Source organism: Scardinius erythrophthalmus, assembly GCF_964197995.2.
Source record: "Scardinius erythrophthalmus genome assembly, chromosome: 13".
In the NCBI taxonomy this organism is placed as follows: domain Eukaryota; kingdom Metazoa; phylum Chordata; class Actinopteri; order Cypriniformes; family Leuciscidae; genus Scardinius; species Scardinius erythrophthalmus.
In genome coordinates, this window is record NC_138233.1 from 17,912,240 (window position 1) to 17,984,328 (window position 72,089).

The 72,089-nt window shown below is 35.5% G+C and overlaps 2 protein-coding genes and 2 pseudogenes across 8 annotated transcripts; 2 read left to right on the plus strand and 2 right to left on the minus strand.

Moving 5' to 3' along the window:
* Positions 1-15,195: 15,195 nt before the first annotated feature.
* LOC308700459 lies at positions 15,196-29,357 on the minus strand (annotated as a pseudogene). Its single transcript, XR_014032261.1, has 19 exons — positions 29,172-29,357; positions 26,468-26,543; positions 26,260-26,361; positions 25,953-26,103; positions 25,465-25,552; positions 25,129-25,348; positions 24,776-25,036; positions 24,454-24,586; positions 24,198-24,334; positions 23,787-23,796; positions 20,216-20,245; positions 20,008-20,109; positions 19,701-19,851; positions 19,213-19,300; positions 18,877-19,096; positions 18,524-18,784; positions 17,290-17,422; positions 16,943-17,081; positions 15,196-15,906 (listed from the first exon to the last, which is right to left on the minus strand). The product of XR_014032261.1 is annotated as an uncharacterized misc_RNA (transcript).
* A 666-nt stretch (positions 29,358-30,023) lies between these two features.
* LOC308700460 (alcohol dehydrogenase class-3-like) lies at positions 30,024-33,618 on the minus strand (annotated as a pseudogene). Its single transcript has 8 exons — positions 33,475-33,618; positions 33,085-33,232; positions 31,899-31,976; positions 31,381-31,600; positions 31,028-31,288; positions 30,706-30,838; positions 30,450-30,586; positions 30,024-30,048 (listed from the first exon to the last, which is right to left on the minus strand). The product of its transcript is annotated as an alcohol dehydrogenase class-3-like (transcript).
* Positions 33,619-35,357: 1,739 nt separating this feature from the next.
* On the plus strand, positions 35,358-42,451 carry tmem144b (transmembrane protein 144b). 4 transcript variants are annotated; one of them, XM_081382065.1, is made up of 12 exons: positions 35,358-35,623; positions 36,931-37,056; positions 37,134-37,256; positions 37,332-37,431; positions 37,834-37,914; positions 38,456-38,537; positions 38,664-38,737; positions 38,963-39,081; positions 39,214-39,333; positions 39,556-39,653; positions 39,739-39,792; positions 41,621-42,119. In XM_081382065.1, the coding sequence occupies exons 3-12, from the start codon at positions 37,136-37,138 to the stop codon at positions 41,702-41,704; spliced, it is 933 nt and encodes a 310-aa protein (XP_081238191.1). In that variant the 5' UTR covers positions 35,358-35,623; positions 36,931-37,056; positions 37,134-37,135; the 3' UTR covers positions 41,705-42,119. The 4 variants fall into 4 exon arrangements, with proteins under 4 accessions (XP_081238191.1, XP_081238190.1, XP_081238189.1 ...); XM_081382064.1 differs by lacking the exon at positions 35,358-35,623 and adding an exon at positions 36,306-36,482; XM_081382063.1 differs by lacking the exon at positions 35,358-35,623 and adding an exon at positions 36,541-36,698 and having other exon boundaries at positions 41,621-42,451.
* A 40-nt stretch (positions 42,452-42,491) lies between these two features.
* gask1b (golgi associated kinase 1B) lies at positions 42,492-51,006 on the plus strand. 2 transcript variants are annotated; one of them, XM_081383263.1, is made up of 4 exons: positions 42,492-43,874; positions 44,667-44,875; positions 45,019-45,245; positions 47,165-51,006. In XM_081383263.1, exons 1-4 carry the CDS (start codon positions 43,064-43,066, stop codon positions 47,370-47,372), a joined length of 1,455 nt encoding a protein of 484 aa, XP_081239389.1. In that variant the 5' UTR covers positions 42,492-43,063; the 3' UTR covers positions 47,373-51,006. The 2 variants fall into 2 exon arrangements, with proteins under 2 accessions (XP_081239389.1, XP_081239390.1); XM_081383264.1 differs by having other exon boundaries at positions 42,748-43,874; positions 45,992-48,277.
* Positions 51,007-72,089: the final 21,083 nt, after the last annotated feature.

Here is a 72,089-nt window from a genome sequence, read left to right on the forward strand (position 1 = left end):
GAAGTTGCTCTTATCACAACACAAATGGAGTGAAGAAGGGGATAGGCCTATACAGTATGTAAAACCCTCTATGAATATATAAGATATGGCAGATCAAGTAAAGAAATCTGGGAGTGAAAGAACCTGTCAAATGTGATTATGCATGATATGATATGCCTCAGGGCTATGTATTAAGTCCAGCTGATTTGTTTGTTTTTATTGATGTGAATGATTATATTTTCTTTTTATAGCTTAATATATTTTGAAATGAGTTCAAAGTTTTTAGTTTTGTTTTCAGATAATGCATTGAGCATTACAGTGCAGCCAAAAAGTATTTGAATTTGATAACAAACCAAGTGCCATTTATTTATTATAAAGATATATAGTACAAACACACGCAAACCATTCCACAAAAAGAGTGTATTTAATACAAACCTATAAATCATAATATAAATACATATTAATAAAAAGAAAAACTTTTTGTTACTGTATATTTATATTATAAGTTAGGTTTGTATTAAAAATTGAAAATTCTAGAAATTTTGTTACAACAGTGGGAAAAGAAAACGTGAAGAAAATCACTAAACGGCACAAGCATAATAATCTGATCTGTAAAAGAGGGGTTTGGCAGTGAGAGGAGTAATTTGTGTGGCCGTCCTGATGTTTGGCGCCGTTCATTAGACAACTTTATGGAGAGCTAAAAGCTGCTTCCAACATTCGTCCCACTCCCACACACACCGCCTTCCGTGTCAGGCACCGCACACGCAAACACACATTCGACTTGTAGTCACACATTCAATAAGCCAGGTCATTCTTGACATCACGTTTGTTTTGCTGGGTCAAGAGCAGTCGGCCATAAATATAAATAAGCACATTAAAAGCCAAAGATATCAGCAGCACATCGCAGTTAAGATATCATTCTGGATTTACAGATGTGTGAGAAAAAGCAGCGTTTTCATGATATGATCCAAACGGTGTCATATTATTACAAATGGTTTGGCTACTCGTACTCTTAGAGCGCATAAATTAGATTAAGGATGTGTATTGCATTTTCTGTACACAAAGGTAAAGCATAATAATTCAATTTATTTAACCTATCTGACTGACCCAGATTTTTACTTTGGGAAAAACAAAGTAAAATAATATATTAAAAAAAAATTTCAGAATCAAAAAATAAATATTATCTTTGTTTTCTGTGCACTTCTTCTGTATACTTACTGGTATGTACTGCTTAAATCAACACATGTGTAATACATTTCGGATAATAATTGAATAATTGAAAAAGATGTTACCCTTTTCGTTGGTGGATAAAAACCATAGACCACAACCAGAGAGTTTGTGTGGCTTAAAACAGCTGTGTTTTTACAACCTCTGAAACCTTACACAGCACAACCTTTGTTTTTTTATATAGCCAAACTACACCTGTCATATCCATCTCAGTTTAAAATGCAACTGTGTGTGTGAAAGAGAGAGAGGGAGGGAAGTGGAGCACATCAAATTTAATATCCTCTCCCGACCTACAGTAATTCCTTTATTCCGTTCTTCACTTGTCCCAATAACACACATGGCACTTAATGAATGTGCAAATAAAATCCGACTGAAAGCCTAGACTCCAAGAACCAAAACTATTAAAATTTCATATTTAAATCCCAAACATTTGTGGAAAAATTCTCTGCAAGTTATCCTAACTTTGCTTTCTTGTTTACTCGCCACTTTTAAGCTGTAAAACTTGACGGTTTGCCCTGCCTGCCTCATTACAGACATTTTGACCCCCTGTTGGAAATGAAATGATGCCCCCTGTTGGCATGGATCTTGTGGGGATTAGGACGTCTCCCAGGATCAGCTGGGTCCTGCTCTGTCCCAAAGAAGTAAAACAAATATTAATCAGCAATAGCTCTGTCACACACAAAGCACACAGAGCCATAAGAGGATGGAAGGAGTTAGGAATCAGATGTTGTGGGAATGGGGGAGTAAAGACACCCCTGTGTGCATGCGTGTGCTTGCGTGTGTGCGTGCAGGAACAGTAGTTTACTATGGGACAGGAATGTTTGCTGTTCTCCCTGCCATCCTCAGGTTGGCAGAGGTCTGTGCCCGCACCATGTGTGCCAGTGTCAGCCAGCACTGCCTGCCCCGCCTCCACCTGCTCATTCGGGCAAAGCTACCACGGCGCCATCTGGTGCCCAGTGCAGCCACGCAAGCCATGCCATGTTTAATCAGCGCATATGAGCAAACAGAACGAGCAGGCTGAGCCAGGTGGCAGAGCCGGCTGCCCGTTTGACTGGGGGCCTGGGCGGCCAAACCCGGCAGGGGCATCAAAGCCGGCCCGGGATTTACGGAGTAACCAGCCCCTAATCCACCCCCTTATTGGCTCCATTCATATTGAAATGTGTGATCAGAGGAAAAAGGGAGAAAGAGGCCTGGTCTGGCCGGAGAACGGGCTGGCACAGCTGCAGGGATAAAGTTCCACCATGAGAGCAGCACTTTATTAGACAGCTAAGGCCTCATTGATTGGATTAGAGTTTGGGGGTCATGGGTGGCAGTCTGTCTGTTTGTGTATGTGTGAATATATATATATATATATATATATATATATATATATATATATATATATATATATATATATATATATATATATATATATATATATATATATATATATATATATATATATATATATATATATATATATATATGTGTGTGTGTGTGGAGGGCTGGTTCAAGGAAGTGTCATTTTCCACATCTCCTGACTTCGAGTACGTGTGGTAACCTGACTTGATGGGTGCGTTTGTGAAAGGTTTGGTTCTGGTTGGTGCGGGACTTGGCAAAGCACAAAAGAGTGAAAGAAACAGAGAATGGGCGGAACAAAATAGTGAGCAAAAGCTCAGGCCTGGTGTCTGCACTAAAGATTGATTCCGCCCTGGCCTCTCAGCATGATCCTGACTGGTATTAAGTTGTAGCGCAGGAGAGTTTTTTTTTTTTTTTGCCAGACAACTGAAACAAGAATTAGTTGGTGACTTAAAGGTTTTCTCTGATTCCTCTGCTAGGAAGCGAGACCCGTTTAGGAGCGATTGAATGTGGCTTACCAGGGATCACTGATCATCCACTGAGCTACTTTGTTTAGGGTAAAGTGTGTGTGTGTGTGTGTGTGTGTGTGTGTGTGTGTGTGAGAGAGAGAGAGAGAGAGAGAGAAAGAGAGAGAGAGAGAGAGAGAGAGAGAGAGAGAGAGAGAGAGAGAGAGAGAGAGAGAGAGAGAGAGAGAGAGAGAGAGAGAATATGAACATTTCACTGGAATTTTATGACGGCTTTTCAAGATATGTAAAATATTAACATTTTTGTAAAATTATAATAATAATTTAAGTGATTCTACAATGCATTTGAAAATATGCCAATTTTGCTTTTCCAGCTTGTGATCTCATTCTATCCTCAAAATATTTATAAAAATAACTTTATAAAGTAATGAAATAATATTTTATCAGTTTTCTATCCGCTTCATAAATGTTTTTTTTTATTACATATTTTAATAAAGATATGAAAATGTGATGGCAAAATTTGCATGATAGTAATTTCAATATAATCTATAAAATAATTCAATGTAATCAATATAAATGAATAAAAATATGAAAAATATTTAAATATCTCTCGTTTTAAAAAGTAACTGACATTTAGTATTTTATTATGATTTATTTGTTAATTTTTGTTCTAAAGTTTGGTTTTGTATTGATCGCATTTATAAGCCAGTGATTTGTTTATGATGTATATTTGTATACATTCTGTAAAATCATCACTGATCATCACAACTATTTTACATTTAATAGTTATGCTAGATTCTTTCAGGAACAAACCCTGAAAAGTCCAGAATGAAATGTAACAGCTACAGAGTTCCTGTTAATACTAGACATGTGGTTATGTAACTGTTGTTTGGACCTTTGGTTTAAAACTTTTTCCTGGAAAACAGCCTGTTGAGATTCCACTGGCAGAAGCACAGCTCCCGGTTAGTCCTTCACAGGTATGTACGCCAAAACAAAACTGCAAATGGAAATATTCTTCAGATTCCACCAAACCGATTGAACTGCTGCACCATCTACACAGTACTATCCATTGTGAGACAGAGCAGTTGAAAAGGTTTGTGGCTAGAATGCATTAGTGGGTCCGAGGGTCGGGGCTAATCCATTTTGAGAGTGTTTAGAGTCTCCAGCCAGCAGACCTCGGTGGAATCCCTGTTCAAATTCAGCCGGCCCTGCCAACCAGCTAGCTAGCCACCAACTGAAGCCACACTTGACATCTTATTTAAAGCTTATTGAGTGAAAGGACTTTGTGCCAAGCAATTTCACAGTTATTTGCAAAAGATAAACCTTGGATCTGGAATCAGAGCATTGTAATCTGACAGAGGGGAACTGTTACCGGAGCTAATACCCTGGGTTTTTCTTCAATGAGGCGATGTTCTGAGTGCACATCTGAAGGGCCATCACGTTAACAAACTGACAACACGAGGAGTCCCGAATCACTCTGCATTGTTGGATATGATCATGCGTTCATATCGGATATCAGTTATAATATGCATCAACATTCCCTGTGTTCAAACATCTGTGGTATGTGTCCTTACTCACCGAGCATCAAAGGAAGATTTGTTAGCCTTTGTGGCAGACTGAAGCATGGAGAGGTGGAGGCCATGAATGTGTGAAAGGGAGAAAGGTCAAGTTCCTCCACCATGCTCTTTAAAATAACCTCTCATCGTAAACCTAAAATGGTCAAGAAAAATACAGGACTCTTGCCTCCTTTGATTCGTACATCTCTTCCTAATTAATTGGTTCAGCACATAAACATAAAACTTGTCTCTATGCTTAGCATTTTTCATGCTGAAGTCAATATCAGTGACCGAGAAAAGATACAGCAGGTGTAGCACAAATTAAAAGGCACTTTGCCACTGGGCCACATGCTGATTGTTGACTAAACGGGATCTTGTCCATCAATTGTCTAATATTATCTGCAGTATTTCATTAAGAACCAGTTTCCTTTGACTGCCTAGACTTTGAAACCTTTACTGCGTTTTGATTAAATTGTCAGTATGGCTTGCTAACACAATTTATATCACATATTTAATCATTCAGTAACAGCAAGCAAAAATGTCATTAGAAACCAGGAAATTCCACATGATTATTTACAGCCGTGGCTCAAACGTAGTCCTTTGAAACTATATTTTACTCATAGTTTGCTTATTGATTCCAGGGACTTTTCTGGCCTGCAAGTGAATCTTTGGTCCTTTACTTCCTCTGCAGGTGAAGAAAAGAAAGAAAAAATCTAAAACAGAAAAGGAAAGAAACCTCAGATTTCCGGCTCTTAGTCCTTGCGTGTATTACCCAGGGATTGGTCTGTGCGAACACACACCCCTGATGGAGTCATCTGGTGAAGGCATGGTGCTGTTTTTTGGTTCAGAATGATGGGAGATTTATAGTGGTTTCATTGAACCCACGCCTCGGTGTCATAAAAGTTTATAATATTTTTTCCAGGATGAAGATTTTTAAGCATATCTTTACCTCTAGCATGAAGATATAATTCACAGAGCCTGTAACTCACTGTGCTGTGGCAGAATTTCAAAGCATTAATACTGAACTGCTCGAACATGATAAATGACCTCTTTGACACTCCTCCGCTGAACACTGCACTCGGGTTATACATGCAGACGGGGAGAACAGGCAGTCTCGAGATTACTGTAAAAGTCAAGCAGTCTGATTGCTCACACTTTTGAGTTTGACATTTACTTTCCCCATTGTTTGTGTGCTATACTCCATCTGTGTCGTTTGGCTGACATTATTATCCTGTCAAAAGTTGGAACTGAATCAGGATAAAATAATGACACACCATATTTCACGCGCACACACACATATGCCCATAAGCACAAAAAAAAATCATTTTTTTCCATCTGTGATTTCTGAGGTCCTAAGCTCTGGAAAACTGAATGAATCCCTTGCAGTGCTCCAATACACTTGGTTTCGTGTATATGTCCACCTCTGTAGTGCAACATATATTTTCAAGTGCAGAATCTTATTGTTTTTCTTTTATTTCTCTTCCTTTAATCCCACAGGCAACATTTTCATCATTACTCCATGGGAATGGCCTTTCTAAAGGCTGAATGTTTGATTTTCTGCACATTAGCTCTCCCTTGTGGTGGTAAAGAAATAAATAAAAAACACCTGTCATCTAAATAAGCAAAAGGAAAAGAGATTTTTATTTTATTTTTTATCTTTATTGTATGGTCATACATCAGTTAATTATGTTCCACCTGTAGATTTTGTTCAGATTTTTTTTTTTTTTTTCAGAATAGCACTACACATGAATCAGGGTGCCCATAAGATGCCCAATGATTAGTTTTATCCAAAAAACAATATGAATATGTCTTTCTGGTGAGAGTCAGTTAACACCACATAGGTTGTCATTTCAATAACCTGTTCCTATTGCTCCAGGTGTTACTGCATTCAAGTATCTTTAAAGTATATTGAAAACCAATGATTATGGATCATGGACTATAATGGAAAAGTTGAATTTTCAACAGCATTACTCCAGTCTTTATTGTCACATGATCCTTCATACATCATTGTAATATCCTGATTTGGTTCTCAGAAACATTTATTATTATCAATGCTAATATTATTTTCAGTGTTAAAAATAACTGTGACTTCTGTCATTTCAGGATTCTTTGATGATTCTTTTATGAATAGAAAGAATAGACCGTTCAAAAGAACTAAAGTGTCTTATATCAGAAATGATCTTTTCCTGGTTCTGTTGGGTTGTTTTCTTAAAGGTTTGCTCATTTATCTTCCCTCATTCTCATTCAAAGGACCTTAATCCAAGGCCACTCTGTCTTCAGTGATTGGTTGTGATATTTTTAAACGTCTCTGTTTTTTGGAGGAAAAAAATGTTTTACCTGTGACTCAGGTAATCAACGCCCTGTGCAACAGCAATTACGCACACCTCTCTGTGGGTGGCTTTAGGGCTGAGGGCCAAGGCTGTGGTGCTTGAGGAGCTTCCATTATGTAAGCCTTCCATAAGACATGCTCACCACCGGCCGCCCACACACAGTCGACTTAATGCTACATCCCAGCGAGGCTGTAGCTCTTCTGCGTTGCCACAGAAACGGATGTACAGTTTCTAACCAACACAGAGGAACAGTTTAGCACACGTTTCAGCCTCTGCCCACTCAACAGGCCTCAAGGTAAACATCCAAAGCAATCATAACCACACATCAACTTGTGAAAACCACCTTCTCAGATGTGCAACTTTGACCATGTCCCAGATCTTCTTGATTGACATAAGGCCTCTTGCATGTTTTTGAGGCCGGGTCTCGCCAGGTGAGCTCTGGGCCTGTTGGGGCAGATGTGCGGGCACTGCTGGGTGGGAGTTACCCTGAGGGCCAGCGTGGCTGGATTAAAACTCAAATCCTCCTGAGCTCCACACAGGATGGGTGAGGCACTCAATCACACTGGGAGAACACTGAGAAAGACACCTCAAAGCACTGGACTCATTGATTGATCATGATAATGGGAAATGTAAATTTGATGGTAATATGGAAAGACATGTCAATGTCATAAAATGTTCATTGTCATTTCGTTATGATTTTTTTTTTTTTGTAGAAGCTACACTACTGTTCAAAAGTTTGGTGTCAGTAAGATTTTGACAGATTTTGATAGTAAAGAGATTTACAACGTCACAAAAGATTTCTATTTCAAATAAATACTGTTCTTTTAAACTTTCCATTCGTCAAAGAATCGTGAAAAAAATGGTTTCCACAGACAACATTAAAGGGATAGTTCACCCAAAAATGAAAATTCTATCATCGTTTACTCACCCTCAAGTTGTTCCAAACCTGTATGAGTTTCTTTGTTCTGCTGAATACAAAGGAAGATATTTGGAAGAATGTTTGTAACCAAACAGATCTCGGTCCCCATTGACTACCATAGTATATATTTTTTCCTACTATGGTAGTCAATGGGGACCGAGATCTGTTTGATACAAACATTCTTCCAAATATCTCCCTTTGTGTTCAGCAGAACAAAGAAACTCATACAGGTTTGGAACAACTTGAGGGTGAGTAAATGATGACAGAATTTTCATTTTTGGGTGAACTATCCCTTTAAGCGGCACGATTGTTTTCAACATTGAAAATAATAAGAAATGTTTCTTGAGCAAATCAGCAAATATCTGAAGGGTCAAATAAATGCAGCCTTGGTGAGCATAAAGGAGATTTCTTTTCAAAAACAACATAAAAAGAGCTTACTGACCCCAAACAAATTATGGTAGTGTGATTTTAAACGTTTAGTACCAAATTGAGTAGTAGCTGCACTAGCTAACACTGCAAAAAAAAAAGTTGTAAGGACAATCAAGTTGAATCTTGTATAAGTTGAAAATTGCTTAACTTATTTATGAGTTAAAGCAATGTAAAAACATGTTGTCATATTATTGGTAATATCTTTTTTTTTTACAGTGAAATAGCTAACTGCATTGAGCTATTGGAGTAATATGTTGCTTGAAAAGATATATATATATATATATATGGCCTGCATAATGTGATTAAACAGCAGTAAGGCCTAACACGAACATGTTAGCCAGCCAAACATAGTCCCTTTCGTGCGTAAAATGTGATATTAAACAGTGAAGTAGCATTATAGTCACACTACACAGCTTTTAATTGGAAAAAGCTTGTTTCTAAAGAATCTACTGTGTTTTGAATTTGAATACCTGAATCTTTCTAGCTTATGTTGATAACCCTATCAGTTTGAACAAAGAGACTAAAAGACGTAGAGGTCTCCAAATCAAGGGAAATGCATGTATTTAGTGTCATGCAAGCTGGTTTTAAGCTTTTCCTAAAGGCGCATACATAAGCTTGGCTTTTCCCTCTGAGCTCCAGAGGACCCAATAAAGCTCCTATCACAGAGAGGATATGGGGCATGTTTATCTTTTCTGACACAAACCTCAGCGTCTCACAAATGAAACCACCCTCGCACAAACAATGCAGTCGCATGCTTTCATGCCCTCATCAGCTTTTTGCTGTGATGAGGCCTCTCACCGTTGGATATTGATGAAGAGTTTTCTTTTTCTCTCTCTTTTATATATATATATATATATATATATATATATATATATATATATATATATATATATATATATATATATATATATATATATATATAAAAAGGGAAAAAAAAACTTATTTCCATTCAGAAGTTTGGGAGTCAGTAAAAATAAGAATATTTTTATTCAGCAAAGATGCATTAATCAATGTCAGTAAAGACATTCCTAATGTCTGTTCGTCAAAATATCCTGATAAAAGTGTATCAAATTTTTCCACAAAAATATTAAGCAGCTCAGTTGTTTTCAGCATTAGAAATATTAATAAGAAATGTTTATTGAGCAGCAAATACTAAAATGATTTCTGAAGGATCATGTGACTGAAGACTGGATTAATGAAGCTGAAAATTCAGCTTTGCCATCACAGGAAAAACTTAAAATATATTAAAAATAGAAACCATGTTATTTTAAATTGTAATACTTTTTTACTATATTTTTGAGCAAATAAATGCAGCCTTGGTGAGCATAAGATACTTTTTTTCAAAGACACTTTTAAAATCTTACAGATCTCAAACGTTTGAATTTGTGTGTGTGTGTGTGTGTGTGTGTGTGTGTGTGTGTGTGTGTGTGTTTTGTTGATGTTGTTTAAAGTGTGGCCTTAAAGGCCAGACTCATGCCATTCCAAAATCTAACTTTCTTTTTTCCGTGGAACAGGAAACAAGATATTTTAACACTTAATAGGCTCATTGGACCACATTGACTTTCATTTTATGGACTATATCTTTTGTTTTTTGTGAAAGTTAAACAGGTTTGGAACAAATGATGACAGAGTTGTCATTTTTTTAGGTGAATTATCCCTTTAAGCACTCCATTAAAAAGCTATAATAATTCACACCTCATCTGAATAGACCATTTAAATCTCTGAATTTCTTTGCAAATTTGCGTGGCAAAGTTCTCATGTGAGAAGAAGGTCTTTGTACTAGGAAAAACAAAGTGAAGGATCTGTCCCTTAGCACTCTGGTATCGAGGAGGCATTACATATTCACGGGGGGGGGATCTAATGCAATTATGAGTGTTTACTTACACCATGTGTGGCCCCCTTCTGCTGCTCTGTGCCACTGGCTGCCCAGGCCAGCCAGGAGGAGATGAAAAGACACAGAACGGGAAGCCAGTGTGGCTCTGTTTGTTTTCAGAATTTAGCCCATCTCCCCTCGTGAGAGGCGCTATCTGAGACCCCTGCTAATTAAAGTTACCCAAGAAGGGAAGGAGCGCGCAGAGAAAGAGATGTGTTTGGATATGAACCCAACTCAAGAGCACACCGAAAGTCAAAAGCGGGGTTCGGCACTGTGGAAAAATATACATAATGTATGATGTGACAGCAAGTAGCCTTGTTAGTTGAGTATGAATGTTTGTTTAAAAGATTAGCTATGGCTTCTTTATTAGCAGTCATCTGAGGAGGTCTCCCTTTAGTGTCTCATTACTGATGCTGTGCACACTAAGGCCACCTCAATTACCTTAACCTCAAATATTGTCAATTAAACAGAGGAAACAAACAAGCGAAAAAACTCTCCTTTTATGTCGTTCTTCCGTAGTTATCAGTCCCCTCGTGAGATAAGCTCCGTGTGTGCTGATAATCAGCCGAGAGGACGTGTAGGCCCACTTTCTGAACTTAAATACGCCTCAAACCCTGATTGTTTGACTTTCTTATATTTTGACTTTGTACCTAGGGACCATGGTGACATTTCACGGGTGTGTGTTTTGTGGCAGAGTTGATATTAAGCAAATCTGCTGCTGCTTATATTTGCGCTTAGGGATTTTAAAGTGTAAGCAAGCACAAGCGGGAAAGGTTTCCGACCACCTGAGGGGAAAGTATTCGATATTTGCTAAATAGATAGAGCCTCCGAAAGCACTCCCAGTATTCATAATCAATCTCGTGAGGTTTAAACACACACATTCCTCCCCCCATAAGTAAATGTTCATATTCAATAAATGCTCTTCTACGGTTTTAGCCAAAGTAACACTGTGCGACTCCATTCAAACATGAGGTGACCTTCCATTAAAAACCATTATGTGACTTCTGCTCTATTCTAGAAATGATGGTAGATCTTGATGCCGTGGATCTGTAGATCAACAGATAAAATGACAAATCCATTGGAAATCTCCAAGCAGCATATGGTGTAAGATTTAAGCCAGTGAGCTATTGAACCTAAGGCCAGGCTTAGCTGAAGGTAACAGACAGCATATATTCGAAATGTCTCTTGTGTCATCTGTATCTCTGTGTGGGAGGTAGACAGTGAGTGGTGTTGCAAATGTTATTTATCCTTCCACACCCATGTCCTTTTATGCAACTTTTCTGGGTACGCAGCAACAAACATATTTATCTGTGTATGAAAATGTAATAAGGCAAGTCTTTGTTTCATTGCAGTCAAAACATGTAGAGAATCATGGGTGTTGAAGCCCATCCTCCAATGTAGAAACCTGACGGTGTTTCTTAACACTGCAATTACATAATTACTCCTTAGACACAGATGCTAACCATCCATTTCGGTGGTGTGTGTGTGTGTCCCTTCTCAGCTATTACACAACATGACCTCAAATCCTCTACATGAGCATTAGAAAAACCATCACAAACAAAAGTTGTCTCAAACCTTTTGTCCAGTGTTGGGGAGTAACTTACTAAAACTGGAGAGTTTCTAACTTCATTACAATGGCTGACATCTGTTTTCAAAAAATGAATTGTAAATGCTTCAGTTTTGAATAGTGAAACTTTTTGTTCATGATACATTAAATAAAATAATATATGTTAATTTATACAACCTGAAATGTTAAAAATGTATTTCTTTACACTTCCATTCAAAAGTTTGGAGTCATGGGTAATGCTTTTGAAAGAAGTCTCTTATGCTCACCAAGGTTGCATTTATTTAGAAGGGGGAAAAATTATATATATACCTGTATATATGCCTAATGCATTAAAGTTTAATTGAAACTTACTGTAACGTGTTATCATTAAAGTTTCAAAGTGCCTCCCCAACGCTGCTTTTGCCATAATATTATAACTCTACTGGTAATGAGAGGATCGTTTTATTAAATAAAGTAGTCGTTTTACCAGTCAAATAATTATTATTTACTCCCTTAAAAATCCCCAACAGCCTATGCTAATCCAGTGTCAACCTACTTCAAACAAGGAGATCCGCTGCAGTGCAGGTGTGCAGCTCCAGTATTGCTGACCTCTCCTAACCCTTCCAGCCACGTTTGATAAGGGGTTTCCCTTGCTAGAGCAGCCAGGACTGTGTCACTGGATCCGGGTTTGCTGTGTTGAGCTTTAGGCTGGGGATGTCTGAGGCATTGGTTGGCATTAACACTAATGGCCCGGATTTACTGCTAAAACAGGGCTTCTACCAGGGTGGTCTTTCACCGACTTAGGGACGCATTCTTCCATGGCAGTTTGGGCTTTGTGTTCATCTCAACTAGGCCACTGTCTTTTTCTCTGAACTTTTTCTCTCTCTCTCTCTGTGTGTGTGTGTGTGTGTGTGTGCGCTGTCTGTCTCTCTGTCTCAGGTACTTGTTTTAAAGTTATCATTGCCACTGAAGCTTGAGTGTACCATCAATTAAGACAATCCAGAGGCTGTGTTTGTTCATGTTCTCTGCCAAACCCTTTGAGCTCTGAGGAGCACACGAAAGGAAATCTAAAAGAAGCACACCTCTCAAAGCAAAGAAGACAACCAAAACTGAATTTTATGCCTCACCACCAGTTACAACTTCAAACAAACTTTCAAGTAGACATTCATTTATAATGAATCTTGACTCAGTTGTTCATACTTGCACAGGTCACAATGACGTTTTATTTGTTCACTTGCATTTCCACATGAGAGGAATTCCATCTGACAAAGTCTTCATCTTGACAAATCTTGATTTACCTTCGCACATAAATCACTGCAATTACAAAGTAAACTGACATAAATAAGTTTACATTTCAAAAGCGTTACAAGTGAGTTTTTCTTCATTCAGATCAAATCAATTTGTCTCTCAGTCTTTCACAGTCACGCTCGATAGATCCTGACCCAGATCTTACATGGTCCAACCAGTTAGTCATCTCTTCTTCAGCAACTGGGCCACCTATGTGTCTAACAATTTGGTTAAAAGAAAATGTTACAGATGCATGGCATTTCTTGTACAGGGAGGTTTTTCATCCTTAAGGTTAGACGGAATTATAGAGATATTATATTGGCAAAAACATGAAAAATTTTTTTTAACTGGAAGATCCCTCACAACATTGCATAGTGGCCAAGGCTGTTTTGCACTTTCATCAACAGCACCGTCGCCTAGCAGTGTCACACATTTAAACACACAGGTGCACCCCCACACACATTTGAACACCCTTGCACACATTAAATATAATAATTAAGGGAGAAATCTTTTGATCCACATCTAAATATTGAGGAAGGCAACTCAGCCCCTTTGACATTTTTTCTCTTCCAAGCTATATTTGCTCAGCAATATTTACCTATGCTGGCATTTCCGTTGTTTGTCAATTTTCCTTATGAGGCTGTCGTGCCTGTCGGAATGATGCACGGTGCTGACTACACATTTGGCAGGGTAAATGCCTGATATTTGCCTGGACCAAGCTCATGTGAGAGGAATATGTCTCATATCTGTCATGGTAAGCACACAGGACAAATCGCTATTCTTCATTAGAATCTGATACGCCATTGCTGTATTTGACTTTACCTTCTATTTATATGTCAATCACGTTGATGAAAAACACACAGCTCAATCAAAGGTCACCACATGTGTGATAGACAAGTGACATTTAAATTGGCATGGAATCAAATTTGAAGTAAAATATAAACTTTTAATTTAAATAAAATACATTTGTTCATTTAGCAGACACTTTAACAAAACATTACATATAGCCCATGTAGTATATCAGTCGAGTGGGCCTATTAGCCTACGCTGGAAGCTCTTTGAACGATTCAAACTCAAACGTTACTTTGATGATTCAGAATTGTGATAGGCGGATTCGAAATACAGCTTCACAAAGTTAACATTGATAAAAGTGAGTAGAACTTCTTACTATCTTACCAAAGTTCTTACCATTTTGTCTCTAGAAGTACAAGAGTACAAGGCAATACCTACAATATATACAGTAGTATATATATCCTCATCTGTTTTCATAATCTTAAATCAAAATAACTTCTCCCTCTTGTACATCTAATGGCGTTTGCCGGCACGAGGGTGGGACATTTTCCCACATGATGATGAGATCACAGCAATAGCAAACCACAACGATCCAATCAATTTCTGATGGACAAAATTAAGTCGGTTTTATGCCGACCTTAAATTCTGAGCGAAGAGTCATGTAATGCACTGTAGAACCAGACATCACTTTTTATGATTCTAAACAATCAACACTACATGCATGCTTTTATAGTTGACACATTGCCAAGATAAATGACTTTATAGAATTTCACAACGCTGACCTGTTTATAAAATAAAATAGCTTTCCTATGATTTGATGCTACAGCTCGAAACTAAGATGTTTGCTACTTTTAGCGCCACTACTGATCCTGCCCACTAACTGAAGGGATGCAGTCTGAATGGTCCAATATAACCTAGTGGGCCTTTGTAAATTTATCCCCTACAAAATGCCCTGAATCTACAAATGAGCGCACTGAACAAGCACCTGCCGCTACTTGTCTTCTATCTTTTGATGTCTCAATTTTTTTGTGATCTTTCTCAGTTTCAATGGAGAGAGCAACGAAGAGTCACAGCTTTGAATCTCTGATTGATTGCACAATTTGGCAGGGGGTGGGGTAAACGTGAGGGAGAGACTTTGCTTCATTTTTCCATTTTACATAAAGATGGAAAAGGGGGAGGGGGATCTGCCAAGAGTATTCATTTGATCTGAATGGAACTACAATTTATTCCTGGACAGCCATCCCAGTTCATCATGGAGAGGCATTCCCCAGCCAGCCCTTTGTCTCTGGTTCTGACAGGCCACAACTGCTATTCTAACCCTCAAGAGCATGCTATATTAAATCAATATATAATATTACCAAGGTCAAAATGCAACCCGTGATCAGCTGCATGTTTCCCCAACCCCTAGTGACACGCACCCATCCATCTGCTTATGACAAAATTCTTTCTGTTTTTCTAGAGGCTTCTCTCACACAGCATGTCCTACTTGGAGACAATGAAGGTCAGATGATAATATTATTGTAGATGAGGATGAGAACTGGTGGATAGTGGTTTCAAAGGGAAATAATGGTATATATTTAAAATAATGGAGTCCTGCTGGTTTGCTCTGTAATGATGTTGAACATAAACACAAGAACATGGATATTCAGCCAAGTCTGAAATGAAATACAGGTTTGAATCAAACTGAAGAAACTTTGTCTTAATTCAGACAAAAGAAAGACAAAAGGAGTGAAAAGGGATGTTTTGTAGTACAAGATTGCCATCTACTGGTAAAAGAGAAAATACACAACCAAATCAAATTCAAATCAAGCTTTACTGTGTGAAACAGTAACATTGTGACTCAATGTATATTCCTTGAGAATATATACATTAAAAATATATATATACTGAAATAAAGCTTCTCTCTGCTGTACATATGAAACCATTCTATATGAAACTGCTGTGTGATGTGACAATTTTTTATGTTTACTGTATAATTATGTTGAACAGGATTCGGGGGCCAATGAGATCTGAACTGTGGAGCTCTGTTTATTGCATTATTGCATAGTATTTGACAACATTGATTCTTCTTCCCTGGATGTAATGTCCAAACAGAATATAAACACTGTTCTGTTTGAGGAAGACAGGACGCTTCCTTCATTTCACATATTGATCACTGTACGAATACTGAAAAAGAGAAAGTGTGTATTTAATACATACATACATATATACATATATATATATATATATATATATATACAGTGCTATGCATAAGTTTAGACACCCATGCTAAAGTTGACTAAAAAGAGGAATAAAAAATCATCTTTTGGAAACTGAACTTAATGCCTTAATTTAAAAAATTAGGAAAAATCCAACCTTTAAGGACACCAATTTTCTTTGTGAATGAATAATGTATCATAAATAAATAAATGTTCTTCCTCAAAATACAGGGTGCATAAGTTTGGACACCCCTATGTTAAATTCCCATAGAGGCAGGCAGATTTTTATTTTTAAGTATTTTTTTTTATTTATTTTTTAGGATACTATGCATCCTGATAAAGTTCCCTTGGCCTTTGGAATTAAAATAGCCCCACATCATCACATAGCCTTCACCATACCTAGAGATTGGCATGGTTTTATTTCAGTTAGCCTAATAGCTAGTTTGATTTGCACTGAGAGATGATCTTATGGAAAGTACCCCATGCCAATCTCTAGGTATGGTGAAGGCTATGTGATGATGTGGGGCTATTTTAATTCCAAAGGCCAAGGGAACTTTATCAGGATGCATAGTATCCTAAAAATAAAATAAAAAAAATACTTAAAAATAAAAATCTGCCTGCCTCTATGGGAGTTTAACATAGGGGTGTCCAAAATTATGCACCCTGTATTTTAAGGAAGAACATTTATTTATTTACGATACATTATTCATTCACAAAGAAAATTGGTGTCCTTAAAGGTTGGATTTTTCCTAATTTTTTAAATTAAGGCATTAAGTTCAATTTCCAAAAGATGATTTTTTATTCCCCTTTTTAGTCAACTTTAGCATGGGTGTCTAAACTTATGCATAGCACTGTATATACATACATATATATATACATACACACATACATACATACATACACACATACACATAATTATTAGTCAATGTAAAGACTTCTGTGTGTCGTATATGAAAAATGTCATCAGCACAACACAAGATCATTAGTAGATTCACAGAACTGACCTTTTTCCAGTAATCATGAGATCAAAGGCATGGTTAACCTGATCTAAAGTCATATTGTGTGTCACAAACTCATCCAGCAGAAGTTTCCCACTCATATAATCCTGCACCAACTTGGGCACCGCCTCAACACTCTTCCAACCTGTCAATCAGATAGAAAGAACATTTGATTTTTCTGGGTGTCTTCCAACCAAACAACTCGCATTACTGTAATAAATAATAAAATAAGAGAGGACTATTAAATGATTAGACCTAATTCTCCATATCACATCAAACTGGTACTGCACCTGCAACATACACATCAGAACACGACCATGAGTGATATTTTAATTGATCAGGCATGCTTTTACCACCAAAATAGGAGCCTTTCAGAGTTTTTCCAAGCAGAATATCCTCAGAGACCAGAGTTAGTTCCCCCGTCCGGGTCCAGCCCACCATCACACAGACTCCCCCTGCAGGACTGCACGCTTCCACAGCAGCCCTCTAATTGTACGACAAGATTCATTAGTTTATATGAATCCGGAACATTGATGTTTTTCTATGACTATGTGATTTGCAATAGGAAATAGAACTGTTTGACAATAAAAGTATTCCTAAAAATGAAAAAGGTATATAATAACAATAAAAGATAAAGCTTTAAAAATCATTGTAAATGTAAAAGAATAGCAGAGTCCACACCACAACTTTAACAAAAAACAGCACAGAGGAACGATATTGGAAACACTTTCAGAGCTATTTTTGAGACAGAGATAACTGCAGGTTTGAGTAATGGGAGCTTCAAAAGGTACAGAATGCTACAAAAGAAACTAACCCCTAACCCTACCCCACACCCCAACAGGCAGCTTTCACCACCAGTTGTGAAGACCTTTCCTCCCATTACACCAATCTGCAGATAGGCTACTCACACTTGGGATTTTTTCACAGCTAATGAATGATAAAAACATTGACAGCCAATCAGAATCCATCCTAATTTAAAGAGCTTGAGCATTTAAAGTGGCACACGACAAAACTGCAGCGTGCTTATCATAAAGTTATCGTGCGTTGGTGTGGACGTTAATATAGTTATCGTTATAGTTATCTTTAGGGCTGTCGCGATAACCGCAGCAACCACGATATTCGCGTGTTTTCTTTTTCATAAGGCTATACCCTTCTTATTTTGAACTTTGTGCATGTGTATTGAATGTTAAATAAGTTAATAATGATAACATGGCTGTGTTTATCATGGTGATTTGAACAGAGGCTTCGTGGATTTGCACTTAAAATCCAGTGATTGAGAGAGACTGAGCGCGTGCGATTACCTGCATCTGTCTTTGATTTCAAGTCTTATATATTCGTGAAAAGTTTGCGTCCAAGGAAAGCTAAACATTTGTCGTATCGCTATTAAGCCACTCAAAATTACCGCAATGGAAATTCTGTCACCGCGACAGCCCTAGTTATCTTTATAGTTGTTATTATTGGTGTGAAAGGGCCTTAACTTACCATGACACCCACGTTTCCCAATAAACATAAACAGAAAAATAAACAGCTCTACTAATAAACTTCCAATTATAGGAATAATAATACACACTGGTTATTGGAACTTACCATGACACCCACGTTCCCCACACACTCAATAGCAAAGTCAACGCCACCATTCGTCAGCTCCCTCAGCACCTCCTGAATGGGTTTATTGTGGTCTTTAGGGTTCACAAACTCAGTGGCCCCAAATGTCTTGGCGATCTCAGACTTGTCTGGGTTGATGTCAACGGCGATGATCCTGGTGGCACCGGCAGCCTTGCATCCCATGACCGCTGCCAGTCCGACAGCTCCCAAACCAAACACCGCACATGTAGAGCCAGATTCTACCTGGGAAAGACAATGCCAAACTAGCTGGTGGGATGTTATTTTTATTTTATGTATCGCCTTTTTGACGTTATGCCAGTAGAAATCACACACACATTGCCTGTGTTCACTGCTGCCCCATATCCTGTAGACACTCCACAGCCCAGCAGACAGACTTTGTCCAGCGGAGCGTCTGGGTGAATCTTGGTGACGCTGTCCTCTGGCACAACAGTATATTCAGAGAAGGTGCCGATACCAATAAACTGATGGACCTGCTGATTCTTACAGGTGATCCTGCTAGTGCCATCAGCAAGAACACACTGCTGAGTTTGCTCCCTAGGAAATTAAGAGATTCTTAATGCAACTGATATCACCCACCTCATAAATCTAGTCTATGAGTTTAGGAGAACTTAAACAAAAAAGACAAACATCACTCAGTCACGACAACTCACCAGTTTTTGGTGCAGAGGTTTGTCTTTGGACTCATGCAGCGTTCACATTTTCCACACTGTGGCACGACTAGAGTAATAACTTTATCTCCTGTAGATAAATGGTAGAATGCAGTTTTAAAGTTAAAGCAAAATTGTAAAAACTATAAAGCAGATTTATTTACATGCCTTTTATTTTAACAAAAATATTTTGTATCACTACTAATCTATTTATTTGCTCTTTTTTCATGTTTTTGTTACATTTTGTACATAGGCTAATAAAGGATGATTTCAGGACCAAAAAAAGACAATTCAGTATACAAATATTACAAAGTCATCACTGTCAGTTACATCTTAAATCAAGAATATATCAATGTAAATTGTATTTTAACATATATGTATATGTCTATGTCTAAACTTACAAAAATAGATCTATTGAAATAGATATCAATAGATTGGCAGAAGTTTGCAAGTTAAAGTTAACACAAAAAAAGTCTCTTTAATGGATTTACCTTTGGACATCTTTGTGACGCCTGGACCAACACTCTCCACCACTCCTGCCCCCTCATGTCCCAAGACCAAAGGAAAGGGCTGGGGATTCATAGTTTTACCAACCTCATACAGGAAAGTCCAGTCTGTGTGGCATACTCCAGATGCTACTATCTGACATGGGTCAATTGAAAGTCATTGGTCTGATACATAAATAGTGCCTGGCTATTGATACAACATCAGAATTGCATATTTATGCAATACTACATATATGTGTTGTATGTAAACAGATTACATACAGACTGGGTTAATGAAGTGTAATGGACCTACCTTAATTCGTACTTCATGTGCTTTGGGAGGGGCAACCTCCACTTCCTCAATGGAGAGTGCTTTCCCTGGTTCCCAGGCCACTGCTGCCTTGCACTTGATCACCTTATAAAAAAATAAAAAAAATCTTAATGCGATTCATTTCACGGTCTTAAAAACAACATTTTTTGATGACAACTATGTGAGGATTCTCTTTCCTTTATGTCCTTACCTTGCCCTCAGTTTCCATGATAACCACACACTTTTAATACAATGAATCGTTTCCAAAGTTGTCACTAAACAGCTTCCTAAAAGAACATGAATGACAATTAAAACTTGAACATGTTACATTTTTTTTTCTTTCTTTCTTTTTGTACAAGCCGACCAAAAGGGGGCAATATATAAATGATTTTACAGAGACGGGAGCTATTCTGTATTATTACCCTTCAGACTTTATCACCAATGGGTTTAAATGATGAAGCGTTATTTAATGTAATGTTATAAAATAATGATATTTGTATTTTCTTTGTATGCATTTATGTAAAATGTAATATTTGTGATGTTATAGATAAAATGATAAATTGTGTCATTGATTGTTATTGGTGGCAATTTGTCACGATGTGTTAAAAAAAAAACCCTGATTGGCCATTTTAGATTTGAAATTGGATCATCTTGTAATTGTCTGTTTGTGTATGCCTGATGAAGGACATGGGACCTGATACGTTGTGCTTAATAAAGTATTTTTTTATATTTTTGCAAGTGCAGATAGTGTGCGGTGTTGTTTTTTAGATTTTATTTTATATCATTTTTTGCCTATCTTTCAATTTTTTTTCCAATGCACCTATCGATTACCTGAAGTTGTGTGAGGTTAATTGTCCATTGATGTACAAAGCGACAAGGAACAAAAAGTTTGTGTGAATGTATTGTTGCACAATTTTAAATAGTTGTGATGCCATATTTTAAGTTCTATCCCACTTTAGCTTAACATGTTAGATGAAAGGGGACAGTAGGTTTCATGTAAAGTGCATCACTTTAAAACTATTCTGATGGATTATCATCATTAAACATGTTGTCATGATTTACCTTTATGAACCACATCATACATTAGTTAAAGCCTAGATATTTAACAAATATTTATATCTGCACACAGGCATGAGGTTGCATATATGGTGGCTTATACTACAGGGCCGTTGAATGCTTGAATCTGATTGGTTGACGAACGATCTAAGGTGTGCACTATTTTCAGGGAAACAATCAGAAAATTAAACTGAATATAGGCTAAATAAATGGATAATCCTGCAGCACGGATTATTATTGCAGATAATATAACAAATAAATAATTATTGATAGGCAGTGAAATTAGGAAAAAAAAAATGTAGGGCGGGGCTTGATTTCGTCCTTCGGGAATTGATTGGATCGTTGGAGGTTTGGCGTTGCAAACAAAATCGAGGCAGATTTGAATGTCAGTTTACGTTCAGTTGTGGAGGATTTCTCTCCACCGGACTCCCCACCGTTACCCTCCCATGAAGGATTTTTTATTTTATTTTATTATTCCCGCGAACCAAGATGAGTCAAGTCAAGTTATCAGCCTTATTAGACATTCTCTGTTATCAGTCAAGTTCACCCTCGAGAGCATCTCGATTATAGCCGCACCCTCATCGGCTCTGGCCGCACCCTTTCGCCATGGCACGTGACCGAAAGAGAAGAGAGGTCGTTTCGAGGGGGGAGGGAAGGGTAATGTATTTGATTAAAGATTATAAGGGTACATGAATTTTAAAAAAATAATGAAGTGCACAGATAAATCATTTATAATAAACACTACAATATTACATATAAGAAGAAGATTTGTCAAATTTGATTTCATGCCGACTTTAAAAGGGCTTTGTGTTTCATTTATTTGGCTAGTCTGTCATCTGTCAATAATAGAAAAAAAAGAATGAATTCGAATTAATTAAAAGGAATTGAATTAATAAATAATAATATTGACGCACATGCTTTTCTGTCTCATTATTGCAACATCTCTCTCTCTCTCTCTAATAACTGCATTGATAACTGGGGACACACTTTAAGGCCAGTTACATGTAATTTGATACGTATAACTGATCATGCCCTAACGCGTGTTCAGTCTGTGTTCAAAGTCGATGTTTAAAATCTGCAGCAGTCGATGTAACAGTCAGAGAATGTGTCAGCTAGTCGTGTGTCCCCAGCATTAGTCTGCTATCAGTGGCTCAAACCTCCGTTACTAACTCTAAAATGACGTTTTGGAATTAGCAACGGAGGCATTGGTTTAGATGCGTAAGAAATTAGTCCTACATACAAGAGCGTTTTAATGACAAAAACTTAACAAACGTCTTGAAATACATAATCTGAACAATGTTTCGAGGTGTGGTAACTGTAGTATAAGCGGAATAATTGACTTCAGGCCGTTGAATTATTAGAAAAATAATGCACACCCGAGGTGTAACGGTCACGACGCGAATTACCACCTCGGATGTGCATTATTTTTCGAATAATTCAACGGCCTGTCGTCAATTATTCCTTACATATGCGTTTCTCACCCTTGTGTGGTGTAGCAATAAGGAATAGAAGTATGAAAGTGCACTATATCATAGGTCACATGCATTCTTGTTTTACATTACAAACCATGCAACCCTTTTCATAGCAGAATGATGTTTTGAATGTTTTTAGAAAACCATACACATTTCTTTTCATTTAAAAACACTTCACTTTACCTTAAAAAAAAACAGTTCAAGTACAAACCATTGCCTAATATTATAGTACATGTTTCGAATTAATTCACTTTGAGGAGGATTGTGACATCCCTCAAGGCTATAAAGTAGTTTTGTGTAGTTTACCATCTTTAAAACACATTCAATAAAGCAGATGAATGCATGCACAGATTTACAGCATCTGTTTGCATTCTATTTATAACTTACATTCAGAGCTGTTTTTGTCAGGGCTCGGGAGAGGATCTGCTGGTAGTGTACTTTGTACTAGTACACAGCTGCTGTACGATTATTCAAAGCATGTGTTACTGGATGAATGACCAATCCAGAAGCTGAACCAGCTGCAGCCTGCATGTGATTGGATAACCCACAGATAACTTATGGGTCAGCCTTCCTCTTCCCAAAAGCAAAGTAAGTTTGATTGTGATCAGTATCGAATGAAGCCCCATGGAAACTAGCAACACTTGTGGACGTGTGGAATATAAACACAAGAACTAATAAATATTCAACAAATATTAGCCTAAAGCAGTCTGAAGGCACACAGAAGGGAGGGATACTAACTTCTCTAAACAGTGCACAATGAATGACGAGACATGAAGAAAACAAGGTGCAAACGCAGTGCAAGTATGCCATCTACTACTAATAGAGAGAAGATACAAACTAATCAAATTCAACAGATTTGGCTTTATTGTGTGGAACAGTTTCTGATCATAACAGACATGTTCCTTGTATTCTCCTTGAGAATATAAACAAAGAACAATCAATGCGCTGTTCAGTGAATATGACTTTTCCTATCCTATACCTTTATATCAGTGCACCTGTTATAGCTAAGGACCTTTGGATTAGCAGATACAGGAGATAATCATTGTCTAAACATAGGCACTGTGTACATATTGCAAAACAGTCTTTTATTATGGCAGTTAACTGTCAAAATAACACTTATGACATTGATTCAGCCTTTCATTTGGATGGTGCATGGTTTTTAGAGAGGGAGAAGATGAACCCACCTAAAGCACTGATATTATGTGTTCTGTTTAAAGGATATTGGGAATCTCCTGTATTTCACCTCTCAATCACTGTCCGAATACTGAGAAAGAGAGAAAGATATCGAATTACATAGAGGTTTAAAAATAAATGTTTTGCATTTCATATATAGACTTGAAACAATATTATGTATATTATACAATATTATCTTCACTGATAACACACACACACACATATATACATATATATGTATACAGTACATATATATAGTATTATAAATAGATTCATCCATGCATGTTTTTTTAATCTCATCATTTGTAATCAAAATGTAATTTCTCTCCATCTTCCTTTTATAAAATATATGAACATTCTGATCATTCTGAACATTACAGTAAATTGCAAAATGATTAAGCATTCAAGATAAGCAACATTTTCTGGTGCTTTTCATCACAAAACAAATCCATGATTATGTTCATTAGTAGATGCTAATACGGTACAACTGACCTTTTCCCCCTGATCATGAGATCAAAGGCCTGGTTAATCTGATCTAGAGTCAGTCTATGTGTCCCAAACTCATCCAGCAAGTTTCCCACTCATATAATCTAGAACCAGTCTTGGAACTGCCTCAACACTCTTCCAACCTGTCAATCAAAAGGGTAATTACTTTATAATTATTATTAATTTTTCACATTTACCATGCAAACAGTTCACACTACCCTAAATGCAGGGAAAATTGCCTTGGGGCAATCGTGGCATTCACCTCCAAAATAAGTGCCTTTCAGAGTTCTTCCTAGCAGGATATCCAGGGGGGACAGAGAAAGTTCCTCCACCTCAATCCAACCCACGATCACACAGATCCCCCCTGCAGGGCTGCATGCTTCCACAGCAGCCCTCTGGTCAGAGGAAACTGTATTAGTTCAGGTAACCACAGGGCACATACAGTAAATGATTTTCTTCTACATGGCAAATTGACTTGTTCTAACTTCAATGTTGTTACTATAAGCATCTTTGAAAAATAAACAGCTCAACTAATAAACTTCCAGTTATTGGAATAATAATACACACTGGTTATTGGAACTTACCATGACACCCACGTTCCCCACACACTCAATAGCAAAGTCAACGCCACCATTCGTCAGCTCCCTCAGCACCTCCTGAATGGGTTTATTGTGGTCTTTAGGGTTCACAAACTCAGTGGCCCCAAATGTCTTGGCGATCTCAGACTTGTCTGGGTTGATGTCAACGGCGATGATCCTGGTGGCACCGGCAGCCTTGCATCCCATGACCGCTGCCAGTCCGACAGCTCCCAAACCAAACACCGCACATGTAGAGCCAGATTCTACCTGGGAAAGACAATGCCAAACTAGCTGGTGGGATGTTATTTTTATTTTATGTATCGCCTTTTTGACGTTATGCCAGTAGAAATCACACACACATTGCCTGTGTTCACTGCTGCCCCATATCCTGTAGACACTCCACAGCCCAGCAGACAGACTTTGTCCAGCGGAGCGTCTGGGTGAATCTTGGTGACGCTGTCCTCTGGCACAACAGTATATTCAGAGAAGGTGCCGATACCAATAAACTGATGGACCTGCTGATTCTTACAGGTGATCCTGCTAGTGCCATCAGCAAGAACACACTGCTGAGTTTGCTCCCTAGGAAATTAAGAGATTCTTAATGCAACTGATATCACCCACCTCATAAATCTAGTCTATGAGTTTAGGAGAACTTAAACAAAAAAGACAAACATCACTCAGTCACGACAACTCACCAGTTTTTGGTGCAGAGGTTTGTCTTTGGACTCATGCAGCGTTCACATTTTCCACACTGTGGCACGACTAGAGTAATAACTTTATCTCCTGTAGATAAATGGTAGAATGCAGTTTTAAAGTTAAAGCAAAATTGTAAAAACTATAAAGCAGATTTATTTACATGCCTTTTATTTTAACAAAAATATTTTGTATCACTACTAATCTATTTATTTGCTCTTTTTTCATGTTTTTGTTACATTTTGTACATAGGCTAATAAAGGATGATTTCAGGACCAAAAAAAGACAATTCAGTATACAAATATTACAAAGTCATCACTGTCAGTTACATCTTAAATCAAGAATATATCAATGTAAATTGTATTTTAACATATATGTATATGTCTATGTCTAAACTTACAAAAATAGATCTATTGAAATAGATATCAATAGATTGGCAGAAGTTTGCAAGTTAAAGTTAACACAAAAAAAGTCTCTTTAATGGATTTACCTTTGGACATCTTTGTGACGCCTGGACCAACACTCTCCACCACTCCTGCCCCCTCATGTCCCAAGACCAAAGGAAAGGGCTGGGGATTCATAGTTTTACCAACCTCATACAGGAAAGTCCAGTCTGTGTGGCATACTCCAGATGCTACTATCTGACATGGGTCAATTGAAAGTCATTGGTCTGATACATAAATAGTGCCTGGCTATTGATACAACATCAGAATTGCATATTTATGCAATACTACATATATGTGTTGTATGTAAACAGATTACATACAGACTGGGTTAATGAAGTGTAATGGACCTACCTTAATTCGTACTTCATGTGCTTTGGGAGGGGCAACCTCCACTTCCTCAATGGAGAGTGCTTTCCCTGGTTCCCAGGCCACTGCTGCCTTGCACTTGATCACCTTATAAAAAAATAAAAAAAATCTTAATGCGATTCATTTCACGGTCTTAAAAACAACATTTTTTGATGACAACTATGTGAGGATTCTCTTTCCTTTATGTCCTTACCTTGCCCTCAGTTTCCATGATAACCACACACTTTTAATACAATGAATCGTTTCCAAAGTTGTCACTAAACAGCTTCCTAAAAGAACATGAATGACAATTAAAACTTGAACATGTTACATTTTTTTTTCTTTCTTTCTTTTTGTACAAGCCGACCAAAAGGGGGCAATATATAAATGATTTTACAGAGACGGGAGCTATTCTGTATTATTACCCTTCAGACTTTATCACCAATGGGTTTAAATGATGAAGCGTTATTTAATGTAATGTTATAAAATAATGATATTTGTATTTTCTTTGTATGCATTTATGTAAAATGTAATATTTGTGATGTTATAGATAAAATGATAAATTGTGTCATTGATTGTTATTGGTGGCAATTTGTCACGATGTGTTAAAAAAAAAACCCTGATTGGCCATTTTAGATTTGAAATTGGATCATCTTGTAATTGTCTGTTTGTGTATGCCTGATGAAGGACATGGGACCTGATACGTTGTGCTTAATAAAGTATTTTTTTATATTTTTGCAAGTGCAGATAGTGTGCGGTGTTGTTTTTTAGATTTTATTTTATATCATTTTTTGCCTATCTTTCAATTTTTTTTCCAATGCACCTATCGATTACCTGAAGTTGTGTGAGGTTAATTGTCCATTGATGTACAAAGCGACAAGGAACAAAAAGTTTGTGTGAATGTATTGTTGCACAATTTTAAATAGTTGTGATGCCATATTTTAAGTTCTATCCCACTTTAGCTTAACATGTTAGATGAAAGGGGACAGTAGGTTTCATGTAAAGTGCATCACTTTAAAACTATTCTGATGGATTATCATCATTAAACATGTTGTCATGATTTACCTTTATGAACCACATCATACATTAGTTAAAGCCTAGATATTTAACAAATATTTATATCTGCACACAGGCATGAGGTTGCATATATGGTGGCTTATACTACAGGGCCGTTGAATGCTTGAATCTGATTGGTTGACGAACGATCTAAGGTGTGCACTATTTTCAGGGAAACAATCAGAAAATTAAACTGAATATAGGCTAAATAAATGGATAATCCTGCAGCACGGATTATTATTGCAGATAATATAACAAATAAATAATTATTGATAGGCAGTGAAATTAGGAAAAAAAAAATGTAGGGCGGGGCTTGATTTCGTCCTTCGGGAATTGATTGGATCGTTGGAGGTTTGGCGTTGCAAACAAAATCGAGGCAGATTTGAATGTCAGTTTACGTTCAGTTGTGGAGGATTTCTCTCCACCGGACTCCCCACCGTTACCCTCCCATGAAGGATTTTTTATTTTATTTTATTATTCCCGCGAACCAAGATGAGTCAAGTCAAGTTATCAGCCTTATTAGACATTCTCTGTTATCAGTCAAGTTCACCCTCGAGAGCATCTCGATTATAGCCGCACCCTCATCGGCTCTGGCCGCACCCTTTCGCCATGGCACGTGACCGAAAGAGAAGAGAGGTCGTTTCGAGGGGGGAGGGAAGGGTAATGTATTTGATTAAAGATTATAAGGGTACATGAATTTTAAAAAAATAATGAAGTGCACAGATAAATCATTTATAATAAACACTACAATATTACATATAAGAAGAAGATTTGTCAAATTTGATTTCATGCCGACTTTAAAAGGGCTTTGTGTTTCATTTATTTGGCTAGTCTGTCATCTGTCAATAATAGAAAAAAAAGAATGAATTCGAATTAATTAAAAGGAATTGAATTAATAAATAATAATATTGACGCACATGCTTTTCTGTCTCATTATTGCAACATCTCTCTCTCTCTCTCTAATAACTGCATTGATAACTGGGGACACACTTTAAGGCCAGTTACATGTAATTTGATACGTATAACTGATCATGCCCTAACGCGTGTTCAGTCTGTGTTCAAAGTCGATGTTTAAAATCTGCAGCAGTCGATGTAACAGTCAGAGAATGTGTCAGCTAGTCGTGTGTCCCCAGCATTAGTCTGCTATCAGTGGCTCAAACCTCCGTTACTAACTCTAAAATGACGTTTTGGAATTAGCAACGGAGGCATTGGTTTAGATGCGTAAGAAATTAGTCCTACATACAAGAGCGTTTTAATGACAAAAACTTAACAAACGTCTTGAAATACATAATCTGAACAATGTTTCGAGGTGTGGTAACTGTAGTATAAGCGGAATAATTGACTTCAGGCCGTTGAATTATTAGAAAAATAATGCACACCCGAGGTGTAACGGTCACGACGCGAATTACCACCTCGGATGTGCATTATTTTTCGAATAATTCAACGGCCTGTCGTCAATTATTCCTTACATATGCGTTTCTCACCCTTGTGTGGTGTAGCAATAAGGAATAGAAGTATGAAAGTGCACTATATCATAGGTCACATGCATTCTTGTTTTACATTACAAACCATGCAACCCTTTTCATAGCAGAATGATGTTTTGAATGTTTTTAGAAAACCATACACATTTCTTTTCATTTAAAAACACTTCACTTTACCTTAAAAAAAAACAGTTCAAGTACAAACCATTGCCTAATATTATAGTACATGTTTCGAATTAATTCACTTTGAGGAGGATTGTGACATCCCTCAAGGCTATAAAGTAGTTTTGTGTAGTTTACCATCTTTAAAACACATTCAATAAAGCAGATGAATGCATGCACAGATTTACAGCATCTGTTTGCATTCTATTTATAACTTACATTCAGAGCTGTTTTTGTCAGGGCTCGGGAGAGGATCTGCTGGTAGTGTACTTTGTACTAGTACACAGCTGCTGTACGATTATTCAAAGCATGTGTTACTGGATGAATGACCAATCCAGAAGCTGAACCAGCTGCAGCCTGCATGTGATTGGATAACCCACAGATAACTTATGGGTCAGCCTTCCTCTTCCCAAAAGCAAAGTAAGTTTGATTGTGATCAGTATCGAATGAAGCCCCATGGAAACTAGCAACACTTGTGGACGTGTGGAATATAAACACAAGAACTAATAAATATTCAACAAATATTAGCCTAAAGCAGTCTGAAGGCACACAGAAGGGAGGGATACTAACTTCTCTAAACAGTGCACAATGAATGACGAGACATGAAGAAAACAAGGTGCAAACGCAGTGCAAGTATGCCATCTACTACTAATAGAGAGAAGATACAAACTAATCAAATTCAACAGATTTGGCTTTATTGTGTGGAACAGTTTCTGATCATAACAGACATGTTCCTTGTATTCTCCTTGAGAATATAAACAAAGAACAATCAATGCGCTGTTCAGTGAATATGACTTTTCCTATCCTATACCTTTATATCAGTGCACCTGTTATAGCTAAGGACCTTTGGATTAGCAGATACAGGAGATAATCATTGTCTAAACATAGGCACTGTGTACATATTGCAAAACAGTCTTTTATTATGGCAGTTAACTGTCAAAATAACACTTATGACATTGATTCAGCCTTTCATTTGGATGGTGCATGGTTTTTAGAGAGGGAGAAGATGAACCCACCTAAAGCACTGATATTATGTGTTCTGTTTAAAGGATATTGGGAATCTCCTGTATTTCACCTCTCAATCACTGTCCGAATACTGAGAAAGAGAGAAAGATATCGAATTACATAGAGGTTTAAAAATAAATGTTTTGCATTTCATATATAGACTTGAAACAATATTATGTATATTATACAATATTATCTTCACTGATAACACACACACACACATATATACATATATATGTATACAGTACATATATATAGTATTATAAATAGATTCATCCATGCATGTTTTTTTAATCTCATCATTTGTAATCAAAATGTAATTTCTCTCCATCTTCCTTTTATAAAATATATGAACATTCTGATCATTCTGAACATTACAGTAAATTGCAAAATGATTAAGCATTCAAGATAAGCAACATTTTCTGGTGCTTTTCATCACAAAACAAATCCATGATTATGTTCATTAGTAGATGCTAATACGGTACAACTGACCTTTTCCCCCTGATCATGAGATCAAAGGCCTGGTTAATCTGATCTAGAGTCAGTCTATGTGTCCCAAACTCATCCAGCAAGTTTCCCACTCATATAATCTAGAACCAGTCTTGGAACTGCCTCAACACTCTTCCAACCTGTCAATCAAAAGGGTAATTACTTTATAATTATTATTAATTTTTCACATTTACCATGCAAACAGTTCACACTACCCTAAATGCAGGGAAAATTGCCTTGGGGCAATCGTGGCATTCACCTCCAAAATAAGTGCCTTTCAGAGTTCTTCCTAGCAGGATATCCAGGGGGGACAGAGAAAGTTCCTCCACCTCAATCCAACCCACGATCACACAGATCCCCCCTGCAGGGCTGCATGCTTCCACAGCAGCCCTCTGGTCAGAGGAAACTGTATTAGTTCAGGTAACCACAGGGCACATACAGTAAATGATTTTCTTCTACATGGCAAATTGACTTGTTCTAACTTCAATGTTGTTACTATAAGCATCTTTGAAAAATAAACAGCTCAACTAATAAACTTCCAGTTATTGGAATAATAATACACACTGGTTATTGGAACTTACCATGACACCCACGTTCCCCACACACTCAATAGCAAAGTCAACGCCACCATTCGTCAGCTCCCTCAGCACCTCCTGAATGGGTTTATTGTGGTCTTTAGGGTTCACAAACTCAGTGGCCCCAAATGTCTTGGCGATCTCAGACTTGTCTGGGTTGATGTCAACGGCGATGATCCTGGTGGCACCGGCAGCCTTGCATCCCATGACCGCTGCCAGTCCGACAGCTCCCAAACCAAACACCGCACATGTAGAGCCAGATTCTACCTGGGAAAGACAATGCCAAACTAGCTGGTGGGATGTTATTTTTATTTTATGTATCGCCTTTTTGACGTTATGCCAGTAGAAATCACACACACATTGCCTGTGTTCACTGCTGCCCCATATCCTGTAGACACTCCACAGCCCAGCAGACAGACTTTGTCCAGCGGAGCGTCTGGGTGAATCTTGGTGACGCTGTCCTCTGGCACAACAGTATATTCAGAGAAGGTGCCGATACCAATAAACTGATGGACCTGCTGATTCTTACAGGTGATCCTGCTAGTGCCATCAGCAAGAACACACTGCTGAGTTTGCTCCCTAAGAGGCAGAGAAAATTTTCTAATTTTCTCAGAAAGAAATGATAAAATGAATACAAGGAATTTTACATAACAACATTAGCAACATGAAATATTAAGAAAAGTTTCTTCTTGAATAACTTTTTAATTAATAACACTCAATTGTATTAAATAAATAAAATTAAAATCATATTTAATAATATTGAATGATCATTCCATATAGAACAGAAATGCTAACCAACTAAAGTCAATCTCTCAAAAGCAAATGTTAAAAAAATATAATATAGTCCCAGACAACAATGTTTTTCTTTTATCCTAACCAGTTTTTGGTGCAGAGGTTTGTCTTTGGACTCAGACAGCGTTCACATTGTCCAGGAACAGAGGAATGACATGATCTCCTGCAGATACATGGTACATGATAATGTTTATATATATATATATATATATATATATAGACATGATCTCCTGCAGATACATGGTACATGATAATGTTTATATATATATATATATATATATATATATATATATATATATATATATATATATATATATATATATATGTATATATGTATATATGTATATATATACTTTTTTTTTGTATTTTCATACTATATTTTTAGTTTTATATACACACACAGTATAAACCTTTTTTTTTACACACTTCTATTCTCATGTTTCAAAAATTAAGTGATATACAGTAATGTGTCAGTTTGTACTGTTCAAATTGATATATGCCATACAGATAAAGTGCTGTCTTGTGCATTTTTAATCATTGTCATCAAAATTATAGCCATAGTTTACATCTGAAAATACTGACAGAGTACGCTGTTATATTGACAACATGACTAAGAATGTTTTTTGTGAACAATGAAACAAGGACTTGTCATTTTGATGGTACTGATATGTTCACTGACATTGGCAAATATACTAATACTTACTTTTGACAGATGAACTAAGGATTTTGAGCAAGATAAAGGCTTTGGCAGGTAATCCATTGTGTGGTGCTGTTTGTACGAATTGTTTGCAAATCTTAAAGGGATAGTTCACCCAAAAATGAAAATTCTGTCATCATTTACTCACCCTAAAGTTGTTCCAAACTTGTATGAATTTCTTTCTTCTGCTGAACACAAAAGATGATATTTTAAAGAATGTCGGCAACCGAAGAGTTGATGGACCCCATTGACTTCCATAGTATTTTTTTTTCTTGGGCCTGTTTGATTGCCCATATTCTTTAAAATATCTTCTTTTGGGTTTAGCAGAGGAAAGAAATTCATACAAGTTTGGAACAGAATGAGGGTGAGTAAATGATTAAATTTTTATTTTTCGCTGAACTTTCTAAGGAAGATTCAAGAAATGTACCAAAGCGACTGAGAAAAACTTAAGATGATGTAATTGAGAAATGAGAAATCCATTTCCATTTATAAACATTTCATATATTGTTAGAAGTAAAAGAAATATTATGATCAAGTGTTTATGATTTTTTTTTTTTTTTTTTTTTTTTTTTACCTTTAGACACCTTTGTAACTCCTGGACCAATACTCTCCACTGTTCCAGCTCCTTCATGTCCAAGGATTAAAGGAAAAGGCCGTGGCTTCATTTTAGCAACATCATACAGGTAAGCCCAATCTGAGTGACACACCCCAGATGCTGCTATCTGACAAGGATAGATGAATAGTCTTTGCTCAGTGAAATAAAATAATACTTGGTCCCTTAAAAGCACAATAAAAAATTAAGATTAAGAAAAAACATTTTTGCTACCGCATGTAGTATCCAGAATAGTGTTACTGGTTATCCGTTATTCTCAGGCATTTTTAAAAGTAGTAATTTTTTTTAAAGTTTGTGCAAGTCTACATTTATACTATATGTAGCCTAACATGAAGAATATAACAAACCTACCTTAATTCGTACTTCATGTGCTTTGGGAGGGGAAACCTCCACTTCCTCAATGGAGAGTGCTTTCCCTGGTTCCCAGGCCACTGCTGCCTTGCACTTAATCACCTTAGGAATATATATATATACATTACACACACATTTTAACATTGTGATGACTAGGAGAAAGTGTCCCAATCAACATGAATTCACCCATATACACACACACACACACACACACACACACACACACACATTTTAACATTGTGATGATATATGATATATATATACACACACACACACACACACACACACACACACACACAAACATACATACATACATACATACATACATACATACATACATACATACATACATACATACACACTCAACAGTACTGTTCAAGTTTGGGATTAGTAAGGTTTTTTTTAAGAAATCATACTTTTAGAGTATAAAATAGCATTATATTGATCAAAAAGTCAGATAAGACATTTATGATACAAAAAAAAAATATTTAAAATAAATGCAGTTATTTTAAAAATGTTATTCATCAAAGAATCCTAAAAAAAATGTATCATGGTTTCCACAAAATTTCAACATTGAAAATAATAAGATGTTTTGAGCACCAAATCAGCATATTAGAATGATTTCTGAAGCATAATGATGGTGTTTAAAATTGTTTTTACTGTTTCTATCTTATTGAATAACTGCTGCCTTGGTTGACTCTTTTCAAAAACACATATATTATACAATACATTCATTTCCTCTTATGTCCTTACCTTACCCTCAGTTCCCATGGCAACCACACACTTCCAGAAAGTCAATCTTTCCACTGTGGTCTTCTGTCTGCTACATATATATAAGGTCATCGAGTCGAGTGTTCGAATATTTCACCAGCATCAGCCTTTTCACAGTTTGTATCACACCGCTTGTCTGTGTTTGCGCAACTTGCATCATTAAGCCAGTAGGTGGTGACAAGTGACTTTATGAGTGAACAATTGAAATTTAATTGAACTGATTTAATAGTGCCAAAAACACTGATTAACTCAAGAAAGAAACAAGTTGCTGAAACCAATCTTTAATGCTAAAAAGTTTACATCTATGCAGAATAATCCTTGAAAGATTTCTCATTTAAGGCCATTCCTCTTTGGAATATGTGATTGTGTATTGTCAACAATAAGCACATTTTGCATTTCCATTTTCTAGTGTGGATCATTCATTTCAACATTTATCCTCATTCTCATGTTTAAGAATCTGTTATCTTGACAAATAATTTATGCTACTGCCCACTGACATGCTTTTAAAGCTATTGTTATCAGAAAATGTTGGCCTTCAAACACCTTAAAATGCACATATGTAGGTCCGAGAAATCAAAATTTTCTCGGGGGAGCATGCCCCCGAACCCCCCTAACTCTCGCCTTGGGCACCAAATAATAGGGCTGGGTATTGACACAAATTTCACAATTCGATTCGATTTCGATTCACAAGCTTGCAATTCGATTCGATTACGATTACGATTCGATTCAATATCGATTATTTGGGATATCAGTTACAATACATTGCACATTTTCTCAGGGAAAACAAATCTCTTAATGCTGTAAACCATGGGAGTCAGTTGTAGCCTATAGGCTTCATTAGCCTACTATAATATTGAAGGTAAAAATTAACTGATGTATACAAACACTTAAAATACACTTTTATTTATTTTTATAATAATAAAGTTATATAAAATTATATAAAATTTTAAATGATGGCTGTCATAAAAAAACTTTCCAGATTTATTCAAACATGCATTAAATATTGAAGAACATTAAAAATTATAATGAATAATATGGTGCATATATTTAACAAAATGCTCCTCAGTCCTCTCTAGAGTTAACTTTTCTAGCTGACTAACGAGTTTATGGTCACTGGATATGTTTTTTTCTGATGTAAATGTGACGTTACATGACATTGTTTACTAACGTCTTTGCACGGTTGAAACACTGATTGAGCGATTCCATGAGACATGATACGGACTTCGATAAGTTGTACTCTATCTTTTAACACACTTTCAGATGCTCATTCATGTTTATTTCGCGCTGTAACTGGTATTATTAAGGCGGAAGAGTTGCTTCCGTTGCTTCTCTTGAGCTGAGCTGCGTCGGAGCGATCTCACGACACAGCGCCAAAACGGTAATTATGTTTTTGAATTTCGTAAGAAAATGGACGTAATTTGAAATCTGAGACTTTGTTTCATATCAATAATAAATAACAAAGATTATTGCGATTTATTGGATGGGATGTGCGCAACAATGATCCATTCATTCATCAACTGAAAACAGGATGACTAATCGATTCTTGGGATTTAAGAATCGATATTGTTTCATAAAAATAAGAATCGATTAAAATCGAGAAATCGATATTTTTTACCCAGCCCTACCAAATAACCTAGAGCCGGCCCTGGCTACAACGTTGCAGAAACCGAACATTTATGACAATTAAAACGCTGAAACAAAAACATAAATATTCTGCTGATGATTATACAAAAAAAAAAAAAAAGTTATTTCTGTTAAGAATGTTTCACTGCCTCCTAATTCTAGTACTCTAGTATGCTAAGTTTTAGTAAGCTACTGCACAATTCAGTAGGCTATAACATTTTAACATTCAAAAAGACATTCAGAGCAGGAGATGCATGTTACTCTTAACTCACTCAATGACTAGTACTTTTGTCGGGGTTCAAGAGAAAGGTGTTGTTATTTTTGTTGGCACTTCTTTTCTGCTTTGCATATTCAGAATTTTGGATGCTGGCCAGACATCTTATGATTGGCTTACCGAACGGTTGCGGAATCAAAACAAGTTGGAAGGTGATCTCCATCTAGTGGAGCTGTTTAGGAACTACGTTAATTTAAAGCAAAAAATTCACCCCTCAGTTCCAAACCCGGATGACTTTCTTTCTTCTTTGGAAGTTTGGAACACAATGTTTGGCAGAATGAGCCTTAGTCGCCATTCACTTTTTATATAGCCTACAGTATGAAAAAGGGTAGCCTAAATGGTAAGTACCTCCCCACAACTGCCTAATATGTTAGTAGGGCGGGACAGTGGGGCCAATTAATAACACCTGGTTTAAGCTACAACAAACCACTTGACTCAACTACCACAACAACAAATGCAGTGCTTACCTAGAGTGAGGGGAAAAAGAGATTTATGGCTTTACTAGCTGTAATTGTGCTTTTTGTTGTAAGATGCTGCAGCACATTGTCAGCTGAAGGTAGATTAAATATTACATATTTAAAAAAAGACTAATTTTTAATTGGTCTGTGTCTTTGACTGAAAACATGCCTCTTTATCACCTCTGGGAGTGTGGGTTTGGAAACTGCTGTGCTTGGAAAGTCAACAGCTGTAGACAGTTAATATTTTCTAAATAGTCTATTATTATTATTTTTTTTTTTGCATAAATGCCACAAGTGTGTTGTCAACCTTTTGTTTTGTTTTATACCTAGAGCCCCCTCGCTCCTCTAATGAAGCCAACAGTACAGACACCACCTATGGCTTTGTGGCCTGTACTTTTGCAGTTCTGTTGTATGGAAGTTACTTTGTTCCTGTTAAAACGATAGATACCGGCGATGGTGAGGAGTTTAACTGTACTTTTACACGCCACACTAACATTTGACCAACCTTGCCTCAAAATCTGCTGTCTTTACAGGAATGTTTTTCCAGTGGATTTGCAGTTCAGCTATTTGGTGTGTTGGACTGGTTGCTGACACATTGTTTCACCCCTCCAGAGCTCATCCTGTAGCTATGCTTGGAGGAGCACTTTGGGCCACTGGTAAAGTGCATGTGTGAGCGAATAAACATGTTTAATATACATACAGATGTAATTTATAACAGATTTACCTCTTAGGAAATATAACCGCTGTCCCAGTTGTGAAGTTTATTGGCCTCGGTCTTGGAATTTTGCTTTGGGGATCCAGTGGATTGTTAATTGGATGGGCAAGCTCAAGGTGAGCTGGCTTGATGTTTGACAGAAGGGGGTTATAGGGATGTACTGAACTTCCTGATGTTAAACTTTGGGACACTGATTTATATGCTGAGGCTGCGTTTTCCAAAAGCATCGTGAGCCAAGCTGATCGTGAGCAAAGCATTTGTTAATCTTAATGTAAATGTCACCATTTACTAATACATGATTCAAATTTCAAATCTGTTATTATTTAATGGACCTGAGTGAACAGGTATTAACTAACATTAAGAAAGGTGAACTGTAACACACGTATTGCTCATTGTTAGCTAATGATAGTAGTTTAATGTATAAATTAATGTTAACTAGTAGGACTAATTATAAAGTGTTATCCATGTTTTTAATTGAAGGCTGAGGTAATCTTACCTCTTAAGTCATTCCTTTCAAGGTTTGGCTGGTTTGGGCTGAGTCCAGAGGAAGTGTCCAAACCAATAATCAATTACTGTGGAGCTGGCCTTTGTCTGCTAAGGTAATGGGAGAGGTATTTCTTATGTGTTTTTATTTAAATTTTCCCTCTTAGCAGGGAATGTAATAATTGTCTACCTCCAAATGCACACATCAAGATGTTTCTTTGGCTATTAATGAAGGCTGAAATTTTACAAAGTAATATTGTTCATTCATCTAAGAAGTTGCTTTTAGTCCTCAGAAATCCTAATGGAAAGGACATGCTTCAGGCACACTTCTTTAATATGGACAGACAATATTTTTTTATTCCCCCCCATTATTGTTAACTTAGTAGTTACACCTCACAAAGATCCTTTTCAGATGAAAGTGCTGCTGTCTTACTCGCTCAAAAGTTTCTTTGAAATAGAAAATGCAATATATTGTGTAAGGCAGGATAAACAACCTCCTAAGACCTGAAGCCACGTTGTATTGGATCTACAGTTCCATCTGATTTTATGGGATATGGAATAAAAACATCCTTGCGGTTTATTTATTGTGAGAGAGAACTCTCTGGATTAGTTTTTTTTTTTTTTTTTTTTCATAACACAATCTTGTCTTTGTTTCAGTGCCATCATATTCTTCTTTGTGAAAAGTGATGTTCAGAAACGTACATCTCCTGAATCCATGCCTTTGTTGATTGATGATAGGGTAAGTTAGAGGGCTTTTCCACATTAAGAGCTTTTTGGATATTATGTAGAATATTGTTTGGTGTATTTTGTTTTGGATACACATCTTTGCCTACATTTCGTGTGCATGTATTCACACTGTCTTTAGAGGTTGAATCAAGACATCACAAACCTCAGTGATTCATGGGTGGACACGATTTCACCAAAGAGCAAAAGAGTGTTGTGAGTATCTGTAGGCCTTCCTAGTTCCAGTGCATTTCTGGTTCTTTATTATGTACTGAGATGTTTGAGGGCTTTTTTCTGTGCTTATGTGTGCATGTATAAAAGGTTTGTGAATTTAGATTTATGGCATTTTCATATTTATACTATAATATTGTAAAATCTCTGGAATATAAATATTAAATCTATGGATTATTTATTTTCTATAATAATATTCTCTTGTTACAGGGGCTGCATCTTGGCCATATTTTCAGGTGTCCTTTATGGCTCTTCTTTTGTGCCCATTTTCTATATTAAAGTTCATGCCAAAACCAATTCAAGTATGTTCACTGGATCCAGTGAGAATGGTATGTATATGTATTGAATGCATGTATGGGATGACCAAGTAGTTTCAGTATCAGTGGTATGCAATTTATACAGCTTAAGATGTTAAAAAGCATTTTATAGGCTATTCTAACATGTTTTTCTGTCCATTACAGAAATTGACTACTGCTTTGCCCATTACAGTGGAATTTTCCTCATGAGCACAGTGTATTTTCTTACTTACTGCGCATTCATGAAGAACAGGCCTCGGATCTATCCCAGAGCCGTCTTACCTGGTAATTAATGTGCATTCCATTCCATCATCTTTATTTCAACTTGGATGAAAGGACTGTGTTGCTTTGCAGCTCCACCATATTTGTGGAGTATTGCAAAGCAACTGTATTGTTACAGGTAAAGTTTACTATCAGCGACTGGACACGATATCATTGAAAATATTCCTCCGCTTTCTACTGAATATTTAGTTCCCGTGTTTCTTAACTGTAAAATCTTCCATGCAGGTTTTCTGAGTGGCTTGATGTGGGGATTAGCCACGTATGCATGGCTTATAGGAAATTACTACCTTAGTGCAGTGGTCACATTCCCTATAATTAATGCTGTAAGTATGGCACAAAAGAAAATCTTTTATGTTCTCATTCACCTTGCATTGAGAAGTAATGACAGTGTGTTCTACTTGATTTCAGGGTTATGGTTTGGTAGCTGCTCTGTGGGGAAGTGTGGTATTTAAAGAGGTCAAAGTAGGTAACATAAAGCTATTTGTATTCATTCAGTATTTTGGATGGCATTTTTACGTGACCTAGTCTGACACTTTGTTTTTCAAATGAACATGAATATTTATGTGTTGATTTAAATCCGCAGAGAACACCTTGCATAAGATAAATTCACTTTGATTAGTTTTGATATTATGGTGAGTAATTAGGATTATAATTATGCATTTAGTGAGTACATGTATGTAATTTTATATGTAGACAGAGACTGAGACAATCAAAATTATTCAACCACCATTGCAAATCAGGTTTATTGGCAAAATTTACAGACTTTCAGCTGTTTGCAATGAACAAATCAAACAAAGTAACTGAAGTAGCTCAACACAACAAATGTTTCAAGTGGTTTCCCCAAATTCAACTGAAAATAATTCAGTAATATTCTTGGGTTTGCATGCTGCAACCGCCGCCTTCAAATCCCACCAGAGATGTTCTATGGGATTCAAGCCAGGTGACTGTGACGGCGACTGTAGAATCTTCCAGGACTTCTTCTGCAACCAAGCCTTGGTGGAAGTTGAGTTATGCTTGGGATCATTGTCCTGTTGGAAGGTCTAATGACGCCCAAGCTTCAGCTTCCTCACTGATGGCATGACGTTTTCTCCTAGGATTTCTTGATACTTTAATAAATCCATCTTGCCTTCCACACACTGCAGGTTTCCAGTGCCAGAGGATGCAAAGCAGCCGGAGACCATCACCGAGCCACCACCATGCTTAACTGTAGACAGAGTGTTCTTTTCAGCATATGCCTCATTCTTCTTCCTCCATAAATACCACTGATCCATAGGGCTGAAAAGTTCCAGTTTTGCTACATGGCTCCACAGAACAGAATCGCAAAACTGTGGCTTATTTATATACCGACTTTTCTTGTGCTTTTGGGCCAGTAGTGGTGTTCGTCTTGGAGTTCTGGCATGCGCTTAGTATGCGCCTTACTGTGCAAGCTGAAACTTCAGTGGCTGTTGCCACCAAGACTAGCAATTAGCAGGTCTTTTGCAGTCTCTCAAGGGTCACTCAATGGATGCCTTCTCAGAAATCTGGTTGCTGCCGTTAATAGCTGCCTTTTTTCTGCCCTGTCCAGGTAGTGTAACCACTGTTCCCTTAACTTTGAACTTGTAAACTATGCTTCCAGCTGTGTCTTTAGGAACATTTAGTGCTTTCACTATCTTTTTGTATCCTGTTCCTTGTTTGTGAAGGACGATGATATCTTCTCTTAACATTTTTGGCCATTCTTTTGACTTAGCCATATTTCTAACTTACAGTCAAACGTGACACTCAACAAACCTTGCCAGTTCAGATATTTAATGTGTTCTAGCTCAAGCACACCTGGTGCAACTATTGAAGCCCTTGATTAGTCGCATTAGGTGTGCTTGAGACAACACATTTTTTGCAGATTTGTGCTGTTGTGAGGGATTCTATTCAGGGGGTTGAATAATTTTGAAACTGCAGAAGTCATTAAAAGTTGCATTTTTCAATTAAATTTGGGGAAACCACTTGAAACATTTGTTGTGTTGAGCTATTTTAATTACTTTTGTTTGATTTGTTCATTGCAAACAGCTGAAAGTCTACTTTTTTTAATTATATTAATTTAAAAAAAAATGTATATATATATTATATTATAACATTCAAGTCACTAAATGCATAATTATAATTGCTCACCATAATATCAAAACTAGCGAGTGTGTGTAAGAGCCAGTTTAGATCATAGTCGTTTTAATTTGATATTGATTCATTACCAGTAATAATAAGGAAATAAATCAAAAACTTCTATTTAGGCCAGCCTAACAAACTGATTTTCTTTCCTCAGGGTCTTGGGAACTTGCTATTGTTTGTTTTGGCATCTTGTGTTGTCCTGGCAGGCTCCCTGTTAACTGCCTATTCAAAGACTTGAGTATGTACGTTGTTACCACAAGGTGGCAATGGTGGATCAGGTTTTAAACCAATATTCCTGCCAAAAATTGCAGTCACTGAGCTTATCACCTAGAACAAGGCATCTGCAGTGGCTTAGTTGCCCTTGATGTTATTTGCCTGTTTCTATTGCGTTTTAATTGCAGTCCAAATTAATTCTAGGTTTTCTGTAAGTTCACATGTATTTGAATTAAACAGTAGCCCCTTAGGCTTATGTATGTACATTTGTGTTTGTGCTATGTGTTCAACGGAATCTGCATATTTTGATCACCCCACACCTTTTGAGCTGTAAATTTGTCTTTATGTACCAATCTTTCCAATAAGACCATCAGCAGACAAACTGACAAAGATGGGACAAACACTCATAAAGGTGTGTTTGGTTCAGGTATACACTACGTTATGGGGACATAATATCCCCACAAAGATGGCAATATCCGAAATCCCTGTCCTTGTGGGAAAATTTTTTGGGTCCCCATGAAAAACAACGTATAAATCATATGAAGTGATGTTTTTGAAAATCCAAAAATTAGTTTTCTGTGATGGGTAGGTTTAGGGAATAGAATATACAGTTTGTACAGTATAAAAATCATTGGGATGTACAATATGAAAACTGTGTGTGTGTAATATGTCTAGATTAGAATAGTATGTCTAGTCTAAAATACATAATGCATTCCATACCTAAAGGACGACATAACTTGTACTGTTGTTGTGCCTGTTTCCTGTCCTCTTTACCGAAGCCCATCATTAATAGATGTTATTGCTTCATATTCACACCAGCAAATTACAAGTACAAAACATGTCAAAATAACGTTGTTTACAGGCAGATGTTTACAGGCAGATGTGCACAGGAAGCTTTTTCTAGCTATCGAAGCTATTGTAATTCAATTTTAACATCTTTCTAAAAGACAACAAGCTATTTTTGTAATTTATATGCTGTTGGGGGGAAATTTTTCTTTTTCTTTTGCTGGATGTTTGTTATTATTATTATTATTCAGCAGGTACAGCTTTAATATTTAGATAAGCCATGTAGGCTACTGGGAAAATACGCAGAACATTTTTTTTTTTTTTTTTTTACAGTTTAGTTTCTAATGACCGCATTCTAGCCTCTCGCGTTTTCAGTAAAAAGGGCGTAAGGACAATTGCTGCGTTCTTGTCAATTTGGGACTGTTATCTTAGCTGATCCGGCATCGGTCGGGACAGTTGTCTTCATTCATGCTGGAGCTGCGCTGAGGGGATCATCTGGAACTCCTGTGTGTCATCAATATGTAAACGAAAAGAACGCAATTCCAATGTGGGCAAAAGATATTTGACTTAGCCTAATCATGCGCAGACTCTCGTGCCAATGGATACGCATACGACTCGTCCTGGAAAGGTCGGGGACACTATGATTTGTTTGTCCGTATCGTTTTTGAAAGTCTGCAACTGTTGTGGGAGATATTCCGCCATTAGGAAGTATTTGATTGTAGCTGTTGTGTGTTTTGTTTATTTGTTTTTCACCGTTCACGTTAATCACACGTCTACTCGCCAAGACAAACGTCCTGATCCGTGGACTAGAAATAGCGTTTATTCTCAAAAACCTCGAAAAACCTACCAGGACCCCACTGAAGGGGAAGTGAATGAATCCCTGAGTCCGACCAGGTCTAATGTGGTGTATATAACTCTAAAATCTAAGCGGCACAAACCGGCCATTATCAGGGGCACAGTGCGCCCCAAACTCCGGAGAAAGAAAGTTAAAGTGAGAGCGCAGAGTGGCACACAGGACAAAGCGAAGAACGCGAGCCACGATACAAACACCGTTGACAAACAACTGGGATATTCTGAGCTTGATGGCAGTAACGGTGATTATTCATCCATCAGGATATACAGTGAAAGAGCTCCTCCATGGTTCAGCATTGACGATATCACGGCCATGCGCTTTCTAGCTGATAGTAAAATTACGCATATTGACGAAGTTACACCTCCGGGCTTTTCTTCTTTAATTTTATTTAAAAGTGCGACAAATCACACGGACGATACTGATGCGTGTCGCAAATGTTTAGGTATTGTCAGGAGACCCTTGGACATGAGTGAAGTGTTCGCCTTTCATCTGGATAGGATATTGGGACTGAACAGAACTTTGCCAGCTGTCAGCAGAAGATTCCACTCTCTTGGAGGTAGTGTACTTGTTTCTGTTTTTGTTTATTAAAAAAGGTTTTTCATAATTAGGCCTAAATATTTTGTATAGGCATATGTATTTTACTTAATTTGATGTTTTATTCTATTCTATTATTATTATTATTATTATTTTTTGTAGCAAATACTGCATTTTACTTAATTTTGGATTAAATTGGTAAAGAATATAGTGGCCCATAAAAAGGTTTTGGACACTTAAAGGGATAGTTCACCCAAAAATTAAAATTTTGTCATTACTTACTCACCCTCAAGTTGTTTCAAACCTGTGTTTCTTTATTCTGTTGAACACAAAAGAAGATATTTTAACCACCAACCCATTGACTTCCATAGTAGGGAAAATGTAGAACTCAATGGCTATGGCCAACTGTATGGTTACCAACGTTCTTTAATATATATATATATATATATATTATATTCTTAATTCTTAAGTCACAATAAAAAAAAAAGATGTGTAAATGTAACTGCATTAGATAACAAAATATCAAACCAAGTCCCATTTTTTTTTTTTTTTTAAAGGCACATTTTGATTTAAACATTGCAAAATAGATAAGAAAAGTCAGTTCAGAGAAAAGCATAATCTTATTGTCATTTTCAATTAAATTTGTGTGCATCTTACATAGATTAAATAAACTTAAGCTATAGTACTTTCTGGGGCCACTGCATTCGGAGCAGTTCAGTGTCATCAAAGCTGTCTATCAAGCTAATGAGAAATCAAATATGACTGATACTGATCTAATAAATGTATAGCCTACATATATTTCATCTTGTTTCAGATGGTCAGCCTTGTCCAGTGGTTTTGTGGGATCCTTCTTTAAGCCCAGCAGTAGATCAACCCTCTGAGAGACTGAGCTGGGGTTCATATCAAACCTCTCTCAAATACAAGTGCTGGCATCGGGGCATCATACCTAAACCTGAGTGGAGGTGCACCAGCATCCACCACCATGAATGGAGCAAGCTAGTAGTCTTTGATTTCCTTCTGCAGGTACTCTATTCCACTTTCATCTGTGTTGCACCTTTAAACTTCTAGATAAACAAACTTGGATGCACATTAACATATATGTTGTTTTCTGACCAATTCATTTAAAATGAATAGTGAACACAAATAAAGATTGTTTTTCTTCTCAGATTTATGAACGACTAGATAAAAACTGCTGTGGATTTAAGCCCCGCCTAGAGGACACCTGTGTTGAGCTTGGTCACCATGAAGAATGTACAGATAAGGACAGCATAGAGCTGACACACATAGTCCACCGTAGACATGACCCACACCACCTGGTTTTCTTTAACAACAAGGGCTACTTTGACCGAGATGAGGAGAATCTGGACTTCAGGCTACTAGAGGGAATCAAAGGGTGAGTAAAATGACCAGACCTACAGTGCTTAACACATTTATTAGACCACCTGTCATAATAAAGAGGAAACACAAATAGATTTGGAATTTGGAAAACTTGTTTAAAACTAAAACTGACTAACAAACTGAAACAACTATAAATAGTCTTTATTCCCACATAATAACCAAAACTTAATATTTTGTGTATGGTGTCCTTTGGCCTTGCTGCCATTGTTTTCATGTACAGTACTTTTCCACAGTCTCTGTTGTTACTGACTTCCAAATAGTTTCTAGTTGTTTCCAAAGACTTGCTTTTGATGAAACTTTTGTGCAGTCTGTCTTTGAATCCACTAAATCCAAACTTTGTTATAGGATTCAAATCTGGACTTTGACTTGGCCAACTGTGACTAAAGAGCTTACACATACTGATGGATTAACCATTACAGAAACATAAATGATTTTGATAATCACCAATACTGTGGGCATTAGGGCAGATCTGGCACAAACCTTACAATGGGTGGTGGTCTAAAAAATTCAAGCACTGTATTTCACATGTTAGAGTTTATACATGATCATTTGATCTTTAATTTAATCTCATAATGATGTTATAACTGTAAAGAATAGCCCGATTTTGCAGAGATGGTGTGTGAATGTTTTCTTTTAAAGACAGATCATTTTAACATGTAGAATTGAAAATAATCAAAGATATATAAAAAATGAACAAATACATTTGCTTTACTGTTTCAACCCCCTCTTTCTTACCACAAGGGCCATTTGGAAATCCTAAAGGCAAAAAGGTGTTGATAGTGCTCAAGGCCCGTAGGCCAAAATGAATGTACATCGGGTGTCTTCTAATTGTCACAGCTTTAGTTCGGTGGGGGAAGTTGTAAGCTTCTGATTGGTCAGTTTGCATGTCTCACATTTGGGTTTCAGTCACATGGTGAATGAAGGGATAAAAGAATATTACAACTGTTGCTCTGTTTCTTTGATTCTCTGTCTCTTCTTTTTGCTGGGACTTTTTTGCTCTCTCTTCTTTTCCTCTGGGTCCCTTTCTTGGGGCACTCTTTCTTTGCCTTCTCTTTTCTTTCTCTCTTCCCTTTACTAAAGCCTCTCTCTCGCTCTATCCATCCCTCAGGTAACATTCTACATATATGCTGCGCTTATTTCCGTCAAGTAGCAGTGGGTGGTAATAGACAAGAAATGTAGTTTTCTACCATCTTGATAACGTTTCTTTAGTCATCCGGCGATCCTGCAGCCTGGACCCCTGTAGGCAAACCACCTTTACAACTACTGGTACTCTCTTTCAATTAAAATGTCTTGCAAGTTGTTGTGAAGGACTTAGAAACTCATGACCTCAAAGAAATGAATCCTTGCAGTTTAATTGAATTACAAATCGCCACAGGTTATCAGGTTTGCATAGACATTAAAATCCAGATGACAAATGATTTTTTAATTGAAATAAATAGTTTTGTGCTTCTTTTCTTGTTCATACTGGACCATATGAGGTGATTTGTAATTGCTGCAACTAAGAATTTGTTTCTGTGAGGCCACAAGTTTGGCCTCAGTAAGCCAACACCTCTACAACACCACTGAAGATGTAAGCAAATACATACGCCAACAATCTGACACGTGCTGTCTGAGCTAAGGGATTCTGCTGGCGATGCTGCTAATGTGATACCTCTGGGAACGCAAGCTCACTTGTGCAGTAACATCAGTCAGAATAAATGATCGGCCATTGCTGTGTATGAGTATCACCGCTTGCACATTATCTGCATCACAGCATGGTATTACATTATTTGTCTGTTAGCAATGCAATTAGTTTTGTGGGGATTGTAAATACAGTATTTAATGATATTGTATGTTACACATTTTTAATTCTAAGTTTGTTTTAATAATTTTGGAGTGCATTACTATATTATTTCAATATTTTTCCCCTTTCAGGCTACCAGATCAATCTGTGTCAGTGTTGAGGTCTCAGCGTCTCAGGGAAAAGCTCCTGCAATCGCTGTTTCTCGACCAGCAGTACTGGGACAGTCAGGGAGGCCGTCAAGGCATTGAAAAACTCATTGACGTAATTGAGAGAAGAGCCAAAGTCTTGCTCACGTACATCAATGCCCATGGGATTAAAGTAGTACCTATGAACTCTTGACAAATGGAGCTTCAGTTTTCAGTTTCCAGTAATTGTCACTGTTTTTGACAGATTAGTATGACAATGAAGAACGGTTGAGTTGAATTGAATTGAAGGTCTGTAAATCAAAACTCAGTGCACTTCTGAAACCACCACTTTGTGGTGTTGGAAGTGATTCACCTTTTAAGACAAGGTCATATTAAAGGATAGTTTCCCTAAATGCCCTACACAGAGTCCAGGGCTATTTTTTAACACAACTGACATTCCACAAGTTAAAGGCGCTGTAAGTGATTAACTTCCACCAGACATTCTTCCCTATTAGTCGAAAAACAGTTTGTGACAAAAGAAGTAGGTCCGAATTCACAGTACTCATAAAAGAGTCGGCAAAAAATACCCAGATGACCGATTCTGAAGTGTGCGTATGATGGACACTTTACTATCCCATGAGGCCACGGGAGAGGATTTGTGAATGGCGGTGACGTGACGCAACTGACGTTAGTAGGTCACGTGATAAGGGCAACATGGCGAACGTAGTATGTCCAAATTACATGCATACTGCACACGTTCATACTATAAAGAACAAACCTTTTTAGTGGTCATGAAGTAATTACTTATTCAAAAGAAATAAAAACTCTCTTGAGGATGCGATTTCAAATGCAGCCTTAGCCTCTGAATCAGACCACCCCTTCAGTCAATTCCCGCCAACTAGTGCATGTCAGAAAACCTGATCCAAGTAACCAGAACACTCAGCTTTTTATGATAATTTCTGCTGTGTTAAATGTAGATGATTATGGTTCCAGAACATTATTATTAAATCTGGTTATGTTGCACTTGTGTACAAGTTTATCACCGTGAAGATAAAACTTTATTATTTTTGTACTATGATGTTTTTTTTTTTTTAATTGAATAAAAGTGTTCCATCTGTCCATTGGAAAATCACTTCAATATTACATTAATAGTATAATGAATTGAATTATTAGACAGTACCACTGTTTGTTTGTCAACTTTGAGAAAACATGATAATCTTGGAAATGGAAAAGTACTTTAAACCTACAGGTATGCTTAACATGACAGCCTTTGGATCTATATTCACTGTAGTCCTTGAACAGCTATCATGTTCATTTTCATGCTATCTGTTGACTGCAGGAATACTTCAGTTTGAGTTCAGCTGAGTTCAGCTGTCTTCTGACTTTGCTGTTGCCCTCATTTGCGTTTTTAGTTTGCCAGCCAACCAGCCAGTTAGTTCTCAGAGCCTAAAGTTACCCCTTTTGAAAGCGTGAAGGAAAACTTCAGACACACCACAGAAATATGCTCACACAAGAGTTCTTTTATGAGTTTGAAAATAATTTATGTTTGGCAGCATTACCCATGTCAGATGTATCTGCTCTGCACAGTGGACTTGCTGTGTCTTGCCAAACTCTTTGCCAGACAAAATCAGGTAATTTGGAATGTCAAATCACGTCTGCTTGATATGCAAACACTTAAGCGCTCGTGTTCATCTTCCCTATGTTGTTTCCATCCTGCAGATGTGTTCTCACATCATATGTTCAACCCAAATATAGTACAGATATTTTTTTTTTACTGTAAATCCACATGGGAAGTGCTGTTTTAATCATATCAAATGTAGCATAGCATAATGGGAATGGAAATAAGCATCTTTTGAGAGCTGAGTTTGCATATGACCTCATTTTATTTCAATGTTTGAAGTGTAATGAAATTCCTTTCAGTTGACACAATGATTCCAATCTAATAATGTCCTGTCTGTTTCTTCAGTCGAGTTTAAAAACACTGTAAAACATGCTGGGCAAGTAACATATTTGCCACAGTCATATGTCATATAGGGGCCATTTCCACTCTTTATTTCCCTCTGTTGTGCTTTCTGCCCTCATTTTATATCCTAACAAGAAAGCTTTTATACCAGTTGATCTGATTTTTCTTTTGTTAGGACATTACCGCCATTTTCCGCTCTATCAGACAAGCCATTATACTCTATTTCTCCCTCTTTCTTGTTCTAACATAGCTTGTGACCTTAACCAGACTTATAAAAGTCCACAGAACAGCTGAACATCTCATTAATTCAGAAGGCTTTTCCATAATTAATTCTTGTAACTATAACACCCAGAACAATTTCTTAAAAAATTCAAATAAAATAATAGATCATTGCTCATCATTCATATCAACTCACAGCTGTTTCCATACTAACATCTCAGTCCTCCTTTCATTTGCCTGCACAGCTGACCTGCTCCATTTCTCAAGCATGTGAAAGTATGGAAAGGAGTTTTACACTGTCTGTCTTATTTTTCTTTCTTTTCTTTTTTTTTTTAATTTGTTGCTATGACAACATCACCCCAGCAACATCACAACTGGTTAGCAGACAGATGTACAGTATGAGATCGACAGCATTAGTTAAGACACAAGAAGCTGAGAGAGAATACCTTTGTACAAAAACACGAGTCTCTAGACACGACATGGGTGCATTAGCCCCCCTCAGATTCTCATCTGGAATAAGAGTCTTGCTCAACATTAATGTCCTCCACGTGAAGCCAAAAAAGAAACAAATGAAACAGATGGTAGAAAAAAATCAGGGCATGTTATAACCTGAAAATGCACTTTGTGATGAAATACAGAAGGTCTTCAGTTGTGCCACAGTTGATGTTTGCTGAGATTCATGTTGGTCATGGGTTTTTTATCTTGGAAAGATGCTATCTGCGTGTAAAAACAGCACAACACGCCTGAGGCAGGCAGCCAGGTTTCCTTCAGTTGTTCCGTTCAGTTTGTCAAAAATAATCTCTCTTTGGGGACTGTGTGCAGCTGTCAGATCTAACAGTAGGATACTAGCTATTTAACTCTTCCCTAACCACAGAAACTCAAAAAAGTGAATTGGACTGAAAACACATTGGTTTGATCTTAGTTAAAGGCATAGTTGAAAATTCCAAAAATATATAATATCATAATTTATTCACCTTTGTGTTCTTAATTTGTTTTCTATATGGAACAGAAAAAGAGAGTTTTCATCATTCAACAGCAGTTCATAGTGACCATGTACACTACAGCATTTTAGTCTGGACGAGTTTTAAGCCTTGTCAGTGAAACCTGTGTACCAGTTGTGTACTAAGGTGAGCAAGCCTAAATGAGAACACTTGGGTTAAGTCAATTAGGTTAGGTATAAGCACATGATCTTGGTCTAACGGTGTTCATAAAATAGAAAGTCATCAAATTACCCCAATACTTGCTGGCCTCTGACGTGCATGTTGTTCTTCATTTAGATATTCCAAATAGTCCATGCTTTCTTACAAACAGTAAATTCAACCTGTCTCTTTGAAGGATTAATTCATCTCAAATTTAGTCCTATAGTCTAGCTGTAATCCTTCCTTTTGCAATCAGCTTTGTTTAATCCAGAACAGGCTAAATCTATGACTATTTTTAAGGGTTGTCTGTGCAAGTCATTTTGAGTTAAGACAGCTCAAGCATGCATTTTAGTCTGGGACTATTATAGGTTTAAGCCTGGTCTGTGAAACATTTGGTAGATGTGTTGGAACTTTCACTGATGTATAAAAGATTTGTAAAGATATTTTAAAATGAACTCTTTGTGTTCCACACCTTACAGGTTATTATGATAATAAAACATTTTGGGTGAACTATCCCTTTAAGGTTTATCTCCCTGTCTGTGTCTCCCTTTTATATTCTCAGCCACACTATACCACGGCTCCCTTTGTCTGCCTGACAGGAATGCACCTAGAACAAAGAGTAAAATAAGCTGTGTGTGAGATTATGATGTGTGCATGTCTTTGTGCGTGGGAGTGTGTGTTAGAGAGAGAGAATAGTCACTGGCATGTTTACAAAAGCTCTCACTAATGCTGTGTCTGTCCCCATGTGCTAGGGGTTAACCCCACATGAGAACTAGATTAGGGGACATGGCACACTGCACTTATTCACATGTCCAGATATAAAAGCAGGCCAGAGAATCTGCCTCACATCGGCATCTGAATCATCTGAGCTGCTGTTAAACGTACGCACATGCAGTTAAAAGGAGCCCATGTCATTTCACTAAATATAGGCGTGACACAAAAGATAACTTTGGAAGCCATTACAGCTTGAAATGTCTTCAGCAGTGAAATTATTTTTTAAATATCACCAAACTTTCCATTGCCCTTTCCAATTTTTTTTTTTTTTCAACATGAAATGAGTAATTGTATGGAAAATGGAAATGCATTTGTAGATTTTCAAGGATTCTCTGAGCATTTTATAGACTGAAGTAATGACTAGTGCTACTGCAGCCGTAACCATGTTGAATTTTACTAAGGTTTGTATCCAAAAATGAAGATATTCATTCAAACATGCTGTTTAATTGACTTGTTGATACAGCTAGCATTTGATGAGTGGTGTATGAAATGCAACACATTATTTATTGTTGTGTCAGGTTGATTTATGAGTTGTTTCAGATGAAATGCTTGCTCATAAAGGAGAAGGCAGGTCATTTTTGGAGGGTGTCTATTTGAGAGCTGTAACCTATGCTTCCTCCAATTGGAACGCTGTGTAAATCAAGAGTTAAGACTGCTGCTGGACATTATGTCAAATAAAGAATGATATTGGAAGTCTAAAATGTCAAATTGCAACAGTTATGTGGTAATCTACAGAGTGAGTGTGACGGACTAATTTGGATTGAGAATAAATATAAAATTGCTATTTGTATTCTGAACATAATTTTAGGTTTAAACTTTGTGATGAAAGAGAACTGAATAAAGAGAGTTATGTGCCGTAGAGTGCATTACAAGTAAATTAGCACTCATTTTTTTTCCGACATTCTGGAAAGACCTTCTGGGAAATGACTCAAGCAGGAAGACAAACAGGAATGGGCAGCTCAGAGCAGGCGGCCAGCTAATGTGGCAGGATGGACAAGAGACAGGGAGGCAAAAATTTCATTCCTGCTGCTCAACGTCATCTGAGGGCAAAAGGAACTGAAGCAGCAGACCTCAGTTTATTCATTCTTAACCTTTCCCTCTCTTCCGCTGTAGTCTGTGTGCCAGGAAAAGCTAAATCATCATGTAAGCAACTCTGGACATTAAAAAAAAAAAAAAGAGAGTAACTTCTAAACTCTTAACCAAACAATAATCCCAATTTTTTTGTGAGAAAATTATCTGTAGTAGCAATATATATATATATTTGTATATATATATATATATATATATATATATATATATATATATATATATATATATATATATACATATATATATATATATATATATATATATATACAAAGATACGAGACGCAGAGAGAGAGAGAGAGAGAGGTGCGCGCGCGTGCTGGGAGAGCAGTACCGGCGATTCTCAGAAACTAAATAAGGTTTGGGCGCTTTTTTGAAGGGAAAAAAATGGCTAAAGGGGTCTGCAATGTCGCTAAATTTGCAAGACTGTGTATCTCCATTTCTTCAACTAGGGGTTGGGCCACGGGTCAAACAGAAAATATGCGCTGCGTTGATCAGCCATTAAAAAAATTTGTGCCGTTAATATGATTTTGCATTAACGCGTTATTAACGCACTAACTTTGACAGCACTAATAATAACACAATATAATATTACACTGTAACGAAGGTATAAGTACACAATGTATTATTACACTGGTATGAAGCTATAATTACACAATGCATTATTACACTGAAATAAATGTATTTAAAACACTGTAATAAAGGTATACTTGCACAATGTATTATTACACTGTAATAAAGGTATAATAACACTGTAATAAAGGTATAATTACACATGTATTATTACATTGTATTTAAGTTATAATAACACAATGTATTACATTATAATAAAGGTATAATTTCAAGGTATAATAACACAGTGTATTATTGTAATAAACATATAATTTCACAATGTATTATTACACTGTAATAAAGGTATAATAAGAATGTATTATTACACTGTAATAAAGGTATAATAAGAATGTATTATTACACTGTAATAAAGGTATAATAACACAATGTATTATTACATAGTAATAAATGTATAATAACACAATGTATTATTACGCTGTAATAAAGGTATAATTTCACAATGAATTATTATATCTTAAAAAGTAGAATTTCACAATGTATTACATTGTAATAAATGTATAATAGCACAATATATTATTACACAGTAATAAAAGCATAATGACACAATGTATTATTACATTGTAATAAAGGTATAATAAGACAATGTATTATTACACTGTAATAAAGGTATAATGACACAATGTATTATTACACTGTAATAAAGGTATAATTACACAATGTATTATTACACGGTAATAAAAGCATAATAACACAATGTATTATTACACTGTAATAAAGGCATAATGACACAATGTATTATTACACGGTAATAAAAGCATAATAACACAATGTATTATTACACTATAATAAAGGCATAATGACACAATGTATTATTACACTGTAATAAAAGCATAATAACACAATGTATTATTACACTGTAATAAAAGCATAATAACACAATGTATTATTACACTGTAATAAAGGTATAATTACACAATGTATTATTACACGGTAATAAAAGCATAATAACACAATGTATTATTACACTGTAATAAAGGCATAATGACACAATGTATTATTACACTGTAATAAAGGTATAATTACACAATGTATTATTACACTGTAATAAAGGTATAATTACACAATGCATTATTACACAGTAATAAAAGCATAATAACACAATGTATTATTACACTGTAATAAAGGTATAATTACACAATGTATTATTACACGGTAATAAAAGCATAATAACACAATGTATTATTACACTGTAATAAAGGTATAATTACACAATGTATTATTACACGGTAATAAAAGCATAATAACACAATGTATTATTACAGAGTAATAAAGGTATAATTACACAATGTATTATTACACTGTAATAAAGGTATAATTACACAATGTATTATTACACGGTAATAAAAGCATAATAACACAATGTATTATTACACTATAATAAAGGTATAATTACACAATGTATTATTACACTGTAATAAAGGTATAATTACACAATGTATTATTACACGGTAATAAAAGCATAATGACACAATGTATTATTACACTGTAATAAAGGCATAATGACACAATGTATTATTGCACTGTAATAAAGGTATAATTACACAATGTATTATTACACTGTAATAAAGGTATAATTACACAATGTATTATTACACGGTAATAAAAGCATAATGACACAATGTATTATTACACTGTAATAAAGGCATAATACCACAATGTATTATTACACTTTATTACATGGCTTGGCTGAATTCCAATGTAGAATGCGGTCTGTTATTTCTTGATAACAGACCGCTGCGAAGTATAACAGACCGTTGCCATGAAAAACAGCGCGTTGCTATGGACGCGGAACGGACTATTTTCTTTAGCGGAAGCAATACAATCGTTTTTAAATCAATAACCCCTTTTTAAATCAATAATTCGCGGCAAATTATTTATTTATTTTGTAGGTAGCCATGTAATAAGCGGGATAATGTATAGTGAGCCGGTTGTTATAGTGAATAACAACCCCTTCAGGCTGATTCAAGATCCCTCCGCTTCGCGTCGGGATCCCGTTCAGCCTGTCGGGGTTGTTATTCACTATAACGACCGCCTCTCTATACATTATCCCTTACGTAATAAAGGTATAATGACACAATGTATTATTACACGGTAATAAAAGCATAATAACACAATGTATTATTACACTGTAATAAAGGTATAATTACACAATGTATTATTACACTGTAATAAAGGTATAATTACACAATGTATTATTACACTGTAATAAAGGCATAATGACACAATGTATTATTACACTGTAATAAAGGCATAATGACACAATGTATTATTACACTGTAATAAAGGTATAATTACACAATGTATTATTACACTGTAATAAAGGCATAATGACACAATGTATTATTACACTGTAATAAAAGCATAATGACACAATGTATTATTACACTGTAATAAAAGCATAATGACACAATGTATTATTACACTGTAATAAAGGTATAATAACACAATGTATTATTACACTGTAATAAAGGTATAATGACACAATGTATTATTACAGAGTAATAAAGGTATAATTACACAATGTATTATTACACTGTAATAAAAGCATAATGACACAATGTATTATTACACTGTAATAAAAGCATAATAACACAATGTATTATTACACTCTAATAAAGGTATAATTACACAATGTATTATTACACTGTAATAAAGGTATAATAACACAGTGTATTATTACACTGTAATAAAGGTATAATTACACAATGTATTATTACACTGTAATAAAGGTATAATAACACAGTGTATTATTACACTGTGATAAATGTATAATAGCACAATGTATTTCATTGTCATAAAGGTATAATAGCACAAAGTATTATTACATTGTAATAAATGTATAATAACACAATGTATTATTACACTGTAATGAAGGTATAATACCACAATGTGTTATTACACTGTAATAAAGCTATAATTTAACAATGTGTTATTACACTGTAATAAAGCTATAATTTAACAATGTATTATTACACTGTAATAAAGGTATAATAGCACAATGTATTATTACACTGTAATAAATGTATAATAAGACAATGTGTTATTACACTGTAATAAATAGGGCTGTGTATTGGCAAGAATCTGGCGATACGATACGTATCACGATACATGGGTCACGATTCAATATATTGCAATATATTTCGATACTGTGCATAAGGCGATATATTGGGATTTTTTTTAAAGTAAAATATATTAAAAATATTTAAAAAAAAGACATGATGTGCATAAAAGTCAAAGAAGTTTACTTTAGGTAAACAATTCATTACACAGAAAATCAAACTGCCAGTTTGGGATTGTGGTTCACAGGTTCTTAGTGAGCAAATTTTTATATAGGCCATAATAAAAGAAAATAGGTACATAGCCCGTCACACTACAAAACAACAACGAGAACTGGACGAATATGAATGAAAGTGGATGAAAGTGAACAAAATGAATGTGTCATATATTGAAATCAAGTTTTATGTGATAAAAGATTTTAAAATAACTGGACGCGCGAATGAGGCGAACCGCGCCGCGCTAAACGCCTCGTGCCGCAGGACCTCCAGACGCGCGTAAACGCGTCTTTGCATTGACTTAACATTGAAATCACTCGCGCCAGATGCTCTATTCGTGTTTGGTGTGAACGATGCACGCGATTACATTTAGAAATAGACAAGCTTTGTTTCCAAATGCACCAAGCAAAGATATCCTTTCAATTGTATAAACTTTTATAAAACCAGCCAATATAATCACAATAAACACATCCAAAATAAAATATTCAACATATATATAACAACTGCACAACGTCTAATTTGTAAACAAAATGATTTACTAAACTCCGGCACAATTTGCATATGTTTAAACTCTCAAGACAAACGTCACATCCCGAACCTCACAGCAATTGGCTGCCGACTGCGTTTTTCGCTTGATATTTGTAAAGGAACTGCCCAACTTTTTGACGCTCTCGGTCGCTCTCAACGCTTTCTCCGGTCCGCTGTCAATCCTAAAATGTCCAGTGGACACGCACCGTTATAGGCGAGCCTGGCGAGGACACTAGTGGTGCGTCTCAGCATAGCTATCTAGTGGTAGGGATTTAAACAACATTTACATGAAGCACTGTCTTACGGTCTTACCATGAATATTTTTGGACGTAAAAAAAAAAAAAAAAAAAAAAATCGATATTGCGTTTTTTAAAATCGATACAGTATTGCAAAATAAAATATCGCGATACTCAAGTGTATCGATTTTTTCTAACACCCCTAGTAATAAAGGTATAATACCACAATGTGTTATTACACTGTAATAAAGGTATAATACCACAATGTGTTATTACACTGTAATAAAGGTATAATTACACAATGTATTATTACACTGTGATAAATGTATAATAGCATAATGTATTTCATTGTCATAAAGGTATAATAGCACAATGTATTATTACATTGTCATAAAGGTATAATTACACAATATATTATTACATTGTAATAAAGGTATAATTTCACAATGTATTATTACACTGTAATAAAGGTATTATAAGACAATGTATTATTACACTGTAATAAAGGTATAATAACACAGTTTATTACACTGTAATAAAGATAATTATTAATTATTAATTACAATTATTATTACACTGTAAATAAGACAATGTGTTATTACACTTTATTACATGGCGTGGCTGAATTCCAATGTAGAATGCGGTCTGTTATTTCTTGATAACAGACCGCTGCGAAGTATAACAGACCGTTGCCATGAAAAACAGCGCGTTGCTATGGACGCGGAACGGACTATTTTCTTTAGCGGAAGCAATACAATCGTTTTTAAATCAATAAACTCCTTTTTGAATAAATAATTTGTGTCAAATTATTTATTTATTTTGTATGTAGCCATGTAATAAGCGGGATAATGTATAGTGAGCCGGTTGTTATAGTGAAAAACACTATACACTATAACAACCGGCTCACTATACATTATCCCTTACGTAATAAAGGTATGATAACACAATGTGTTATTACACTGTAATAAAGGTATAATTTCACAATGTATTATGGCACTGTAATAAAGGTATAAAAAGACAATGTATCATTACACTGTAATAAAGGTATAATAGCACAGTTTATTACACTGTAATAAAGACAATTATTAATTATTAATTACAATTATTATTACACTGTAAATAAGACAATGTGTTATTACACTGTAATAAAGGTATAATAGCACAGTGTTTTATGGGACTGTAATAAATGTATAATAACACAATGTATTATTACATTGTAATAAATGTATAATAACACAAATGTATTATTACACTGTAATAGAGGTATAAGACAATGCATCATTACACTGTAATAAATGTATAATAACACAATGTATTATTACACTGTAATAAAGGTATAATACCACAATGTGTTATTACACTGTAATAAAGGTATAATAGCACAGTGTATTATTACATTGTCATAAAGGTATAATAGCACAATGTATTATTATATTGTAATAAATGTATAATAACACAATGTATTATTACACTGTAATAAAGGTATAATAACACAATGTATTATTACACTGTAATAAATGTATAATAACACAATGTATTATTACACTGTAATAAAGGTATAATAACACAATGTATTATTACACTGAAATAAATGTATAATAACATAGTGTATTATTACACTGTAATAAAGGTATAATAAGACACGGTATCATTACACTGTAATAAAGGTATAATTAAACAATGTATTATTACACTGTGATAAATGTATAATAGCACAATGTATTATTACATTGTAATAAAGGTAGAATAAATGTATAATTACACAATGTATTATTACACTGTAATAAAGATATAATTTCACAATGTATTATTGCACTGTAATAAATGTATAATAACACAATGTATTATTACACTGTATTAAAGGTATAAGACAATGCATCATTACACTGTAATAAAGGTATAATAGCACAATGTATTATTATATTGTAATAAATGTATAATTACACAATATATTATTACATTGTAATAAAGGTATAATTTCACAATGTATTATTACACTGTAATAAAGGTATTATAAGACAATGAATTATGGCACTGTAAAAAAGTAGAATCACACAATGTATTATGGGACTGTAATAAATGTATAATAAGAATGTATTATTACACTGTAATAAAGGTATAATAACACAATGTATTATTACATTGTAATAAATGTATAATAACACAATGTATTATTACACTGTAATAAAGGTATAATAACACAATGTATTATTACACTGTAATAAATGTATAATAACACAATGTATTATTACACTGAAATAAATGTATAATAACATAGTGTATTATTACACTGTAATAAAGGTATAATAAGACACGGTATCATTACACTGTAATAAAGGTATAATAAGACAATGTATCATTACACTGTAATGAAGGTATAATTAAACAATGTATTATTACACTGTGATAAATGTATAATAGCACAATGTATTATTACATTGTAATAAAGGTAGAATAAATGTATAATTACACAATGTATTATTACACTGTAATAAAGATATAATTTCACAATGTATTATTACATTGTAATAAATGTGTAATAACACAATGTATTATTACACTGTATTAAAGGTATAAGACAATGCATCATTACACTGTAATAAAGGTATAATACCACAATCTGTTATTACACTGTAATAAAGGTATAATTACACAATGTATTATTACACTGTGATAAATGTATAATAGGACAATGTATTTCATTGTCATGAAGGTATAATAGCACAATGCATTATTACATTGTAATAAAGGTATAAATCCTGTTAACCGTTGCCAGAGCGCGGGCGCACTAAAGGTTTTTTTTTTTTTTAGTTCAAAGTTACTATCAGATTTAATGTTATACCTTGACAAACTATACATCATTAAAAAGATATAAGACTCAAGTTTCAGTATTTGACCACTATTGTATTCTGAGAAACTTATAGCGACAGTTATTTCTTAATTTCTGTCAGGAGTTATGAAATGAAAAAATGAGTCGATACCTTTAATATGAATTATGCGCGTCAGCCGCTTTCATTCATAAAAAAACTCTGTGCTGTTGTCATGACAGCGATACACAAAACAACGTCCTTCAGGGCTTTAGCTCAAAAATGTGCATATTTGGAGAAATACTGATAGATTCTCATAGATTTACGTCAGATTTCTATAGACAGGAATAATATTTATTGAATTTATACCCAAATGCGTCGATGTAATCGTTATGAGCGGTTAGATACACTGATACTGTGTTTTCAATTCATACCAATAGCCTGAGGGCGCTATATGCACAATAATAGTCCATATATGGAACATGAAGAAGAGCCATGATCATGTGACATTCCAGGACGTCACTGATACACACAAAGCTAACAAGAGATCGCTGTAACATGCAGATTAAGATGTTTTGAAGACAATAAACATGTTTGCAATGATATTTGAGTTACCTGTGTTTTTCAAGCCATGCCAGGTATTTCCATAATAATAGATTATATTTATAATGTAATGCTAATCTATATAGACTAATCATTGTGCAGAATACTATCAAATAGTATATTTTCTGTCAGATTTTTTTATCTGATGCCAAATTAGATCACAGAAGATTATTTAAAACATTTTATTTTCGTTATAAAGTACTTTTGGAGCACAAACATGGTTTTAATCTCATAAATTGTCATGTATTGATGGTGTCCTAAGCTAACATGCTAGCTAGCTCTAGGTGCTTCTATCTTGAAAAACATTTAACTAAATACAGAGTTTTAGACTTATCATCTTCATATTTTAAATATAATATGGTCAGACATGTGGCTTTAGCTGTAGTGCATTTCTAGATTTCTACAGTGCCAACTTTAATTTTATTTTCATGAAGATGTTTCATAAAAATACATTTCTAATAACTTTACAAAACTTTGAAGCTATTTATAACTATTTTTTTTTCATTATGACAATAATTAATTCTACATTTACAATAAACTGCCAGGTGTCAGCTTTCAAATGAGATCATACTTGTGCTTTTAGTGCAAAGGGTTCATGAACTGTATCTGTTTCAGTTTGGGTATGTCATCTCTGGGGATTTTTCAAAAGTGGGGTTGCAGCTTAACAGGATAATTTCACAATGTATTATTGTACTGTAATAAAGGTATAATAACACAATGTATTATTACATTGTAATAGATGTATAATAACACAATGTATTATTACACTGTAATAAAGGTATTATAAGACAATGTATTATTACACTGTAATAAAGGAATAATAACACAGTGTATTATTACACTGTAATAAAGGTATAATAAGACAATGTATCATTACACTGTAGTAAAGGTATAATACCAAAATGTGTTATTACACTGTAATAAAGGTATAATAGCAAAGTGTATTATTACATTGTAATAAATGTATAATAACACAATGTATTATTACACTGTAATTAAGGTATAATACCACAATGTGTTATTACACTGTAATAAAGGTATAATAAGACAATGTATTATTACACTGTAATAAAGGAATAATAACACAGTGTATTATTACACTGTAATAAAGGTATAATAAGACAATGTATTATTACATTGTAATAAAGGTATAATAACAGTGTATTATTACACTGTAATACAGGTATAATAAGACAATGTATTATGGCACTGTAAAAAAAGTAGAATCACACAATGTATTATGGGACTGTAATAAATGTATAATAAGAATGTATTGTTACACTGTAATAAAGGTATAATAACACAATGTATTATTACATTGTAATAAATGTATAATAACACAATGTATTATTTAACTGTAATAAAGGTATAATTTCACAATGTATTAGTACATTGTAATAAATGTAAAATAACACAATGTATTATTACATTGTAATAAAGGTATAATAACACAATGTATTATTACACTGTAATAAAGGTATAATAGCACAGTGTATATTACACTGTAATAAAGGTATAATAAGACAATGTATTATTACACTGTAATAAAGGTATAATAACACAATGTATTATTACATTGTAATAAAGGTATAATAACACAATGTATTATTACATTGTAATAAATGTATAACACAATGTATTATTACACTGTAATAAAGGTATAATACCACAATGTATTATTACAATGTAATAAATGTATAATAACACAATGTATTATTACATTGTAATAAAGGTATAATAACACAGTGTATTATTACACTGTAATAAAGGTATAATAAGACAATGTATTATGGCACTTTAAAAAAGTAGAATCACACAATGTATTATGGGACTATAATAAATGTATAATAAGAATGTATTATTACACTGTAATAAAGGTATAATAACACAATGTATTATTTAACTGTAATAAAGGTATAATAGCACAGTGTATTATTACATTGTAATAAAGGTATAATTTCACAATGTATTATGGGACTGCAATAAATGTATAATAAGAATGTATTACACTGTAATAAAGGAATAACACAATGTATTATTACATTGTAATAAATGTATAATAACACAATGTGTTATTACACTGTGATAAAGGTATAATAAGAAAAATGTATTATTACACTGTAATAAAGGTATAATTTCACTATGAATTATGGCACTGTAAAAAAATAGAATCACACAATGTATTATGGGACTGTAATAAAGGTATAATAACAATGTATTATTACATTGTAATAAATGTATAATAACACAATGTATTATTACATTGTAATACATGTATAATAACACAATGTATTATTACACTGTAATAAAGGTATAATTACACAATGTATTATTACACTGTAATAAAGGTAGAATTACACAATGTATTATGGGACTGCAATGAATGTATAATAACAATGTATTATTACACTGTAATAAAGGTATAATAACACAATGTATCATTACACTGTAATAAATGTATAATAGCACAATGTATCATTACACTGTAATAAAGGTAGAATTTCACAATGAATTATAATATTTTAATAAAAGTATAATTTCACAATGTATTACATTGTAATAAATGTATAATAACACAATGTATCATTACACTGTAATAAAGGTATAATAAGACAATCTATCATTACACTGTAATAAAGGTATAATAAGACAATGTATCATTACACTGTAATAAAGGTATAATTACACAATGTATTATTACACTGTAATAAAGGTATAATAAGACAACGTATTATTACACTAACAAAATTATAATTACACAATGTATTATTACACTGTAATAAAGGTATAATTTCACAATGTATTATTTTACTCTAATAAAGGTATAATACCACAATGTATTATGGGACTGTAATAAATGTATAATAAGACAATGTATTATTACACTTTAACGAAAGTATAATTACACAATGTATAAATATACTGTAATAAAGGTATACTACACAATGTATTATTATACTGGGATAAATGTATAATTGCACAATGTATTACATTGACATAAAGGTATAATTTCAAAATGTATTATTACACTGTAATAAAGATATAATTACACAATGTATTATTACATTGTAATAAATGTATAATTTCACAAAGAATTATATTTTAATAAAAGTATAATTTCACAATGTATTACATTGCCATAAAGGTATAATTTCACAATGTATTATTACACTGTAATAAAGGTATAATAGCACAGTGTATTATTACATCGTAATAAATGTATAATAACACAATGTATTATTACACTGTAATAAAGGTATAATACCACAATGTGTTATTACACTGTAATAAAGGTATAATTACACAATGTATTAGTACATTGTAATAAATGTAAATTGCATACTGTATTATTACATTGTAATAAAGGTATAATTTCACAATGTATTAGTACATTGTAATAAATGTATAACACAACGTATTATTACATTTTAATAAATGTATAATAACACAATGTAGTATTACACTGTAATAAAGATATTATAAGACAACTTATTATTACACTGTAATTAAGGTATAATACCACAATGTATTATTACACTGCAATAAAAGTATAAGACAATGCATCATTACACTGTAATAAAGGTATAATACCACAATGTGTTATTACACTGTAATAAAGGTAGAATCACACAATGTATTATGGGACTGTAATAAATGTATAATAAGAATGTATTATTACACTGTAATAAAGGTATAATAACACAATGTATTATTACATTGTAATAAATGTATAATAACACAATGTATTATTACACTGTAATAAAGGTATAATTACACAATGTATTATACTGTAATAAAGGTATAATAACACAATGTATTATTACATTGTAATAAATGTATAATAACACAATGTATTATTACACTGTAATAAAGGTATAATAACACAGTTTATTACACTGTAATAAAGATAATTATTAATTATTAATTACAATTATTATTACACTGTAAATAAGACAATGTGTTATTACACTTTATTACATGGCGTGGCTGAATTCCAATGTAGAATGCGGTCTGTTATTTCTTGATAACAGACCGCTGCGAAGTATAACAGACCGTTGCCATGAAAAACAGCGCGTTGCTATGGACGCGGAACGGACTATTTTCTTTGGCGGAAGCAATACAATCGTTTTTAAAACAATAAACGCCTTTTTAAATCAATAATTTGTGTCAAATTAATTATTTATTTTTTAGGTAGCCATGTAATAAGCGGGATAATGTATAGAGAGGCGGTCGTTATAGCGAATAACAAGCCCTTCAGGCTGTCAAGACCCCTCCGCTTCGCGTCGGGGTCTCGTTCAGCCTGTCGGGCTTGTTATTCGCTATAACGACCGCCTCTCTATACATTATCCCTTACGTAATAAAGGTATAATTTCACAATGTATTATGGCACTGTAAAAAGGTATAATTTCACAATGTATTATGGGACTGCAATAAATGTATAATAAGAATGTATTATTACACTGTAATAAAGGTATAATAGCACAGTGTATTATTACACTGTAATAAAGGTATAATTACACAATGTATTATTGCACTGTGATAAATGTATAATAGCACAATGTATTTCATTGTCATAAAGGTATAATAGCACAATGTATTATTATATTGTAATAAATGTATAATTACACAATGTATTATTACACTGTAATAAAGGTATAATTTCACAATGTATTATTATATTGTAATAAATGTATAATTACACAATATATTATTACACTGTAATAAAGGTATAATAACACAATGTATTATTACATTGTAATAAATGTATAATATCTAGTGGTGGGCCGTTATCGGCGTAGACTACACAGAGACACCCAGGCTACATGGAATTATCAGACGTCATAATGCATTAATCTCTGCGTTCCCTGGTACAGCACCCCGCCCACAGTCATTAAGGGAAAACTGTCACAATTCTAAGCGTAACAGCGACGTTACCAAGGAAACCCGCAAACAGCTAGAGCGATCGAGTTGCTACCACTGAAGTCCTCTGTTTACAGTCTTAAATCTTTGATTTTTTATTTATTTATTTTTTGTTGCCAAATCAAATGTTTTATGGTCAAGATTCATCTCGTAGCTGCCTGCCTTGGTTTCAGACATAAAACTCTTTATATTAGCACTTTAATGAAACGTCAATGGAGATATTTAACGGGGAAAACACTTTCGTTAAAAAATGGTGATCACTGTTGAAATCTAGGTCAAATGAAAGCGAAGCTCGTTCTTCTTTGAAGTCTGCATCTACTGGACAGATGGCGCCTCCCCATTGCTCCGGTAAGTGATAACAATAAAAGGAAACAATAAAGTCAAATAATAAAAATAGGTAAAAAAAAGTTTGAGCTGAAAGAAATGTTAGCTGTCTGTATGTTTAACCATTCAATTGAGCTAACGTTAATGTTAGCGAGCTCAGTAACATAAGCTAAGTTAGTTGACATTGCTCAGGCCCAATTTAAACTCTGATTACAGTTTATACCTTAATTACAGAGTAATAATACATTGTGTAATTATACATTTATTACAATGTAACAATAAATGTTTAATTATAACTTTATTACAGCGTGATAATACATTGTGTAATTATACCTTTATTACAGTCTAATAATAAAGTTATTACAGTGTAATAATAAATGTGTGATTATAACTTTATTACAGTGTAATTATACATGTATTACAGTCACTGATCTATATAATGACTGGATAGCTCATGACGTTCTAATCTGTCATTCTATATAGATCAGTGATTACAGTGTAATAATACATTGTGTAACAATGCCTTTATTATGATGTAATAATGAATGTGTAATTAAAACTTTATTACAATTTATTAATAAATATCTAATTATACTTTTATTACAGTGTAATACATTTTGTAATTATACCTTTATTACAGTGTAATAATAAACGTGTAATTATACTTTTATTGCAGTGTAATAATACATTGTTTAAATATACCTTTATTATGTCCTTCGGATGAGATGTTAAACCGAGGTCCTGACTCTCTGTGGTCATTAAAAATACCAGGATGTCCTTCGAAAAAAAAGTAGGGGTGTAACCCCGGCATCCTGGCCAAATTTGCCTCTTGACCTCTGTCCATCATGGCCTCCTAATCATCCCCATACTGTATACTGATTGGCTTTATCACTGTCTCCTCTCTACCAGTAAGCTGATGTGTGGTGGGCGTTCTGGCACAATATGCCTGCTGTCACATCATCCAGGTGGATGCTGCTTATTGGTGGTGGTTGAGGAGATTCCCCCTTCCATGACAAAGCACTTTGAGTACCTAGAAAAGCGCTATACAAATGTAACAAATGATTATTATTATTATTATCATTATTATTATTATGAGCTTTTTATAAATGAGCTTTCATTTGACCCAGATATCAACAGTGACATCCATTTTTTAACGGCTCTGTTTCCGAAGTGATTTCCCCCGTTCAATATCTCTGTTGACGTTTCATTAAACTGCTGATATAAAGAGTTTTAAGTCTGGAACCAAGGCAGCCAGCTACGAGATGAATCGTAACCATAAAACATTTGATTCGGACAAAAAAAATTTTTTTTTTGAAAACTGCAAAAAAAAATTATAATTCAAGACTGTAAACAGAGGACTTCAGTGGTAGCTGTTCGATCGCTCTAGCTGTTTGCGGGTTTCCATGGTAATGTCGCTGTTACGCTTAGAATTGTGACAGTTTTCCTTTGATGGCTGTGGGCGGGGTGCTGAACCAGAGAACGCAGAGATTAATGCATTATGATGTCTGATAATTCCATGCAGCCTGGTTGTCTCTGTGTAGTCTTGCTAATTATGCAGTCTCATATATGCCATGTATTTGCCAGGAGATGAAAAATAATTCAAGTGGAAAAACAATATTTGGTGCTGAAGGAGACGGAGCTGAGCTCTGTCAGGGTATGTTGTGGACCTGACGAGGCGGAGCTGCGCTCCTGCCCAATTTAACCTCTGATTACACATACTGCATCTGTGTATGAACTAGGCTTGTCTGACTCTGAGATGTGTTTGTCTGTCTTTCACTGTCTCTCACTCTGTCATACTCTCTAATAATGCAACAGTAAGGAACGAGCTGTTGAAATGATGTCATCACTATCATGGATCATCTTAGTGATGGCGAATTTGCACTAGCCGGTTCCCGTGGCAACCACGATGTTGAGGGCTCCGGACCTGTGCGGATACTCTTTACAGCCTGAACGCATTGTGCTAGCAGCTCTTTCCAGCAGTGAATAAATCAGCATCAGCTGGCAAGCAAAGCAAATAACTAGCATACACAAGGAACACATTCCTGAACTTAACAACACAAAATTAAACAAGAACTAATACAGACTGGAAGTCACCCAGTTGCTCAAACACACTGTTTGACTGTGTGCAAACACTGCTTGTCTGAACGTCATAACTGAAAAATCAATGCTTACATTTCACTCGATTTTGCTTCCAGTTCTTGCTTTTCACGTCATTGTTTGACATGCGATTTGAGGGCCACTCGACTTGGAGACCAGATTTGTGTGCTTGAACCCCAGAGATCTCCACTCTTCTCTGATAGTGACAAAGTGACAATTGCTAAAAAGGCTTGCTGAGAGCAGAGGACCTTTAGAGACGAACTCTGTGTGTCTGTGTGAGAGAGTTTTTATCTGGGGAAATATCACACTTTTATGTCAGCTTAGAGGAGATGTGACTGAGCATCTCTGTGGACCATCACCCTAAAATACTGCTACAGCACTGGCTGTAAAAATGTAGGTTTTTATCATTGTCTGGACGCAGATTAAAAATGTCATAATGATTGATGCACATTCAGATTATTTGATCAAAGAAAAAGAACTATGGCTGCATGCAGTTTAAATTCATCAGTACAAAAGATACTGAATCTTACAGTCCACTAACTAGCTAGTGGTCTTTCGTTACCAATGCCTGTTGTCATAAAAAACAACTGGAATTTGCTTTTGTAGTACTCAGGGGAAAGAACATAAACAACATTTCAGGGACAAAGGCTATTTGATTCAATAAGATGTCCAGAGGTACTCAGCAATCCCTTTGCTATGAGTAGCCAGCACCATACAATCCTTCTCCATCAGCTCATTTATCAGTGTATCAACGGAAGGTAGCTAGTCTATTTTTAGCCCTGGGAACTCTTTACACAGGGGATGTAAACATAGCTGAACACTTAGCAGGACACTTGGCATGGCACTTGGCTTTTTCCCTATCACATATTTTAGTAATCCTCATAATTTAGGAATCATTCAAAAGCTAAAAATTCATCATGTGAAAAGCATTGTGAAATTGGACATCGTATTACAATGGAAATGGTACAATGGAATTGTAGCGAGCCCCTCCCCCGTGTTTCAAATATTAAATAAATGTACCGCACTATTTATGAACCTTATTTTTCACGCAAGAGCGGGCGCCACCATTTTTTAAATATAATGTGCTAGATTTCTGGTTAGCCTCTTCCTCTAATCATAGTTGTATTGTGGACCTGTAGTTTTGCAGCTACTTTTTAATATGGACTACAGACAGACTGGCGTCCTTTGCGCAGTTAGGGTGTGCCGTAATAGCTGGTTCAAGCATAAAAAATACATGCAAGACGTTTGTTTTGACCATAATCCATGCACCAGAACTGAATGTGGACGTAGGGCACCCTATGATCTGCACGCTGCAAGAAGCTCGTCGGCTTTGGTTTTGTAAAGTGTGAACACGCTGGCAATGCGAGTTGCTTGTTTTTTTTGATGTTTTAGTCAAATAGTTAAGTGTAGGCTATCTGTTGCATTAACCATTCAATCACCATTTTGTGTTCTTTGCATGCACATTAATATGTGACTTTATGCATTACATGTGAAACGGTGCATGTTAAATTGCGTTAAGTTTCTAAATGCAGCTGTTTAGCATTTCTCTTGTGTGTATTAGAGCAACACATTTGTGAGAAACCCTCCATACATTTGCTCTTTCCACTTTGTTAATGGCAGACCCACGGAAGATCATCCCTTTAATATTTGGTCACTTCTTTACGATAGAAATGTTACAGCCACTGAACAATTTCTTGAACAATAACATGTGGACATCAAAACACGCACACTCATGAGGGTTTAAACTTTTATTTTGAAGTCACGATGAATGAACAGTTTGTATATATAGAAAAATATGATGTATTCTCCAGTGTTGGTATAGGTTTATAGATTATACGTTACAAATCTGGTAAAATGGCACACATTGCGTTCCCATATGAACGCATAGACAGTAAAAGAAATGGAAACAGCGACCCCATTGGATTCAAAGGAGAACAGTGAAGTCAATTCGAAGTACTCACTTCCTGATGGCTGAGCGTACTGCGAAGACTCAAACTGAGCTTGACGACGTAGATGTGACGTGAGCAACCCGTCTGTCTTCTAGCTGTGCCAAGAGAAATCTGAATCATTCCCTTTCGAAACTTGCAGAGACTGAGAGCGTGAGTAGGAGGTGTCCATGAGCTAGGAGCAGGAGAAACTTTTGCTAAGTATTCTGATGAATTATTTTGTCATTTTGTCTCCACGTCCCGCCGATTGCCCGCAAGCTTCTCCTCCTGTCCATACGGTAATTTCTCTACTGTGCGACAGAGTCGCGTGGTTATGACGCAATCGTTAGCCTATTTTTACAAAAACTGTGTCTACGGGGCCATAACGTAAGCTACAAGGTAATGGAGCCTTTTATACATTTTCATGTTTCTTTAAAAAATAATTAATGGACAAATGGAGTCTTTAAACGCCTCAGATGTGACGCCAAAATGAATGGGAGTCAATGGAATGCTAACAGCAGGTGATGGTCTGCCCCCGGGGAAGCTTCAGTTTTGGCTGAAAGATTACCCCCTTGTATGAACGTCATAAGAAACCCAAACTCACAGCATTTGCAGAGATGGCATTTGTTAAACAAATACCCGTCTACTCCGAGTCACAACACAAAATAATTAAAATATGCTCAGGCCACTTCTTCATTTCATCCCCCATTTCATATTGTGATAAATATTAACCATCACAGTGTTTAATAGTGTTTTGTGCGTGCTCCCATAACATCGCTTTACCTACCGGCTAGCGAAACGGAAGTCTAACATTAAAAGGAAGTACGTCATCGTATTTACTTCCGCGTTGCAAAATAATTCACAATCCTGATGACACTTGTTTTAATAAAATCTATGGAAATAATAATAATAATAGTACTAATAATAATAATAAATAAGGTGGATAATCAAACCTTTTTTTTTTTACTTGACAAAGCGGAAATAGGTCCTTTAAACCAGTGGTTCCCAAAGTGGGGGTCGCGACCCCCTGGGGGGTCGCGGGACCCCGGCGCAGGGGTCGCGAGATGATTTCTATAAATAAAAAAAAAGTGGAAAAATATATATAGGCCCCATATATTTTTGTTGCAATTAATTCCTTTCGCACGTACGATCACGCCGGGCAGATTTTCTGTTTGGCGAGTAAATCTCAAAAGGCTATCCGCCACACTGGCGGGTGAATGTTCATCCCAAAATATGAAATTTTCAGCGCGCACGCGCTCTTCTGCCTCTGGCGAGCAGAGAGAGAGCGCGCGCGAGAGAGAGAGCGAGAGAGCCCCGGTCGCGCGCGTGCACTCACTATTCAGAGCGGCTCTAAGCGTCAATGCTTCCCCTTCCCCATACTTTTTGACAAGCGTCCTTGACAGGACGGCCAGAGCTTCTTTGCAGCTCAAGTCGGCGGCGGTGTGTTCGTACAGTTAACGCTCTATCTGTTGACGGCGCTGAGGAAAAAGCTCCCGCCACTGGAAGAAGCGGTCGCCGCCCATTTATGTCCTGCTCTGCTGGCAGTTGAAGAGCAAAGGCTGCGCACCCATCTAAGCCGTGCATAACGTCTTCAGCACTCGCGGATCGTGCATACTCCGCCGCTGGCCAGGCTGCTTCTGCTTTACACACCATGGCCGTTCTTTTCTCGAGAAAAGGAGTTTTCCCATAGCGTTTGCAACGCAGTACTCTTATACTTCCCTTATCTCTCAGGGAACCGAGGTTACGTAACCGAGTACGTTCTGCCTTCCCTTCCGTACGAGTCAGGTAACAAAACTGACAAAAAAAAATGTATTTCACCCCAATGATAGTAATATTTCATATTCTCACATTTTGATCAATATAGATTTTTATTATTTTTTTATTAAACATTTAAATTTTTGGACATTTCTGGACATTTTTGTTATATTTGTATTCAACATACCTTATCTCAATTAAAAGTACTGAAATGAATGTATACGTGACAAAAAAAAGGCTGTTTATTGTTTTGGCTGGTAAAAAATATGCTTGGTGGATTTTTTTCAGTGTGTGTGTGTGTGGGGGGGGGGGTCGCGGGGCAGCAGCGCATTTATCATGGGGGTCGCGGGCTAAAAAGTTTGGGAACCCCTGCTTTAAACCATGCAGCGTGGATGTGCTAAATGAATCATCCTACTGACAGATGCAAGAACATTCTGTGCTTCAGAAAAGTCAACTTTTGGTTCGAATCACTCATCACATGAATGAGCCTCTACAATTAGGCTACACTCAGTGAAAAGCCAACTGGAGATTAATATTTAGCTGGTCCTGCTCTCTCTAAACCATGGCAAGACTGCCTGAGGACATGAGGTTTCTTGAAACATTTTTTTTTTCCATTTAATTTTTTTAATCCGATAAGGTTATTTTTTGCC

Coding starts and splice junctions, on each gene's coding strand:
- tmem144b (XM_081382063.1), top strand. CDS start 36,635: ATGGCTTTACTAGCTGTAATTGTGCTTTTTGTTGTAAGATGCTGCAGC. Junction 37,432..37,833: donor ATTGGATGGGCAAGCTCAAG/GTGAGCTGGCTT, acceptor ATTCCTTTCAAG/GTTTGGCTGGTTTGGGCTGA. Junction 38,738..38,962: donor CCAAAGAGCAAAAGAGTGTT/GTGAGTATCTGT, acceptor CTCTTGTTACAG/GGGCTGCATCTTGGCCATAT.
- gask1b (XM_081383263.1), top strand. CDS start 43,064: ATGGATACGCATACGACTCGTCCTGGAAAGGTCGGGGACACTATGATT. Junction 44,876..45,018: donor TCTTTGATTTCCTTCTGCAG/GTACTCTATTCC, acceptor TTTTCTTCTCAG/ATTTATGAACGACTAGATAA. Junction 45,246..47,164: donor CTACTAGAGGGAATCAAAGG/GTGAGTAAAATG, acceptor TTCCCCTTTCAG/GCTACCAGATCAATCTGTGT.